Consider the following 72,089-nt stretch of genomic DNA (forward strand, 5'->3'; position numbering starts at 1 on the left):
ATATGACAGTAGTCTTTCATCAAGAGGATTCACTGTCCTAGTATTATTTAAATAGGCTTTTTATGTAATGTGACAGACTCAAAGGCCCAGTAGAGCTACTAAAACTGACTTCTCCTAATGAAAATGTATTAGTTTAAAGCAAGGTTGTTCAACCCCAGCACTACTGACATTTGGGACCAGAAGTTGTTTGTTGTGGGTTCTGTCCTGTGCATTATGGGATGTTTATCAGCATCCCTGGCCTCTACCCCACAGCTGCTGATGGCACACCATCAGTTACAACGACCAAAGAGATCTGCAGACACTGCAAACTGTCCCCTCTGGGGGAAAATGCTCCCAGTGGAGCATCACTACACTAGGAATTCAAATCTATACGCTGATACCATGTATTATAGCTACTTTGGGGAAGTGAATACTTAGTATAGTCCACATCCTTAAGAAGATCCTGACTCATTCATTAAAAAAAAAGAAATGTCTATGTATTTGGCTGTGCTGGGTTTTAGATGTGGCATGTGGGATCTTTAGCTACAGCATGTGAAGTCTTTGTGACAGCATGTGGGATCTAGTTCCCTGACCATGGATCGAACCCAGGCCCCCTGCACTGGGAGCATAGAGTCTTGGCTATTGGACCACCAGGGAAATCCTTGACTCATTCATTCACTCAGCAAATATTATACTGTTGATATGTCTCTTCTAGGGAGAGTGAATAGCATGTTCCGAGGCCCTGGGGAAGGACAAGGCCTGGGTATTAGAGGAAAGTTCAAGGTATCAGACCAGTTGGTATTAGACCAAATTCTTTCTTGAATTTATCCTTAAAAGACTAATTTTGCTCATATAGAGTTTATGTTTGGTTTCGTCAACACCTTAGGTCTGAAAGTTAAAACAATGGTTGTCATTTTTGATAATGGTATATATACATATACTTTCTGGGATCTTTTATTCTTAAATATCATGAGTAAAAATGGGTGTCATATTTAGTCACTAAAAAAAAAAACTGAATAAACTGTCAAGTTTTAGGTATGTGGGTATATCTATCAAGAAGTAAAATCTGACTCTTCTAGGCCAAAGAAGTTGAATTTGAAATATATAATTTGAAAGGCAACATGTAATGACTAGGCAATTCATTTTCTACTAAACATTGATATATATATATATATAATTTGAAATATATGTGTATATATAATTTGAAATATATGTGTGTATATATGTAAATATATATCTATATATCAGTGTTTGGTAGTTCATATTTATCAAAGCTTCTAGGCAATCTCTATTCAGTATCCAGTGTGATAATTTCTGAACAAAAACATTTGACTCTGCCCACTCCCCCATTAAAATGTGTTCATGGATCTGTACTGACAGTGGGATACAAACAGATCTAAGCATGATCCATGGATTTACCACCGTAGCTACATCCCAGACCACATGTGCTCTCCCTCCTCGCTCTAGCTGTCCAGACTCCGTTTGACCAAGACTTGCCCCGGGGTCTGCACACAATGTTTTATCTGTCTGGAAGATACTACTCTCCTGTTCTCACATACTTAGTTCCTGCTCATTCTTTAGCTCTCAGTTGAGCTCTCTTTGCCTCCAAGGTCTTTTCCCTGACCACTCTGGCTACATCAGTCTCACTGATACATACTCTTGAGTACCTTTATCTTTTTGTCATACCATTGTTCATATCTGGAGTTTTTCAGATCTACCATGTGATTAGCAATGTATCTTTCTTCCCCACCAGAGCACACACACACACAGTACTTTCTTGCATATAGAGCCCGTGTCCAATTGGTTCACCATTATACCCAGCATCCAGCGTGGCATACATAAGACCTTCATAAATCCCTGTTGAATGAATGAATGATAAACCCTCCCAGCTCCTTAAACACACTGTGCTACTATGTGCTCCACACTTACGCCCTGAGTGCGTGCCTTGCTTCCTTCTTTTAGGTCTGCAGCCATCTCCCCCAAGGAAGTTGTGGTGGTGGCGATGGTTCACAGATGCAGGGTTTGTGCTGGGTGGAAAGTTACGTCACGCAATTCCTATGGGCTAGGAAGGAGAGAAACCTCTGAGTCTCCTAAAACCTCATGTTGTTAGAAACAAATTTTTTTTCTGAGCCTGCTTCTTTTATGGTTTATTCCAATTTTGATACATTCAGATTCCCCTATATCTCATTCAGGGTAAATTTAAAATTCTGTATCTGACCCAGTCTACAACCTTGCTACAATGTACTGAATGTTTGTCTATCAGAAATGTACATGTTGAAATCCTAACCTCCCGACGTTAAGGTATTAGGAGGTGGGGGCATTGGGAGGTGGTGAGGTCATGAGGGTAGAGTCTCCATAAATGGGATTAGTGCCCTTATAAGAAAAACAAAAACGAGAGCTCCACCACCTTTCCACCATGGAAGGTTACAGCGTGAAGACGGCCATCCACAATCTGGGAAGGGTCCTCACTAGATACCAAATTCATCAGTGTTTTCATTGTGCACTTACCAGCTTACAGAACTGTGAGAAACTGTGTATGGCATTTTTGCCACAGCAATCCAAAATGAACCAAGAAACTTGTATGATATACATAATCTTTCATCCCTTCAAGTCATTAAAATTAAGCTCAGTGGCTTTGGGGTGGGTGGCTAAAAATCATCTAAAGATTAAAAAAAATTTTTTTTTCAGTTGGTTTTGTATTTTCGGTAATAAAGGTTTCTGAGAAGCTTTTCATTGCTAGTGAAAGTCTCTGAGTTGTGTCCGACTCTTTGTGACCCCATGAACTATATAGTCCATGGAATCCTCCAGGCTAGAATACTCGAGTGGGTAGCCTTTCCCTTTCTCCAGGGGATCTTCCCAACTCAGGGATCGAATCCAGGTCTCCTGCATTGTAGGCGGATTTTTTACCAGCTGAGCCACCAGGAAAGCCCAAGAATACTGGAGTGGGTAGCCTATCCCTGCTCTAGAAGATCTTCCCAGCCCAGGAATTGAACCAGGGTCTCCTGCATTGCAGGTGGATTCTTTACCAGCTGAGCTACCAGGGAAGCCCTTTTCATTGCTAAGCACAAATCAAAAATCTTTAATTCTTTTAGTGAAAAGACTGTTAAAAATCTTGATTGTACTAGAAGAGCCACTGCAGTGAAAAACGTTCTGAAATATACTTCGTTTTGATGTTACTTATTTTGATGCCTTTTTAATCTGTATATGCAATGTGTATCTCCCGGAATTTTTTATAAAAAATCTGACACTGACTAATCATATAGTTGCTAACTTTGTTCTAGATGCATCAATAATTATAAGTTAAAAAAAAACAGTTGAGTAATTGTGTAATACACATGAATCCATCATACCACTTGGAAAAACTGTCAATGGAAATTTCATTTGTAGGGGTTTGGGTGACTGCATAAAGTGTCTACTTTTTAAATAAATAGTACTGTTTTGGGAAGAGTTTTTCACACAGTGTCTAGAATGTCCCATAAGGAGGTAGAGAGATAGGAGTTGATATGAGCTCCTTTGAGATTCTGTCACTAGATGGAAGAGCTTGTACTGTCCGCATCATAATTCCTAAATCCCTCCCTGCGCCTTCTTCCCTTGAGTCTTAGAGTGGCTGTTCAGAGTCATTATGGATGAGTGAGGGTCACCTCCTGCTAAAATGCTGATTTAAGGCTCTGCTTCTGTTTCTGCTGCTGTTTAAAGGCTCCTTGCCCCCCTCCTTGCCTCCTTCCACTATGACAAAATGGGGACTTTTAGGTCTAGTCCAAGAGTATAAGTAACGATCAGGATAACTATTCTTCAGATTCAGAATTCCTAAAGTACCTAGTGAGAACTTCATGAGAAACAAAATTATTCTTGTTTATAAATACAATTAAAATCAATCTTATTGTGAGTATCTAACTGTGTACATCTATAAGAGGGTATTTAATAAGATACCCTCAAGATGATTTTAACTGTATCAAGAGAAGAGAAAGAAGGAAGAGGAGAGAGAGAAAAAGAGAGAGGGGTTACTTTTGATCTCTGATTATTATAGAACTAATGATAATATTAACATTTAATTTTAAAATCTACATGTGCTTTTTTTTAAGATGAAAGGAAAACTTCAGTGCCCATCAGGTAAGTTTCTCAAAGAAGAAGTCAATGAAGAGGTATAAGATGAATGCTCTGGACTAATTGGATAAAATAAAATATGTGCAACAGCATGCTTCTCCAGAGTCTTAAAAGGTATTCTGCACTTAAAAGCAAATATTCAGTGCTCTGCATGCATTTAAAATATGAATAATTACTATAGAAGAATGTTTGATTTGTATGTCATGAGATTTTGTAATATTTTATGCTTTAAAAATGTTTACAGGATTTAAAAAATAATTTTATTGTTTTAATCACTAAAAAATGAACTGAAACACAAAAATTGTATCTATGATTTATAAATAATAGTGGAAAATATTTTTTCCTAAATGTTGACATTTAACTATTTCATTCTTATAATTTGTGAATTTCCTTGTTTGTCCTCTAATTTGTCATTAAATATTGGAATTCCTCTTTAAGCTGTATAATTGTAAATAAGGGAATTCTCCCTAAAATCAAAAGGATGCCCTTGACTATTATTTTATTGCTGGTTCTGATACGTTCACAACTGTAGACTGTATCAGTTTAGTTCAGCTGCTCAGTCGTGTCCGACCCTTTGCAACGCCACAGACTGTAGCACGCCAGGCCTCCCTGTCCATCACCAATTCCTGGAGCTTGAGTAAACTCATGTCCATTGAGTTGGTGATGCCATCCAACCATCTCAGCCTCTGTCGTCCCCTTCTCCTCCCGCCTTCATCTTGCCCAGCATCATGGTAGACTATATAGCACAATCTTAACTTTGTAAAGCTTATTGACATATCAGCATTTTCATGTTAATTGATCTGGTAAGCTCTTTTGATACAACAGATTCTACTTATAAACTGATCAAAATATGTTTTAATAAAAGCCTTCTGGGGTTTCCCTGGTGGCCTGGCAGATAAGAATCCGCCTGCCAATGCAGGAGACATGGGTTCCATCCCTGATCCAGGAAGATCCCACATGCTGAGGAGCAGCTAAGCGTGTGTGCCCCACGACTACTGAGAAGCCACCTCAATGAGAAGGTCACACACTGCAACTAGAGTAGCCCCTGCTCGTCCCAACTAGGGAAAAGCCCAAGCAGTAACAAAGACACAGAACTGCCAATAAAAAATAAGTTAAAAGCAAAACCTTCTGGCATATTTTTTCCTTATTCATTTTCTTCTCATGATGATTGATAGATATCCTAAGAAGTAAAGAAGTACAGGTATTGCTTTACCATCTATATGCTATCACATTTTTTTTTAAAGGCACAGTCACTTAGTCGTGTCCAACTCTTTGCGACCCCATGGACTGTAGTCCGCCAGGCTCCTCTGCTCATGGGATTATCCAGGCAAGAATACTGGAGTGAGTTGCCAGTCCCTTCTCCAGGGGATCTTCCCAAGCCAGGGATCAAACCCGGGTCTCTCCCATTGCAGGCAGATTCCTTACCATCTGAGCCACAGGGAATACTTTTAAGTCATTCTTTATTGTCAGGTCCTTAATATATTAAGGGTACTACATAGAATATTCAATTAATTCCTACCAGAACCAAGTATGTTAGGCATTAACAGGCCCTTTGTGTAGAAACAGACACAGGCTCAGAAAGGCATTTTAATTGCCTGCATCTCAACAAAGCCAGGGGTGATGATAGAACCAGAATTTAAACCTCTGTTGGCCTGAGTTCAGAAAGTGTATTCCTTCAAATAAAGCAGTTAATAATAGAATGATACCCAAAACTGGCAAATATGAAAAGTACTTAAATATTCTTATCTATTTAAATAAGAAAATTTATATAACGTGCAGAGGATAGTACAGGCATACCTCAGAGATACTGTGGGTTAAGTTCCAGATCACCAAACTAACGTAAATATCAAAATAAAGTGAGTCACACACACGTTTTGGTTTCCCAGTGCATATAAAAGTTATGTTTATAGTATACTTTAGTCTATCAAGTATACAATAGCCTTAAGTCTTAAAAAGAACAACAAGCTTAATTTAAATATTTATTTATTTTATAAAATATTTTAAAATTTTTAAAATTTTATAAAAATTTAAATATTAAGCATTCCCTTTGCTTAAGTCAGAGGAGAAATATCCTATGACATCCCTTATATGCAGACTCTAAAAAGAAGAGATACAAATGAACTTGTTTGGAAAACAGAAATAGACCCACAGACTTAAGAGAATGAACATATGGTTGCCAGTAGGGGGAAAGATGAGGGGCAGGGATAGGGAGGGAGTTTGGGATGGAATTGTACACACTGCTACATTTAAAATGGGTAACTAACGGGGACCTACTGTATAGCACAGGGAACTCTATGTTATGTGCAGCCTGGATGGGCGGTGAGTTTGGGGGAGAATGGATACATGTATATGTATGGCTGAGTCCCTTTGCTGTTCACCTGAAACTGTCACAACATTGCTAATTGGCTACACTCCATATAAAATGGGGCTGGTGTTGGGATGACCCAGAGGGATGGCATGGGGAGGGAGGTAGGACAGGGGTTCAGGATGGGAACACGTATACACCCGTGGCGGATGCATGTTGATGTATGGCAAAACCAATACAATATTGTAAAGTAAAAAAAGTAATAATAATTAAAAAAAATACTTCATTGCTAAAAAATGCTACCATCATCTGAGCCTTCATCAAACTATAATCTTTTTGCCACAGTAACATCAAAGATCACCATTCACAGATCATACTAACAATGAAAATAAAAAAGTTTGAAGTATCTCAAGAATAGTCAAAATTTGACAAAGAGACAGACATGAAGTGAGCAAATGCTGCTGGAAAAATTGCACGATTAGACTGCTTGGTGCAAGGTTATAAATCTTCAATTTGTAAGGGGAACAAAAAGCATATTTTTGAAGCACTATAAAGCAAAGGACAATAAGGTATGCCTGTACCTAATATAATCATATAATTAAAACAACAGGTGGCCACAACTTTTAACCAATAGTTAGAAAATTGGGGGTTTACAGATGTGTTAGTTAGGAAAGGCTAACTTTTATAAAGACACTGAGTCAAAAATCTCAGTTATTTAACGAAATAAAGGTTTAATTCTTGCATCTGTCATAGTCCAATCAGCAGGGTCAAGATGAACTTTTGGAAATGAAATTGAAACCCCAGTGAAAAGGAATAGTCGGAGGTGAGAATAAAATTCCTCCCTTTAAGAAGAAACCTAGACTTGTCTCCAAAATGAGCTACCAAAGGTTATTCACTTTCAGTTCAGTTCAGTCGCTCAGTTGTGTCCAGCTCTTTGGGACCCTGTGAATCGCAGCACGCCAGGCCTCCCTGTCCATCACCAACTCCCAGAGTTTACCCAAACTAGTAAGATGTATTTTTAATATTAAATTATTCACTTATTTAACATTAAAAATACATCTTACTAGTTTGTCCTCTTTTACAATGCCAGGGTAAGCTAAGCCTGGGTGTTTTAATTATAATAGTGATTTTGTTGTAAATTTAAATATTAAAACTGGTGTGTTTAACAAACGTCCAAATTATGACATCATTTTAAGGGACTATTAATTCACACCTTATTAAACTGTGAAGATTATAAAATTAGAGCTTATTTTTAGAAATAAAAAGCAAGTTTTCTTGTAAATTGTGTCATTCTTGAAAGGAATAAAAAGACTAATGATACTATCTTGAGCCCAAATACAGTAGAAGCAGCATATGAAAAACTGTCTTCCTCCAATTCTGCCAATGTACACAATTTCTGAGATATATCACCACACCCTATTTACTATCCTTGGCTTGGCTTCAACTGGAGACTGCCAATTCCTTCTGAAACAGCCAGAAATTTGTGGCAACCTTGTTACACATGGTCTATTTTTTTTTCCCATGGAAATATTTTACTCCCTATATTTTTCCATACTTTGAGAAGATTGTGGCTGTTGAAAGTTCCACCATTACACTTAATGTACTAAGCACCGAGAAAATAATTTCTAAAAGGAAATTTGTGATTTTAGTACTGTTGATATTTTAGTTCAATTCCAAATTTCATTCTTCCATGCATTTATTGATTCACTCCAGAATATTTCTGGCTTATCATCTAGATGACAGGTAGTGTGTTTAGTATTAGGAATCCAATTTGAACAGGTCCTCACTCTTGATTCACATAATCATGGGGAAGACAAGCAAGTAATCACATAAGTAAAATAAAATCCAGACTGTGAAAAGCACTACAAAGAACAAAATGGTATTTCTGGGTCCTTATTTTATAATAATCATAGCTTTAAAAATACAGGGAAAAAAAAAAATTAAAGGAGTTACTTTAAGATGATTTGGATGGCTTCTGTGGTGGCTCAGTGGATAAGAATCTGCCTGCCAAGGCAGGAGACATGGGTTCGATCCCTGGTCTGGGAAGATCCCACATACTGAGGAGCAACTGAGCCCGTGCGGCACACTATTGAACCCACACTCTAGACCTGTAAGCCACAACTACTGAGCCCATCTGCTGCACTGCTGAAGCCCACGTGCCATAGAGCCTGTGCCCCACAGTAAGAGAAGCCACCGCAACGAGAAGCCCAAGCACCATGACTAGAGTAGCCCCACGTGCTGCAACTGCAGAAAAGCCCGTGCATAATAAAACCCCAGCACAGCCATAATGGTGGTGGTGGTGGTGAAGTCGCTAAGTCATGTCCGACTCTTGCGACCCCATGGACTGTAGCCCACCAGGGTCCTCTGTCCATGGGATTCTCCAGGCAAGAACACTGGAGTGGGTTGCCATAAATAAATAAATAAAATTATTTTTTTAAAAAAGATTACATTTCAGATGATGTGGAGAGCCCTGTATAGAGATTAGGGTTCAACTCAGACACTGGATGAGGAAGATCCAGTCATATGAAAAGACAATAGGAACTATGAAGGTCCTAAGATCGGCAGGTGTGGTGTATGGGTAGAACAGAGTTCAGTGGCTGGGGAAATGGGGTGGCCAGAAAGGAAAGCAGGGTCCAAGCCATGCAGGGCTCTCTCAGTCACTGAAAGCCACTGAAAGACTTTAGTGGGAAGTGTCTTGCTCCTAAGGTAGGATTTACATTAAAAAAATTATTTTTGTGCCTTCATGGTTGAGAAGGTTAAAAAGGGGAAAAGTGGACAACAGAAGAGAAGTGAATGAATAATCCAGGCAAAACATAACTGTGGTTTGGATCAGGGTGATGAGAGGAGAGGTGGAGGAATGGAGCTAGCTAGACCGAGAGAGCGTCATGCTGAGTGAAGGCAGTCAGACAGAGACAAACATCAGATGACATTGCTTATGGGCAGACTCTTAAAAAATGGTACAAATAAACTTATTTACAAAGCAACTGTTAATATGTACATGATATATTATTACGTGAAAAAACTGGTTACAAACATTATGCATAATCTGGTCAGTTTTCATTCCAATCCCAAAGAACAGTGCCAAAGAACGTTCAAACGACCGCATAATTGCACTCGTTTCACATGCTAGCAAGATAATGCTCAAAACCCTTGAAGCCAGGCTTCAGCAGTATGTGAACCGAAAACTTCCAGATGTACAAGCTGGGTTTAGAAAAGAGAAACCAGAGATCAAATCACCAGCATTCACTGGATCATAGAAAATCAAGGGAATTCCAGAAAAATATCTACTTCTGCTTCATGGACTATGTGAAAGTCTTTGACTGTGAGGATCACAAGAAAACTGTGGAAAATTCTTCAAGAGATGGGAATACCAGACCACCTTACCTGTCTCCTGAGAAACCGGTACGCAGGTCAAGAAGCAACAGTTAGAACCAGACATGGAACAATGGACTGGTTCCAAATTGGAAAAGCAGTACATCAAGGCTGTATTTTGTCCCCCTGTTTATTTAACTTATATGCAGTATATCATGTGAAATTCTAGGCTTGATAAAATCAAGGTGGAATCAAGATTGCTGGGAGAAATATCAACAACCTCAGATATGCAGATGATAAAACTCTAAAGGCAGAAAGCGAAGAGGAAATAAACAGCCTCTTAATGAGGGTGAAAGAGGAGAGTGAAAAAAGCCAGCTTAAAACTCAATATTAAAAAAACTAAGATCATGGCATCCAGACCCATCACTTCATGGCAAATAGAAGGGGAAAAAGTAGAGGCAGTGCCAGATTTCCTTTTCTTGGATTCTAAAATCACTGAAGATGGTGATGCTGCCATGAAATTAGATGACTGCTACTTGGCAGGAAGGCTATGACAAACCTAGACAGTGTATTGAAAAGCAAAGACATCACTTTGCCAACAAAAGTCTGTATAGTCAAGGCTATGGTCTTTCCAGTAGTCATGCACGGATGTGAAAGTTGGACCATAAAGAAGGCAGAGCACCGAAGAACGGATGCTTTTGAACTGTGGTGCTGGAGAAGACTCTTGAGAGTCCTTTGGACACTAAGGAGAGCAAACCAGTCCATCCTAAAGGGAATCAACCCTGAATATTCATTGAAAGGACTGATGCTGAAGCTGAAGCTCCAATACTTTGGCCACCTGATGTGAAGAGCCAATGCACTGGAAAAGACTCTAGTGATGGGGAAGATTGAGAGCAAGAGGAGAAGGGGACGACAGAAGATGAGATGGTTGGATAGCAGGACCGGCTCAACGGCCATGAGTTTGAGCAAACTCTGGGATACAGTGAAGGACAGGGAAGCCTGGCATGCTGTAGTCCATGGGATCGCAAAGAGTCAGACATGATTTAGCAACTGAGCAACAACAACAAAGCAGAAACAGAGTCACAGATGTTGAAGACAAACTTATAGTTAGTTACCAAGGGATAAGGATGCGGGAGGGACAAATTGGGAGACTGGGACTGACATATACTATTGTATATAAAATCCAAGCCGGGCTTCAGCAATACATGAACCGTGAACTTCCAGATGTTCAAGCTGGTTTTAGAAAAGGCAGAGGAACCAGAGATCAAATTTCCAACACCCACTGGATCATGGAAAAAGTAAGAGAGTTCCAGAAAAATATCTATTTCTGCTTTATTGACTATGCCAAAGCCTTTGACTGTGTGGATCACAATAAACTGTGGAAAATTCTGAAAGAGATGGGAATACCAGACCACCTGACCTACCTCTTGAGAAACCTATATGCAGGTCAGGAAGCAACAGTTAGAACTGGACATGGAACAACAGACTGGTTCCAAATAGGAAAAGGAGGACGTCAAGGCTGTATATTGTCACCCTGCTTATTTAACTTATATGCAGAGTACATCATGAGAAACGCTGGACTGGAGGAAGCACAAGCTGGAATCAAGATTGCCGGGAGAAATATCAATAACCTCAGATATGCAGATGACACCACCCTTATGGCAGAAAGTGAAGACGAATTAAAAAGCCTCTTGATGAAAGTCAAAGAGGACAGTGAAAAAGTTGGCTTAAAGCTCAACATTCAGAAAACTAAGATCATGGCATCTGGTCCCATCACTTCATGGGAAATAGGTGGGGAAACAGTGGAAACAGTGTCAGACTTTATTTTTTTGGGGCTCCAAAATCACTGCAGATGGTGATTGCAGCCATGAAATTAAAAGATGGTTACTCTTTGGAAGGAAAGTTACGACCAACCTAGATAGCATATTCAAAAGCAGGCATTACTTTGCCAACAAAGGTCCATCTAGTCAAGGCTATGGTTTTTCCTGTGGTCATGTATGGATGTGAGAGTTGGACTGTGAAGAAAGCTGAGTGCCGAAGAATTGATGCTTTTGAACTGTGGTGTTGGAGAAGACTCTTGCGAGTCCCTTGGACTGCAAGGAGATCCAACCAGTCCATTCTGAAGGAGATCATTCCTGGGTGTTCTTTGGAAGGAATGATACTAAAGCTGAAACTCCAGTACTTTGGCCACCTCATGCAAAGAGTTGACTCATTGGAAAAGACTCTGATGCTGGGAGGGATTGGGGGCAGGAGGAGAAGGGGACGACAGAGGATGAGATGGCTGGATGGCATCACCGACTTGATGGACATGAGTCTGAGTGAACTCCAGGAGTTGGTGATGGACAGGGAGGCCTGGCCTGCTGTGATTCATGGGGTTGCAAAGAGTCGGACACTACTGAGCGACTGAATTGAACTGAACTGAACTAAGAAGGACCCACTGTACATCACAGGGAACCCTACTCAATACCCTGTAATGGCCTATATGGAAAAAGACTCTAAAAATGGATAGATGTATATGTATAACTGATTCTCTTTGCTGTAGACCTGAAACTAACACAACACTGTAAACCAACTATACGCCAATAAAAAAAATTCTTTTGAAAGATCTATATGGAAAGAAGCAACAAGACAGGCTGATGAGTGGATGTGAAGGATGAGAGGAAGGAGGAGTCAAAGATGAATCTTAGGTTCTTGGCTTAAACTAAAGGAATGATGACACCATTCACTGAAATGTGGATGACCATGCTAGGAACATGTCTGGGAAGGCCAGACAACATATCTGGGGCAATCTAGCTAGCTGACATGCCCAAGAGGCATTTATTATAGATTTCAAATGGATATAAGCCTAGATATAGAGGGCATTTGAGGTTAAAGATATTAATATAATTTGTATTTCTCAGCTTATATTTAGTATTTACATTCATGGGGATGGTTGAGATTAACTGGGACAGACTGTATATGAGTAAGGAAAGAATGCTTAGCACCTAGCCGTGAGAAACATCAATATTTAAAAGCTAGGGAGAAGAAGACAATCATGCAGAGTCTATATCCAAATGGCAGTGATGGAAAGAAAATGGCATTAAAATAATCAAATATTCTCTTTACTAGGAACTGTCTAAACTGTAGATGCTTGAGAAAATAGAAGAGATGTGATCATGCATACCCAGATATTTGGGTCAGCTTCTTTATTGCAGAAGTCATATATAAGATGCTGTTTTAATGTTCATAACAGATTTCCTATCTAACATATTTTATAATGTTCATGTGTATAAAGATTTCAACAAAACCATTACCGTTTGTATTTATTTTGTCTAGATGTAAAGCAGGCAGTACGTCACATTACACATATTGTTAAAATCCCTGCAGCATAATGTATACAGATTTGTGAATTTTGAATGATTTGAAGTTCATGAATATCTCAAGGTTGGTTTGTTTTGTCTTGTTCAAACCCTGGATATCATATTTTTGCAGTTTAATATATTTCTTGACTGGAAAGAAATGTTTAGATTTCTAGCTAGATGTAAGATTGTCAGAATAGAAGTTAAACATATAGAGAAACAAAGGTAACACATTTTGTAAAATATTAGGAAAACTTTCAAATAGTCTAGACAAATGCACTCAAAGTGTTAGAGAAAAAAAGGTTAGCTTTGGGGAAAATTAATGTATTTTGTGGGGTGAGACATAAAACGATGGCTCAGTACTCTATTTTTTAGAAAACACATAATGAAATTTTTTGAACAGTAATACAATAGAAATATAATACAGGGATGAAATGTATACAGGTGTTTAAATTTGATAATTTTTATCTCATATGCCATTTTCATAAAAACTGATTTTCCATAGCTGTCAAGCTGACAGGCGAGAAAGTCAACTTGCCCTTGAATGCCAAAGACTATTTTCAGATCCTTGAGCTGTCCCATTAATCCAATCTGTTTTGCATGCTTCTTACATGCCTTTTAGAAGGCCAATTGGCTTATATTCCTTCCTTAAAGCCTATTTACTAGCTCAGGATTCAAGGCCATCTACAATCTTGCTATATCTCACTTTAGATCTATTTTGCTTACTACCCACGATTCCCAAAGGAATCTCTATATTATTGGGTTGGCCAAAAAGTTTTTCTGGCTTTTTTGTAACACAGAAACTCCAAACTAATTTTTGGCCAACCCAATATAATATTCATTCATAGTTTTTCATTTCACGTAATTCCTACTTCAAATATTTTCCATGCATCTCTACCTCTGTTGCAATCACTGTGCCCTTGAATCAGTGGCATGTGCTTCCTTCTTTTACATAAGAAAAGGGTAAGTTGGGTTTTACAATTCTTTGTCTTCTTCACATTGCCTGAACTGGTGCCATATTGTAGACAGTAGGTTATCTGTAAATGTTTCTTGGTTAATTAGATAATTTATATACAGAATCCCCCCTTCATGGATCACTGCCTTGTTTTGGCGAAGGGGCTTGCATAACTCAATGAAGCTATGAGTCATGCCTTGTAGGCCCATGCAAGATGGATGGGTCATGGTGGAGAGTTCTCACAAAATATGATCCACTGGAGGAGGGAATGGCAAACCATTCCAGTATTCTGGCCACAAGAACCCCATGAACTGTATAAAAAAGGCAAAAAGATATAACACCGAAAGTTGAGCCCCCCAGGTTAGAAGGTGTCAATATTTTACTGGGTAAGAGTGGAGGACAATTACTAATACCTCCAGAAAGAATGAAGCAGCTGGGCCAAAGTGGAAATGATGCTCAATTGTGGATGTGTCTGGTGATGAAAGTAAAATCCGATGCTGTAAAGAATAGTATTGCATAGGAATCTAGGTCCGTTCCTATGTTAGGTCCATGAATCAAGGTAAATCGGCTGTGGTCAAGCAGGAGATGGCAAGAATAAACATTGACATCTTAGGAATCAGTGAACTAAAATGGACGGGAATGGGTGGGTTTAATTCAGATGACCATTATATCTACTACTGTAAGTAGTAGCAGATATGGGAAAGAATCCCATAGAAGAAATGGAGTAGCCCTTGTAATCAACAAAAGAGTGTGAAATGCAGTACTCAGGTGCAACCTCAAAAATGACAGAATGATCTCAGTTCATTTCCAAGGGAAACCATTCAACATCACAGTAACCCAAGTCTATGCCCCTACCACTGATGCCAAAGAAGCTTAAGTTGATCACTTCTATGAAGACCTACAAGACCTCCTAGAACTAACATAAAAAAATTATGTCATATTCATTATACGAGATTGGAATGCAAAAGTAGGAACTCAAGAGATACCTGGAGTAACAGGAAGTTTGGCCTTGGAATACAAAACGAAGCAGGGTGAAGGCTAACAAAATTCTGCCAAGAGAACACACTGGTCATAGCAAACACCCTTGTTAAACAACACAAGAGACCACTTTATACATGGACATCACCAAATGACCAATATTGAAATCAAACTGATTACATCTTTGTACCCGAGAATGGATAAACTATATACAATCAGCAAAAGCAAGACCTGCAGCTGACTGTGGCTCAGATCATCAGCTCCTTACAGCAAAATTCAGGCTTAAAACTAAAGGAAGTAGTAAAACCACTAGGGCAGTTAGATACTAGCTCCATCAAATCCCCTATGATTATACAGTGGCTGCTGCTGCTAAGTCACTTCAGTCGTGTCTGACTCTGTGAGACCCGATAGACGGCAGCCCACCAGCCTCCCCTGGGATTCTCCAGGCAAGAACACTGGAGTGGGTTGCCATTTCTTTCTCCAATGCATGAAAGTGAAAAGTGAAAGCGAAGTCGCTCAGTTGTGTCTGACTCTTAGCAACCCCATGGACTGTAGCCTACCAGGCTCCTCCGCCCATGGGATTTTCCAGGCAAGAGTACTGGAGTGGGTTGCCATTGCCTTCTCCTTATACAGTGGAGGTTACAAATAGACTCAAGGGATTAGATCTAGTAAATAGAATGCCTGAAGAACTATGGACAGAGGTTTATAACACACTCCTGTACACAGGAGGCAGTGAACAAAACCATCCCAAAGAAAAAGAAATCCAAGGAGGCAAAGTGATTATCTGAGGAGGCTTTACAAATAGCTGAGGAAAGAAGAGAAGTGAAAAGCAAGGGAGAAAGGGAAAGATATATCCAACTGAATGTAGAGTTCCAGATAATAGCAAGGAGAGAAAAGATGGCGTTCTTCAATGAACAATGCAAAGAAATAGAGGAAAACAACAGATAGGGAAAGACTAGAGATCTCTTCAAGAAAAGTGGAGATATCAAAGGAACATTTCATGCAAAGATGGGCACAATAAAGGGCAGAAATGGTAAAGACCTGATAGAAGCAGAAGAGATCAAGAAGAGATGGTAAGAATACACAGAAGAACTATACAGAAAAGATCTTAATGACCTAGATGACCGTGATGGTATGTCACCCAGAGCCAGACATTGTGGAGTGTGAAGTCAAGTGGGTCTTAGGAAGCACTGCTGCCAATAAAGCTAGTGGAGGTGATGGAATTCCAGCAGAGCTACAGGATGATGCTACTGAAGTGCTGCACTCATTATGTCACAAATCTGGAAAACCCCAGCAGTGGCCACAGGACTGGAAAAGGTCAATATTCATCCCAATTCCCAAGAAGGGCAGTGCTAAAGAATGTTCAAACTACCGCACAATTGCACTCATCTCACACGCTAGTAAAGTAATGCTTAAAATTCTCCAAGCCAGGCTTCAGCAATATGTGAACCGTGAACTTCCTGATGTTCAAGCTGGTTTTAGAAAAGGCACAGGAACCAGAGATCAAATTGCCAACATCTGCTGGATCATGGAAAAAGCAAGAGAGTTCCAGAAAAACATCTATTTCTGCTTTATTGACTATGCCAAAGCCTTTGACTGTGTGGATCACAATAAACTGTGGAAAATTCTGAAAGAGATGGGAATACCAGACCACCTGATCTGCCTCTTGAGAAATCTGTATGCAGGTCAGGAAGCAACAGTTAGAACTGGACATGGAACAACAGACTGGTTCCAAATAGGAAAAGGAGTTCGTCAAGGCTGTATATTGTTACCCTGTTTATTTAACTTATATGCAGAGTACATCATGAGAAACGCTGGACTGGAAGAAACACAAGCTGGAATCAAGATTGCCGGGAGAAATATCAATAACCTCAGATATGCAGATGACACCACCCTTATGGCAGAAAGTGAAGAGGAACTAAAAAGCCTCTTGATGAAGGTGAAAGTGGAGAGTGAAAAAGTTGGCTTAAAGCTCAACATTCAGAAAACGAAGATCATGGCATCCAGTCCCATCACTTCATGGAAAATAGATGGGGAAACAGTGTCAGACTTTATTTTTCTGGGCTCCAAAATCACTGCAGATGGTGACTGCAGCCATGAAATTAAAAGATGCTTACTCCTTGGAAGGAAAGTTATGACCAACCTAGATAGCATATTCAAAAGCACAGACATTACTTTGCCAACAAAGGTTCGTCTAGTCAAGGCTATGGTTTTTCCTGTGGTCATGTATGGATGTGAGAGTTGGACTGTGAAGAAGGCTGAGTGCCGAAGAATTGATGCTTTTCAACTGTGGTGTTGGAGAAGACTCTTGAGAGTCCCTTGGACTGCAAGGAGATCCAACCAGTCCATTCTGAAGGAGATCAGCCCTGGGATTTCTTTGGAAGGAATGATGCTGAAGCTGAAACTCCAGTACTTTGGCCACCTCATGCAAAGAGTTGACTCATTGGAAAAGACTCTGATGCTGGGAGGGATTGGGGGCAGGAGGAGAAGGGGACGACAGAGGATGAGATGGCTGGATGGCATCACTGACTCGATGTACATGAGTCTTCGTGAACTCCGGGAGTTGGTGATGGACAGGGAGGCCTGGCGAGCTGCGATTCATGGGGTCGCAAAGAGTCGGACATGACTCAGCGACTGATCTGATCTGATCTGATCTGATCCTCCCTTCAGGATGGAGAGAACTGAATACCTTTGCTGCTCGGACTACTGGGTACTGACATTTCATAGCTGAGTCCTTATGTGAAAACCACCCTTGGCCGAAGGGAATCACTTGGTTCAATGTTATGTCTCCACCTCAAGGGAAGTCCAGTGCTGATCAAAGAGGGAATATACAGGACTGTTCCCCTTGCCTCAGTAAGGGACAGCTCTGTAGGAATCTCCTTTCAAGAACTCCCAGAGGATCAACTTGAGGTCCGTGCTGCAACCGCATCATGGTTCAGCCTTGCCCTGTGCTCAATCCTGCTCTTTTACTCCCCTCATGTGTAATTCCCAGGACCAATCCCCAATAAATCTCAAGCACACAAATCTCCAATTTAGAGTCTGTTTCCAGGGAACCAAGCTAAGACAGCACACATTCATAACCGACACGAATACCAGTCGGCTCTCACTCTCGCCTCTGCGTGCTGGAGAGATTCGTATGCGTGAGACTGTGAGCCTCTCGGAGCTCAGTTTCTTTTCTGTTTTCTGCTATCTGCCTCGAATTTATGGAAATTAATCTCAGTATTTTAGGGATGTATTCAATAGTTCTCTAAAAAGTTATTTATGCCTTTTGTACTTCTGGAGCAGTAGCTTGGCTTAAAAGAATAAGCAAGGACTCAGAAAACTCAGGATTATATTTTATACATTATACTTTTTACTCTTAACTTTTCCATGTCTCAGTGTTTACACTTACAAGTCAGCTTAGTGCTATCTACCCTGTGGATTTCTGATGATATTCCAAATGAGATTAGATATAAAAATAAACCAATAAATTAGAAATAGGTTATCACTTATAAACATGATAATATTTTTAAAAGAAAATGCCAATTATTAAAATTAATAGGTGAATTTTTCACAATCATGCATTTTTAAATGAACCTTTTCTGATTTTTCTCAATCCGAATTTGTATATGAGTTAAAAGTATAAAAATCGAGTGTTAGAAGACTTTCAATACAGTTCAGTTGCTCAGTCATGTCCGACTCTTTGCAACCCCATGGACTGCAGCACGCCAGGCCTCCCTGTCCATCACCAGCTCCTGAAGCTTGCTCAAACTCATGTCCATCGAGTCAGTGATGCCATCCAGCCATCTCATCCTCTGCTGTCCCCTTCTCCTTCTGCCTTCAATCTTTCCCAGCATCAGGGGCTTTTCCGATGAAAGACTTTAGAGATCGTCCATTCAAATTCTCTTTCTCACAGATGAAATGGAGGTAACACAAAGGCCTATTGTTATATGATTAGTTAGAAAAAGGTTCACAACTAGACATGGGGGGGGGTGTCCCCATTTCCCTACTTCTTTGTAGCTACTTTTTTAACTTACAATGATCACAGAAATTTGGCAATTATGTTTGACTTGTCATCCTTACCTACCAGTATTTACTGCTTTGTAAAAATTATTCCATTCTTTCCATTTTGAATAATTTTCAGTTTTGTTTTCTTTTCCATTTCCATCTTTCCCTTCTTATTGAAATACAGCCTATCAAAATGAGCTTACCTAGGACTGTACTGAATATTGTCTCCAAAAAGAGCATGCAAGCCCTTTAATATAAAATTGACACAGTACTAAACATAGACTTAATTCAGTAAACTGACATCTTGGCAAACTCTCTTTTTACCTCTGTGGACGTTTTGGTGCACATGTGTGAGTGCATATCTTTGCATTTTAACGAATGGAAGGTTTACTTTGCCACAAAAGCACTCTGAATAAGAAAATAAGTCACACTTGCCGTGTAGAAGCAGGAGCGATGGGACTGGTTATAGCTGACTTCTGTCTCTGATTTCTCCATTCCCATTATTCTGTTTGACATTTCTGAAGCCAGTTTTAACATTTTAGTAGAGTCATAAATAATGGCAATAACCCGGAAAGGTTGGAATATACAAGACTGGAGAAGAGAGATAAATAACATATGTTTGTTCTTATATTCAAAGGGCAAGGGGGCATTAAACATTGGGCGAACCCAATTCCAAGCAGAACACACTTGAGAGACTGGGAAAAAAATACATGGACAGTCTCTAGCCCTCAATTCAATAGGAGGGTGGGTCCTTCCTAGTCTTGAGGGTGTTCTCCCAGACTTTTGCATTAAATGACAATGAATGCCATCCAGGCAAGCTTACGGTGATGAGGGGCCTGTCCCTGGCCTGCCTACTATCCTAAAGCTGGGGCCACAGCATGGAACAACTGCAGGAACAGCTTGCACAACGAACAACCCTCACCTCTGCCTTTGCTCTATGACCCACTCTGTCCCCCTCCAGCCCACACAGCCCACTGCAGTCCCGCATTAAACCTGGTAAAAAGAAAAAGGAAAAAAGATTTCCACTTGTTCTCATTTTATTTTCTCTTGATTATCCTTTCTAGTGTTTATTTTTGAGGAGCAGACATTTAAAATTTAGATTTTCCTCTTTCACGACAATGCAAAACATTCGCAACTCATTCACAATTTATAAACTCAGCAAATGTAGGCACTTCTGGGCATTGCCTGCTTGTTTGTTTTCAAATCTGGTTAAGAAAATGGCTCTGGATGGTTTCTGTCGGAGCTTGAAGGGCAGCGGAGTCTTGTCTCTGGTTCCCAGACAGTGTAACTAAAGATTCTGAGACGATTCACTACTCTTATTCCATGAAGTGAGTGATTTCTGGGCAAGTTACTGTTTCCCTGTGAGAAATAATAGCCAGCATCTTAGATAAAGCTAAAGTAAGGCAGCAATGGAGCCTCTGATTTCCTTGGAATCTAAAATCTTACCTGAAGGTTGTTTACCAAAGGGCTGGAACCCAGATGAGGATTGATTTAAGAAACAAGACTGCCGAAGTGACAACACACAGTTGGGAAGCCTAAGACAAGCCCTGTCTGATAAGGATGATGATCTGATTGGTAAATCTGAAGGTGGAACTGTCAGGATTGAGAGGCGATTAGAAGTAAATGATGATAAAGATCACAGAGAACAAAACACTGCTTTCTTGTCTGAGTAATGACAAGAATACGAAACCAGGAGCTTCAGTTGACATTCTCGTCCTGGTGCAGAGAAGAGGACGGGGACTCAGGTACATACTAAGCTATCCAGCACATCTCCATGCCACTGGATCATTACATTCCTTCTTTTCTTTCCAATTCATCTTTCATCAAAAAGCTGTGTGACCAACAAAGATGGGAAGTAAGTCTCCAGACATCCCAAGCCTTCTCAAACCAAGGAAATAATACATTTCAACCACTCATACTGATTTTTTTTTTTTTTTTTGAATGCCAAGCTTTGCAGCTCAGCTGTCAGAGCAGTGAAGTGAAAAATAAAATTAGGGGCCAAATGCCTAAACCCTCAAGAAATGCCATGGAGAAGAAGCAAAACAAGTAAAAAGGTTTTCCTTATTATTATTTTCTTAATGTTTAAATATATGGATTTTGTTATCAGTACTCTGAAAATGAAATCAGTGACCCATTGGACTAAATGCTTATGTTTAAGAAATGCCTTGAACTTTAAATAAACACCATTTTCTTTTCTCTTGGATTAATTTACTTGCAGATGTGTGACTCCGTTCAGGAATATATACCCAGCTGAGAAATACAGACAAGGGCAGGGCAGAACCTAATTTTCTTACTATTCAGACTTTATTGAACAGACAACATAGCTTTCAAAAGAAACATGAACTTCTCTTTCTTATTCACTTCAGGGACAGAGGGATGGAATTGAAGGCAGAATTCAGTTTCCTCCAGTGACCACAAAATAGCATTTAAAAATCTTGTAGTGTTTTGAATTTGCTCGTTTTGATTTTTTTTCTTCTTTAGCTTGGTAGTCGTGTGCATTTCTAAGCAGCCCAGGCTTGCAGCCTCCTTGGTCCTGCACTTAGTAGCAGTCAGAATGCATTAACTGGATTGTGCAACTACAGGGAATTCACAACACCTCTCTGGGCCTTACATTTTTTCTTTAAACTCAGTGAGTTTCACTAAATCATGTCCTGTTCCAGTGTCTGGTCTATTTTCTAGATCTTTGTAGGTTTGCATGTCTCCGTGTGGGAAGATGGAATCTCTTACTACGGCCCCAAATACTAGAGGATCAGCTAATTAATGGGCCATAGCTGAAGAGAACAGTCCTGTCGATTTGTGAAAGAGGCTGAGGGTGGTGAATCTGGTCTAGAGTCCTTGGAATCTAATGGCTCTTTTTCCCCTTTTCCCATTAGATGGTTTTTTGCTGTTTGCAGTTTAGTGCTCTGCAGATCTGTACTTCACTGTGACCAGTAACTAATGAAAAAGGCATTATCATTTCCATGAATAATTAGAAAACAAACTGAAAAATTAAATGCATGCCTGGATCGTCCCATCTTAGAACAGCAGGGAAAATATTTACATTGGATGTTGAGCCCATGTCAAATGAACAAACAGCGACCAAACAGCGACTACAGGGTAGTCATTGTCCTCGCTATACACTATCTCCTTGTTTTGATTCAATAGTTTGTTAGACTGTTGATGTTCAGTCATTAAGTTGTGTCTGACTCTTTGAGACCTCCATGGACTACAGCTGTTTTTATACTCTCTTCAATGTGACTGAGAAACCACTCAAGTTTTTAAAACTATTCCTGAAATAACTCAAAGCCATCTAAAATGGTTTCTAGATTTAGACTTCCCAGACACATAAAACCTACATCATAATCTAACATAATCTAACAAGTAAAGAATCCATCTGCAATGCAGGAGACCCTGGTTCAATTCCTGGGTTGGAAAGATCCCCTGGAGAAGGGATAAGCTACCCACTCCCATATTCTTGGGCTTCCCTGGTGGCTCAGATGGTGAAGAATCTGCCTGCTCTGTGGGAGACCTGGGTTCGATCGCTGGGTTGGGAAGATTCCCTGGAGAAAGGCATGGCAGCCCACTCCAGTATTCTTGTCCGGAGAATCCCCATGGACAGAAGAACCTTGGGGAACAGTCCATGGGGTCACAAAGAGCTGGACATGACTGAGCGACTAAGTACAGCACAGACTGCAGGGCAGTTTGTTAAATATGTTAACATTATTTAAAATAATATTTTGCTGTTGTACAATAAGTATAATTTTAAATTGTGTTTGTCAAGGAATTGTTATTTATAAATAAACCTCTGTCTTAGTGAAATAACTTTTGTTTATTACTAAAGCTAAACATTGTCCCTGTTAGTTTAAATAGAACAAAGTAAAAGATTTAAGAGGTGTGTCCGTTTCCTAAGGCTGCTGCAACAAATTGCCACAAACCAGTGGACCTAAAACAATAGAAATTTATTCTCTCATGGTTCTGGAGTCTGGAAGTCCAGGATGAGGCAGGGGCAGGACCACTGGCCCTGAAGACTCTCGGGGAGAATCCTCACCCGGCTCTCATGTAGCCTCCCGGGGCTGCCCAGCCGTCCTGCCCATTCCTTGGCTTGCCTAAGCATCATTCCAAGCTGTGTCTCCATCCTTCATCGCTGCTTTTACATCATCATCTCCTCTATGTCCCTGTCTTCTCCTTTTCAGTCTCTTAGAAGGACATCCCTCACTGAATTTAAGCCCCACCCTAGTCTAGAAATGATTTCGTCTCAAGATCTTGACTTATATCTACATAGACCCTTATTACACACAGGTTCAATTCTGAGGTTTTAGGTTGACATGTCTCTTGGGAGGTTACCATATACTTTGGTTTGGGCTGATATAACAAATTCCAATAGACTGGGTGGCTTAAACAACGCACATTTCTCTCTCACAGTTCTAGAGGCTGGGAAGCCCAAAGTCAAGGTGTCAGCAGATCCAGGACTGCTTCCTGGTTTGCTGACAGCCTCTTCCTGCCGTGTCCACACATGGTGAGGAGCCAAGACAGGAGGCAAGCGCTGTAATGTCCCTGCTTATAAGGGCACCAATCCCATTCATGAGGCTCCAGCCTCATGACTTAATTATCCCCCCACCCTCCCCCAAATACGATCACATTGGAGATTAAGCTTTTAACACATAAGTTTAGGGGGGGCAGACATGAACATTCAGACCATAACACCATTCAACTCACTATATAAGGGAAGGTCATGGAACTCAGATGAAGAACTAGCAGCTGGGCCTCAGAAACCACGGGAAAGAGCAGCTGGCAATTCCCTTGGAAACCAAGTTCAGCTCTCAGTCATCCTCCGTCTCCCTCTGGGGCTGCCTGGGTCCTTCCTCTGTTTCTCTCTGCCCATCAGCTTCCATCATTTTTCTCTTCATGGCAGAAGCTGCTAAGTTGCTTCAGTCGTGTCCGACTCTGTGCAACCCCATAGACGGCAGCCCACCAGGCTCTGCTGTCCCTGGGATTCTCCAGGCAAGAACACTGGAGTGGGTTGCCATTTCCTTCTCCAATGCATGAAAGTGAAAAGTGAAAGTGAAGTCGCTCAGTTGTGTCCGACTCTTAGCGACCCAATGGACTGCAGCCTACCAGGCTCCTCAGTCCATGGGATTTGCCAGGCAAAAGTACTGGAGTGGGGTGCCACTGCCTTCTCTGCATGGCAGAAGAGGACCCTGCAGATCTTAGTTTTACATGCCTTGAGCTCAAGAGGCCTGTAGAGTGACTGGCCTGTCTCAATCCTACTTTTCTAAAACAAAATGGTGTCACAGGCCAGTGTAGATCAAGCACCTCTCATGGGTCCCTTCAGCTATAGCTAGGGGCGTGGTCAGGTGAGCAAAGTTCGGGAAGGGAAAGGCATTAAATCAAGTCACAATGGCCTGGAGATTAATAATAAATAAGAAGTTTTTATACTCTCTTCGATGTGACTGAGAAACCATTTAAGTTTTTAAAACTATTCCCCAAATAATTCAAAGCCATCTAAAATGGTTTCTAGATTTAGACTTCCAAGACACATAAAACCTACATCATAATCTAACTATAGACTTGAATGTTCTATTATCAGTTTGGGCCTGCAAGGACTGTCAAGGTAGTTGCAGTGACTTTTCATAAAAATCTTTAAGAAAACCCCAGGCTGGGAGTTAGATACAAACTATTACATTTAGAATGGATAAACAGCTAGTCCTACTGTATAGAACAGGTAACTATATACAATCTCCTGGAATAAACCATAATGAAAAAGAATATAAAAAAGAATGTACATATGTGTATAACTGAGTCACTTTGCTTTATAGCAGAAATTAACACAATACTACAAATCAGATATACTTCAATAAAAAATTAAATAAAAAAAAGAAAATCCCAAGCTGTATTGCCGGCCAACTAGGAAACACATTAAACTTTGATCCAAAGGCTTTTTTGAGTTCCATGAAAATTCCTGGGTATATATTTGAGTAGGAGGCTAAGGGGCCAATGAGAGGCAAGCTCTTTCTTTTGAAAAGAGGTTTCTACTTGGCAGTAATGGGAGAACATACCCTGAGAAAGAAGGTGTACATGTGCCTGGAGGTGTGGTGGCCAGGGGTGCATGTGCTAATTGCCGTGGCAGGACAGGGGTTACTCAGAAAACTGGTGAGAGAGGAAAACTGGAAGTGATAAACTGGTTGGAAACTGAAAAATCTCATGGAGACAGAGTTAAATATGATGATCACAAGTGAGTAAGTTCTCCTTTCCTTTGACAAATCAGTGAGCCTTCAGAGCAGTGTGAAACTTGAGTTTCAGACATGAAATGCAAACACTTACGAGCGTGAGGGGCTGGCACTTGGGTACAGCTTCCAGATCTCAGAAGGCTGGGAGGATAAACAACTTTAGGAATCTTAGCATGAAATTTAGGTACTGGAGAAATCTGAAGAATAAAAGCACTACAAGTTCAGATCTCATAAACTAGAACTGGCATGTATGAGGTAGGAAACCGGCTGGCATGGGAAAAGAGGGCTTGTTGATTTCATGTACCAAGTACTGGAATAATGCTGTGTGTGTTGACTGAACTTACCAGGAGAAAACGTGATGAGAAAAGCTATCCTGTTACTGAGATAGGCCCAGAAAGGAAAATGGCGTTTGGTAAGGTCTACAGAGTAGACCTTTGATGTTAGATGACCTGACAATTAATTATAAAAGATTATGTTACTTTTCTGAATAAATCTGTATAACAGTGGTTTACTATAGTGGTTACATAGTATGGACTGAACTGTTCACCACCACCCTCCCCCAATTTCTATAATTAAGCCCAGCCTTAACCTCTGATGTGACTGTATTTGGAGACTGAGTTTCAGGGGGTTATTAGGGGCTTCTCAGTGGTGAAGAATCCACCTGCCAATGCAGGAGCCTCAGGAGACATGGGTTCGATCCTTCGAGTTGGGAGGATCTCTTGGAGGAGGAAATGGCAACCCACTCCAGTATTCTCGCCTGGACAATCCCGTAAACAAAGGAGTCTGGTGGGCTATAGGCGATGGGGTTGCAAAGAGTCGGACACAACTGAGCAACTGAGCATGTACGCACACACAGGTTAAATGAGACCATGAATGTGTGGCCCTAATCTGATAGGATTGGTGGCTTTATAAGAAGAGTCTCTCTCACTCTTTCTCTCTCTCCATTCACCAAGGACAGGTCATGTTAGGCCACAGTTGTACAGGCCAGCAAGATGGCTCTTCTGACCCTGTGGGACTTTGATCAGGAACTTATAGCCTCTAGAAGTATGAGAAGATAAATTTCTGTTGTTTAGCCCACCCAGTCCATGGAATTTTATTGCAGCAGCTAATAAAGACCAATGCATACAGCCATAAACATCATATTTGTATACATATATATGTTTACATATTTTTTTATGTTATCAAGTTACTCTCATATAAGGCTCATATTTGGAGTAAAAAGATCACCTACTGTTATTTTCTTTTTGGATGAATGTAGCATTTTGTGGGTAACTGGATTTCGGTCGACAAAATTCAGAATCAAATTGCCAGCACGATAGCAGGGTAAGTCACAAAGGCTGGGGGGTGGAGACGGAGCTGCTCTGTGGTTAGAGATACAGATGAGCAGTGACACGCTAGCAGCTCTTGGCTCTTCTCCTAACTGAATGTGTAGCCTTGTTGATTGTTGGTTTCCATTAAGAATCCAGAGGGGCACTGACATCTGCCCATGTCTGTGTAAATTTTTGGCATGTCTCTCCTGAATGGATATTAAAAAAGCTGTGAAACACCAGGAAACTGAGATACTCTGTCCAAGCAAGACCCCACCTGGTGAGAACCACGCCTACATCTGTAGCTAAATATCAGGGACTTCATCTCATTTTGCAGCGGTTGCTTACGTGTGGTTTCTTACAGATGAACTCTGGCCCACCTTAAATACACTTTCCAATTCCTTTGTCCATGATGGGTTCTGCACTGGGGCCAAGTGAGTGCTGTTTCAATACAGATCATACGGGGATTTTTCTGAGGATTCTGAAATATTTGAAGTTTTGGGAGATATTCGTTCCCAAACCCTTCTCTTAGCAAAGATGTAAAAAGAAAGCGGGGACAGCAATTACAGATCAAAAAAGGGTGGCAGGTACTATAGACTTGGTATGTATGGGAAGTTTGAGGATAAGAGACCAAAAACCAATTTTGCAAAAGCAGCTTCAGGGGCTTCCCTGGTGGCTCAGAGGTAAAGAATCCACTTGCCAACGTAGGAGACACGGGTTCGATCCCTGATCTGGGCAGATCCCACATGCCATGGACAACTAAGCCTGTTTGCAACTACTGAGCCTGTGCTCTAGAGCCCGGGAGCTGCAAAACTGAAGCCAACCATCTGAGAGCCCATGCGCCGCATCAAGAGAAGCCACTGCAGTGAGCAGCTCGCACACTGCAACTACAGAGTAGCCCCACTTGCCACAACCAGAGAAAAGACCGCACAGCAATGAAGACCCAGCACAGCCAAAAGTAACATAGGTAAGTAAATAAATAAAATTATATTTTTAAAAAACCCTTCAGTGGTTAAACATTTAGAAGATGTTTAACAAGGAAGCCAACTTAGAAGGGACTGTTTAAATCGCTCAGATACTAGAAAGCTGGGTAGAACACAATTGTGTTGAATTTGCATTTTCAATCTGTACATTAGCCATATTTGCCAGCTCCTTATCTGTTATGAAGGCGGAGTGGATGTGCTTTTCTTTGAGCATGTGTTTCACTTGCCTTTTATTGAATCAAAGTTCTCTGGCAAACAGGGATCCATTCAAATGTTACTGCCTGATCCAATAACTAACAGTAACAGTAACTCAAAAGTAACAAGTTGAGTCTTGTCTAATCACATAATAATTCACCAAATCCTCACAACAATCACAGGAGACAGTCAACAGTAGCATTTCGCATCTGGGGACACTGAGGCTTGGAGAAGCTCAGGAACTTGTCCAAACTGCACACACGTCGTAAAAGTAACAGAGCAAGGATGTGAATCTGATTAGCTCCACATGCCTCTACCATTAGCTCCTGGTGCCACTTTAGCAAACCAACTAGTATAGTACAATGTTCTACTGAAAGTACACGTGATAGTCTAACGTTTGCAACTTAAATCCAAAATAACACTTTTCTCCCCTTATATTCTGAGGCTGTAGTCATCTAATTCATTTCTACAGATCAGTATATTTCTATCATAAATATACTGATGCCAATGTAGCATCTAGGCATGAAAATGGAATATATTGATATTACCTCGAACCACCCAAATTGGGCCAGTGGATTAAAGAGTACTATGGCTACTTCCTGTCCTCCTGACCCTATATAAAGTATAAGAAAATATCCATGATGACATATATCCAACTCATAGATGTCTTACCTTTCCTTGAAAGCTCTCCGGCGCCTCAAGCTTAAACACATAGAAGCCACATGATGCTGAAGACAAATCATAAGAAGACGGCTGGAGTGTGAGAGGGCTATGTGTACGGGAGCTGGGCACCGGGAACAAGGAGGCTGGGCCACAGTGGGCGTCTGGGATGGGAGCTCATCACAGCACCTAGAGACAAGCAGATGGCAACTGTGTGTCAGAACTGAAGTCTGCCGAGCCTGTTAGAGGAACTGCAGCCTGTTACATGAGCCTGTTACTCCAAACATACTTTGGAGTCAGAAGGTGGGCTGTGTGGGCCAGCCATGGGGCACTCTTGCGAGAGGGCAGTCTTCTTAGTTAATCCAAATCTCATCTCCAGCTATGCTCCAGAGAGCCTGTGTGCTACCCTGAGTTAGAATCCCAAGTTCCCAGTAATGAAAACAGGATGAAACGATTGACGGACTTGGCTTTTCAGAAGCATGCAGACTTCCCTGTATCTGCCTGCTCGCTGCTCTCCTCCAGCGAGTCAGGAAAGCCAGAGGATCAGTGTTCAAAGCAATGTCTCCTGTGCCCGCCCTTTGGAGGACACACCACAGCTTCCTTTGGAAGCATCTATGCCATCTGACATCCAAAGTTTAATGTGGACAGAATATGTAAAGATGTAAACAGTGGAAGTTTTTATCTGAAGCCTGGGAATGGGGCTTCACAGCTTTGTCTCCTAGTTAGGAGTATTTTCAAGGTTGCCACCTGAACGCCTATGCAGGGAAGAGAAAAAAAGGAGGGTGTGGGGGAAGAAATGACAGGGGCAAATCTCGATAAAAGCGTGATTCACTCACAATCAATAGGAGAAAAGACATTACCAGCTGCATATATTAGCACGTTATTAACACACCCACTCAGGTTTTGAAATATCCATTTAAAATAACTTAATTAAAACCCAGTTATAGAAACTTTCCACCCTAACAATGAAACATCTATTTTATGATCATTCTGCATGTCAGTGGACTTTAATTTTTAAAGGTGAACTGCAACTTTTAAAAGGAGCACTAAAAGGGAAAACTCAAAAAAAAATAAAAATAAAAAAATAAAAGGGAAAACTCACATAATAATCATACTGTCTCAAAGATATTTTTGCCTTGATTTGAGAACACAAATTCTGGTTGTCCTCTCTAATACAGGGAAAACAGAAAGCATTCTAAGCATTTTAATCTCAGGCGTATTAAGCAAGTAAGCTACAAAATTTTGTGTTTTAACAACTGTATAAGAAATTAATTTAAAAACATATACATAGTATGCATGATGTTTTTATAAGATGCCATCCAATTGTAACTTTTAAAATGTATTTGTACATAAAAAATTTACTGAGCACTTTAGAAACCCTGAGAGATGCAGTAATATGAATATAAAGCAAGATTCTAGAAAATCACTTCCATTTTTGTATTTTGGGCCAGAGTCCTCGTTCATCGACATAATGGTGAGCCAGACCTCACGATGTGATAATGGTGCCTTTTGTTGCTGGCCTGCACATAACTTGGTGCCTCATAATCCTCTGCTTGGCATAGTCCTGAATCCGGTTCAGCATCCATGAATGTGCTATCCAGCCTCCCCTCTGGGAAGCCAGCATCTGCCACAGCTTCCGTGGATAGGAAGTTATCCTACACTGCCTAGTGAATCCCACTAGATGGTAGGCTCCTTTCTATTTCTTTAGACTGTGCATTTTAGGACTTCAGAATTAAGAACAGAATTCTAAACCAAAAGCCAAGTCGTGCCAGCGTCTATGTTACCTGTATTCTCGGTTACAGCAGCTCCTGGGCTGTTTACCTTCGTTGTTTTCATGCTGTAGATGGAGCTGTCATTGCTGCTGCCAGGACTAACGCGCAGATGGAAGGATTATAAGCAAACTCTGAAAAGAAGGATTTATGCTTTTAATGTTAATGCCGATTGAGATTCTCACTTAAGAATGTCAATAACACATTTGTTTATTTCCTCCCTCAAACACATTTTTCCTTGCATGATATATTTGTAATATATGAGTGCACAAACACATCAATGTTTACATATTGGAAAACTGAGATTCTGAGAGTTAACACTGCCATTCGGCTCTTTGTCAGGCTCTTCCCACTCAAAAACATCTGAGTTTTTCATATTTTCTGCATTATCAAACCCAAATGCCTCTGTCTGGTTGTCGATCCATACTTTCTCCAATCTGGCTCCTCCTCCCCATCAAACTGCACAGTCTTTGAGTTCTCAGTGTACACGCTCCTCTTCACCTGTGTTCACCTTCACCAATCTCCAGGCAACTCTCTCAAATCAAAGATCAAGCATTCTCTCAAACACATTGTTCCTTACACACTCAACTGTCTAATTCAGCGCTTATTCTGGTATTTAGCGATACACTGCATCAATGTGTAATGCGATGCTGTCTTTTAATTATTTTCGATGTGTCAGTTTATTTCCCTCAACTCTTTTGGAAGCATAAACAATTAAATCATGAAGAGTAAGTGTGAAGTTCAAAAACAAAGTGTTTGCGGTGCCATTTCCTGGCTTGGATACCGAATGGGTTAGGATGCTTGAAGGTAGAAGGCGACTCCAGAGCGTGCTGGTTTCTGGCAAGGAAATCGATAGTAACTTCCTCTCTTAGCGGCGGTCCCATCCTACACATATGTAGACCCTCACCCTACCAAGGGGTTTCCCTGGTGGCTCAGCAGTAAAGAATCCATCTGCAGTGCAGGAGACATAAGAGAGGTGAGTTCAATCCCTGGGTCAGGAAGATCCCCTGGAGGAGGGCATGCAACCCACTCCAGTATTCTTCCCTGGAGAATCCTACAGACAGAGGAGCCTAGTGGGGTACAGTCCATGGGGTCGCAAAGAGTTGATCATGACTAAGCAACTAACACTTTCACAAGATTGAAAATAAAAACAAGAAAAGCTTTAGATTTTTTAAAACTTAGGACTGACGGGTTGCAAAGAGTTGGACACAGACAACTGAAGCGACTTAGCAAGCAGGCAGCTATCCTACCAAGGAAGTAGCTTTCTGCTCTGGCTGGGTCCTGAGAAATCCAGGCTGAGGAAGCAGAGAGAGGAACAGGAGTCTCTGATCAATGGAGGATTTTCCATTGTTATAATCTCATTGCTCCAGGAGTTGTTTCAAAGATACAGCCAGAAGAATTTAAGTCTGCCCTTACTTTTCAATCCAGATGGGAAGAAAAAAAAAAGGGAAGCATTCACGAAATACCAATCTAAGATGACTTTTTTACAATTGTATTTGCTTCCTGGAAATGGGATAGCAAAGGCTACAATACAATGTTTATAGAATTTTAATTTATTAAGTTGTAAATAAAATGCCTGCCTTTGAAATGCATTTATCATCATTTTATAAAGTTTCATAGAGTTCACCTCTATATTTACTCAGATTTTTTTGCCTAGATCTATCCAGACACCTTTAAACTTTCATATATTTTAATCTTCAGTGAGAAATACCGAAGTGAAATAGGTCATTTCTTTCCATGGTGGAGCTGATGGCTGACTCCAAGCTGTGACCAAATGATCGCCCTTTGAGGCCAGATGAGAAATATGTACATGGACTTATTTTTCCTTATGTGTATCCTCAAGAGTCCATTAATAATTCTACTTTCATAAGGATGAGAGTTAACTTTAGAACCATTTTAGTAAAAAAAAAATACACAAAAGACTAAGAGAGAGGTCTTTATCTCTTCAAGCTGACAACTTGGGCTGTGGAATTTTTTAAAATATTAGAGGACAATAATGTGTGTTTGGGAGGAAAAATGTGGGCTGACTCAGAATCCTGTAGCTAAAACATCTCCATTTGTCTTTATAAAGTCTATATTCTGAAATATATTCCAACTGTTGGAAACTTTTAGTTCAAATCAATTTGAGTTTTTCTGTTCAAAGTCATTAATTCAGTTTGTCAGACTCAGATCGTCTCTTTCTTAACAAAGTGGAACATAAAGAACTCAGATTTTCCAAAGAAAATTAAAGAGTGGTAGATAAGGTCCTTATACATAATTTCTAATATATATTTATGCTCACTCTACAGCCTGCACTGTGCCAAATTCTTTGCCTACATCATCTCATTTTATCTTCAGAGCCATCCCATGAGGTAAAGACAATTAGCATGACCATTTTCTGAGGAGAGGACTAAAGTTTGGAGGGTTTTAGTTCCTTAATGTCATAGAATTTTGTCAGGTCCAAAATTCATACCTGGACATTTTGACTCTGAAGCTAAAGCCTTTAATTACTATTCTATATTGCCTCCCAGACAAAAATCAGCCTTAACTTTCAGCTTATTTTCAGCGGAAGATGAGAATCTTCTTGAGAACACAGTTTGATAATGAGAGCCCAGAAAGAAGCCTAAGACTTCACACCCAATTCCGACGTGTGGGTCTTTGCCGCACACCTAGCAGTTCCTTGACACCAACCGGGTGTCCTACAAATTCAACTCAATTGTGACACCATCTGTACCAGCCAATGGTGTTGAAGCTCCAGGTCGAGGGCTCAGTCCTACAAGGCTGCCCTTCACTCCAGATGTCCATGGCAAATCCAAGTCGTCACCTGCACTTCTGATCGATGGGCTACAGATGGGAAGTTCCAACAACCTCCTCACTGGCTTCAATTAATTTGTTAGAGGAGCTCATGGAACCCAGAGAATCATCTTACCTACCAGATGACAGATAATAAATAACTCAGGAACAGCCAAACTAAAGACATACATAGAGCAAGTGTGGAAAAAGGCACGGAGCTCCTGTCCTCTCTGCAACAGCATCACTGCCCCCAAACCTCCATGCCTTCCCCGACCCAAGAGTCCACCAAACTCCAACTATCTTTTTAAGGAGGCTTCATTTTTGCAGACAGGATTGATTAAATTATTGGCCATTGCTGATCAGCTCAACCTCCAGCCCCTCTCCTCTCTCTGGGAATTCAGGGGATGAGACTGAAAGTTCCAACCTTCCAGTCACAAGACTGGTCTCTTGGAAACCAGCTCCCATCCTTAGAGTATCCAGTCACCTCACGTCCATAACAAAGGTTATCTTTACTGCTGTTGACACTGGAATTTTCAAAGGTTTTAAGAGCTCTGTGCCAGAAACTAAGACTAAATATGCATTTTTTTTTTTTTTACTATAAATCACAATATCACAAAGCCCTGTGAACAAAGGAAAGAACTTTTCCTCTTAAAGATGAGGGGCAGCTGTAGACACTTGGCATCCCCCCTTTCCCCAGCACATAGTCCTAAATGTCTGCTCACTCGGGGAGTAGACTCTCCTGGGGAAAGGAGACACCCCTCACTGAGCTAGATGATCTCCTGGTATAGATGTATGCTCTAGCTTGTTCATTTCTTTTCATCTTTAACTCTATGGGGACAACTTAGACTGTTTTATAAACTTCCCAGATCTTTGGCATTCTCAAGCAATCTCTGTGTGCTTCCCAGAGTTGATGTGGTATGTTTTTGGGGATCTTTTGAAACAAAGAACCTGGCAAAAGCAAATGCTATTCAAGCATTAGCTTTTATATTCTATCAAATATGGGGTCTAAGTCTCAGAAGGTCTGCACTAGATTTTCAAATATGGCCTATGAGAAGTATTTCTTAAAATGAGATTTCACAGATACATGCTTTACTATTTGAATGGCTTAAATATGGATCATGATAACATCCCAGTGTGATCACGTGCTTTGTGTAACAGCTCCTGGGATGACCTAAGTGGAAATATTTTATGTAAGAATTACCAATCTCCCTTGATTTCTGAGGGGTTACATCTCAGAAATCCATCATAAATTGAAAATAATCCTTCAATTGAAAATGCATTTAATACACTTAACCCACTGAAAGTGGGAAGATTGCCTTAGAAGGAAATGGCAACCCACTTCAGTATTCTTGCCTGGGAAATCCCATGGACAGAGGAGCCCAGTGGGCTACAGTCCACAGGATCACAAAAGAGTCAGACACAACTTAGTGACTAACCAACAACAAACCTACTGAACATCATGGCTTAGCTTCGCCTACTTCAAACGTACTCAGAACACTTGCATTAGCCTACAGTTGGGCATAATTACCTAACACAAAGCCTATTTTGCAGTAAAATATTGAATGTCTCCTGTAATGTACATTTGGAGTGAACGTGGAAAACAATGGTTTTAAGGGTACTGGTTGTTCACCCTCGTGATGGTGGGTCCCTGGGAGCTGCAGCTGCCGCTGCCCAGGATCACAAGAGAGGATTGCACCCGGTATCACTCGCTGGCCTGAGAAAAGATCAAAATTCAGAATTCAAGGTATTGCTTTCACAATGTCGTAAAGTGGAAAAATCATAAATCAAACCAATGTAAGTTGGATCCCATCACACTCTTGTTCTGCCAAATGAAGTAACAGGAACTTTATCCACTCTACTAGGACATAAATTAACTCTAAAAAAGTAACAGGAATTTTGCAGTGTGCCAGTGCTGCCTGGAGGTGCACATGTAGGAAGGAGAACTTTGGAATGGGAGACCAGGGAAAGGAAGAGGGATTCCTCCGTAAGATGGCAGGCTTCCTGGACCCCTGGAGGGGCATGGGCAATGAAAGTTCCTTTAGCAGAGAAAGGTGGCTACATCTCTAGGAAAAGTAACCTGCTATTTTTTCTAAATATTCTCCATAAAACACATGCAGAAACACACTTGCTTTGCGTTGCTGGAACTTTGGGGAATTCAGACAGGAGGCAGGACTCCTTGCGTGCAGGCTGTGATCCACAGCACAGTGAGTAGACCACCAGGGCTGAGTGGGGCAATAGTCACGGCCCAGGAGAGGGTGGAAAGGAAGGTCTCAGGCAGGTGAGTGAAAGCAATCCTATTTTCAAGTCCTAGAGGAAGACAATCCACCAAGGAGTGAGAGAAAGACTGTGCCTGTGGAGGGTGGAATTTTGAGTTACTTCACTTGGGTATTAAAAGGAAGCCCTCTCTGATCCACACAGATGACCTCACTCAATCATGTCTCTGTTGCTTCCTAGTAACCGCTGCTAATCCATCCTATAAACAGCCCTTTTCCATTGTTCACTGGCAAACATAGACCACAACCGCTGGTTACCCTGGAGGTGATGTCTTTCCCTGTCTTACCTGGGAAGAGTCTGCTGCACTTAGGTCTCTGCTCAGAGCATCTTCACTCTTCAGTGTCACCAGCAGTGATTTTATAGATAGCCTTAGCTGTTTGGGGTAGAAAGATGCGGCCTTCAGGCTGTGGATAACCAGAAAGGTTTTTATCTCTGTTGCTTGCTGTGGCACACTGACAAACTCCCCCACCTTCATCTTTACTTAGAGACCAATGACTTATTCCTCTTGTTTGCCACTATATCCCCCTTCAGCAGTGCTTGGGCATATGGTAAATGCTCAGTCAATACTTAGAAGTTCATGAATGAGTAAACACTCCATGGCATCAATTTCCTCATTTTCCGGCTTGTGATTGCATTCCTAAAATATTCTCATTTGAGAACGTGCTCAAATTGAGCCTCTGTTGTTTAGTCACTAAGTGGTGTCCAATTCTTTGTGACGCCATAGACTGCAGCAGGCTAGGCTCCTCTGTTCTCTCTCAGAGTTTGCTTAAATTCATGTTCATTGAGTCAGTGATGCTATCTAACCATCCATCCTCTGTCATCCCCTTTTCCTTTTGCCTTCCGTTTTCCCAGCATCAGGGTCTCTTCTAGTGAGTCAGCTCTTCACATCAGGTGGCCAAAGTATTGGGGCTTCAGCTTCAGCATCAGTCCTTCTAATGAATATTCAGGGTTGATTTCCTTTAGGATTGACTAGTTTGATCTCCTTGCAGTCCAAGGGACTCTCAAGAGTCTTCTCCAACACCATAATTCAAAAGCATCAATTTTTCAGTGCTCAGCCTTCTTTATGGTCCAACTCTCACATCCATATATGACTACTGGAAAAACCATAGCTTTTACTATATGGGCCTTTGTTGGCAAAATGAGACAAATTGTTAAAAATAAATATTATTCACAAAAGAATAAAATTCAAAAAACTGAGCAAGATGATCATGCAGTGGATAGATGAAGGTTTTGAAAACATATATCACATATAGTTCTGTTTTCTCTTTCTTGAAGAAAAGTTTGTTAACCAAAAACAAAAACTTACTCCTAGAGTAGATAAAGCTGGACTAGGAAATACATTTTTCACAAGCTTATGGTGTGGTTTTATGATGAGTATGGTCAATAATTAATCAAAGACCTGACATTATTTAGTAGTAGACAGAGAGTGGTTTCTGTCTCTTCCTGGTCCAGAAAGTTCTTCCACATGTTTCCCTTCTATTTTTTAAGAACTTGTTTTGACTCCCAGTGATCAATAAAAATTCAACTTGAATATACACAGTAACAATGATGTCACTGTGTTTCTTCCTTTCTATTTTGGCCTTGCTTTTGACCAAATAATTTGGCCTTGCTTTGGACCACGTTACTCAGTAAGTTAAATGATGACAACCCAAAAACAATTTGTTTAAACGGCTCCTGAATCATAACAAGCACAAACAAAAACAGGGAAATAAATTTGGAAAGCTTGAGGAGTTTTCTCTCAGATTCAGTGCATCAGTTTGCCTTTCTATTTGGAGACGCTGTGCTGTGCTTAGTCGCTCAGTCGTGTCCGACTCTTTGTGACCCCATGGACTGTAGCCCGCCAGGGGCCTCTGTCTATGTGGGTCCTCCAGGCAAGAATACTGGAGTGGGCTGCCATGCTCTCATCCAGGGGATCTTCCCAACCCTGGGATCAAACCCAGGTCTCCCACATTGCAGGCAGATTCTTTACCATCTGAGCCACCAGGGAGACACTGGTTTATGTGAAAACTCAATTATCACAATTATTAGGAATTGACGTTTCATAGCTGAATGGATGGCTCATTCCATAATAATGAATGTATAAGCAGAGAGAATAAAAATTGAGCAGACTTCTCACTTTAAGATATAATCTTGTCAGCTGAGGGTTTCAGGGAAGCATTCCTCTTCACTCCTTATTATATAGTGACTATGCTATTTACATAACAACTCTCTTCCCTGGTTCCTTAAACTTCAGGCACTGCTTACAGTTGTCAGGATCTTGAAACTAAGTCAACAATATCAATGCTTAAGAGTATTTAACTCACTAAATGACTTTACTAAAATTAATTAATTTGTAAAAAGGCGATGCTTTGTATTTAGAAAAAGGTAGTTTTCTAATTAAATATGAAACAATTTGAAGCCCATATATGGACAATAAAAGATTTGTGAAGTCTTTTTGTAAAAGACACATTGAGATTTCTTTGTATGATATTAAGTTTTTCCTGAATAAACAAAAAACCTTTCTTGATATGTAAGTCAAACGAAATACCTTAATACATTTTTTAACTTCAAGGCCGGACATACATGTTAACTACATTTTTTAATGCTTGAAGTGATAAGCAAGCAAAAGTAAATGAGTGATCTTAGAATATATTTTATTCCATTAAAATAGTAGAATATGAGATTTTTTATAAATCACAATAATGTACAAACTTTTATTTATTTGAGCTAAAAGGCAATACTTTGAGTAAGAGGAAAAAAGTAAATTTCCCTGCATTATAAGGGTGTTTGGAGCCCTTTTAACTAATTTTGTGAGTTAACGGACCATAGTATTTTTTTTGAGGCATCAAGTGAATTTAGGTGATGAATTACTTTCAAGCAGTACAAAAAGTTCTAATACCTAAGTGACTTTTTGAATGATTCTAATACAGCAGAAATAAAATTGATACTCTGTGAGAAACGTCTAGTCCTTGCTTTGTATACATTTCTTATAATTTCTTTTTACTGATTGTTACAATCCCAACTAAAATCCGGTGGCTTCCAGTTGGGGCTTCCCAGGTGGGGCTACAGGTAAAAAACCCGCCTGCCAATGCAGGAGATGTAAGAGATGCAGGTTTGATCCCTAGGTGGGGAAGATCCCTTGGAGAAGGGAATGACAACCCACTCTAGTATACTTGCCTAGAGAATCCCATGGACAGAGGAGCCTGACAGGCTACAGTCCATAGGGTCACAAAGAGCTGAACATGGCTGAAGTGACTTAGAATAGCTTCCAGTTGGTTTAGGGTTAGGATGAGCAACTGTCATGGTTTTAGCACTAAATATCCTATGTCCAAGGACGTTTTCAGTGCCAAATAAATGCACATGGTTGGAAATAGGGTTTTTATTGGACATCTTATGCTGGCCTCAGAGGCATTCAACTTTATGCCTCTTGAGCTATGGGCTTGGCATGGTCAACTTACTGACACCTTTTCTTCCTGCATACCATCGTTTCCCTTACACAAACCATCTCTCATATGCTTTGGAATTCTTTGTGTAACCCAAATTCCTCAGTGTGGTACCCTACTCAGGAAGCAATCTGTGTCTAGTAAAAGCCCTATTTCCAACAGTCACATCAAAACCTACTCTTTGTTGTAGGAACTCAGTCTCTGTGACACTGAGTTGACAAACGGACAAATAAAACTGTGCTAGCTAAAGATACTATTCTGTTAATACTGTTCACAGGGTTCTTGTGGCAAGGATGCCATTCCCTCCTCCAGTGGACCATGTGTGGAAAAGGCAAAAAGATATGACACCAGAAGATGAGCACCACCACCCCTCCCAAGTTGGAAGGTGTCCAATATGCTACTGGATAAGAGCCGAGGGCAATTATTAATAGCTCCAGAAAGAATGAAGAGGCTGGGTCAAAGTGGAAATGATGCTCAGTTGTAGATGTGTCTGATGATGAAAGTAAAGTCTGATGCTGTAAAGAACAATACTGCATAGGAACCTGGAGTGTTAGGTCCATGAATCAAGATAATTTGGACGTGGTCAAGTAGAAGATGGCAAGAGTGAACACCAACATCTTAGCAATCAGTGAACTAAAATAGACGGGAATGGGCAAATTTAATTCAGATGACCATTGTATCTCCTACTGTGGGCAAGAATCCCTTAGAAGAAATGAATTAGCCCTCATAGTCAACAAAAGAGTCTGAAATGCAGTACTTGGGTGCAATCTTAAAAAAGAAAGAATGATCTCAGTTCGTATCCAAGGCAAACCATTCAACATCACAGCAATCCACTCCTGTGCCCCAACCACTGATGTCAAATAAGCTGAAGTTGAATGATTTTATGAGGACCTGCAAGACCTTCTAGAACTCACACCAAAAAAAGATGTCCTTTTTGTCACAGGGTATTGGAATGCAAAAGTAGGAAGTCAAGAGATACATGGAGTAACAGACGAGTTTGGACTTGGAGTAGAAAATGAAGCAGGACAAAGGCTAACCCAGAGAACGCACTGGTCATAGCAAACACTCTCTTCCAACAACACAAGAGACAACTCTACACTTGGACATCACCAAATGGTCAATACCAAAATTAGATTGATTATATTCTTCTTTGCAGTCATAGATGGAAAAGCTCTATACAGTCAGCAGAACTAGACCGAGACCCATCAGCTTCTTATTGCAAAATTCAGGCTTAATGTGGAAGAAAGTGGGAAAACCACTAGGGTATTCAGGTATGATCTAAATCAAGTCCACTGATTATCAGTGGAGGTGATGAATAGATTCCAGGGATTAGATCTAGTAGATAGACTGTCTGAAGAACTATGGACAGAGATTTGTAACGCTGTACAGGAGGCAGTGAACACAACCATCCCACAGAGAAGGAAATGCGAGAAGGGAAAGTGGTTGTCTGAGGAGGCTTTACAAATAGCTGAGGAAAGAAGAGAAGTGGAAAGCATGGGAGAAAGTGAAAGGTATACCCAACTGAATGCAGAGTTACAGAGAATAGCAAGGAGAGGTCAGAAGGCCTTCTTCAGGGAATGATGCAAAGAAGTAGAGGAAAACAACAGAATGGGAAAGACTAGAGATCTCTTCAAGAAAAGTCATCAAAGGAACATTTCATGGAAGGATGGACATGATAAATGATACACATGGTAAGGACCTAACAGAGCAGGAAGAGATTAAGAAGAGGTGGCAAGAATAAACAGAAGAACTATACAAAAGAAGTCTTAATGACCAGGATAACCATGATGGTATGGTCACTCCCCCAGAGCCAGACACCCTGGACTGTGAAGTCAATGGACCTTAGGAAGCATTACTATGAACAAAACTAGTGGAGGTGACAACATTCCAGCTGAGCTATTTAAAATCCTCCAAGATGATGCTGTTAAAGTGCTGTTCTCAATATGTCAGCAAATCTGGAAAACTCAGCAGTGGCCACAGGACTGGAAAAGGTCAGTTTTTAATTCCGATCCCAAAGAAGGGCAGTGCCAAAGAATTTTCAAACTACTGGACAATTGTGCTCATTTCACATGCTAGTAAGGTTATGCTCAAAATCCTTCAAGCTAGGCTTCAGCAGTATGTGCACCAAGAACTTCTAGATGTACAAGCTAGATTTAGAAAAGGGAGAGAAACTAGGTTGTCATGGGGGAGCTGACCTTCAAAGTCAGTCCCTTTGCTGGATCTTTGCGGGTTGCAAAGTCTGTTGTAGGTCCTGAACTCTCACAGCAGTGTGAGAACGTCTTTGGTGTAATTGTTCTCCAGTTTGTGTGTCGCCTGCCCAGTGGCTCTACAGTGGGGCTAATGGACAGTAAAAAAGGCTGAGTGCCAAAGAAGTGATCCCAAAAACTGTGGTTTGGACTAGACTCTTGAGAGTCCCCTAGACAGCAAGGAGATCAAACCAGTCCATCCTAAAGGAAATCAACCCTGAATATTCATTGGAAGGACTGATGTTGAAGCTGATGCTCCAATACTTTGACCACCTGATGCGAAGAGCTGACACTGGAAAAGACCCTGATGTTGGGAAAGACTGAAGGCAGGAGAAGAAGGGGACAACAGAGGATGAGATGGTTGGATGGCATCACTGACTCAATGGACATGAGTTTGAGCCAGCTCTGGGAGATGGTGAAGGACAGGGAAGCCTGGCGTGCTGCAGTTCATGGGATCGCAAAGAGACACAACTGAGTGACTAAACAACAAGAACAACAAAGAGAAACTAGAGACTGAATTGTCAACATTCATTGGATCATTGGGAAAGCAAGGCAATTCCAGAAAAATGTCTAACTCTGCTTCATTGACTAGGCGAAAGCCTTTGACTGTGTGGATCACAAGGAATTGTGGAAAATTCTTAAAGAGATGGGAATACCAGATCATCTTACCCGTCTCCTGAGAAATCTGTATGCAGGTCAAAAAGCAACAGAATCTTACATGGAACAACTGACTGGTTCAAAACTGGGAAAGGAGTACGATAAGGTTGTTTATTGTCACCCTGTTTATTTAACTTATACGCAGAGTACACAACGCAAAATGCCGGGCTGGATCAATCACTAGCTGGAATCAAGACTGCCAGGAGAAATAACAAAGTTTAGTATGCAGATGATACCATTCTAACGGCAGAAAGTGAAGAGGAACTAAAGAGGCTTTAGATGAAGGTACAAGAAGAGAGTGAAAAGGCTGGCTTAAAACTTTTATATATATCAAAGATCATGGCATTCAGTGCCATCACTTCATAGAAAATAGATGAGGAACAAGTGAAAAGAGTCGCAATTTTATTTTCTTGGGTTCCAAAATCATGGAAGATGGTGACTGCGACTGTAAAATTAAAAGACGTCTGCTCCTTGGAAGAAAGGCTGTGACAAACCTGGTGGTGGTTTAGCCGCTCAGTCACAGTCAACTCTTGTGACCCCGTGGACTGTAGCCCACCAGGTTCCTCTATTCATGGGATTTTCCAGGCAAAAATACTGGAGTGGGTTGCCATTTCCTTCTCCAGGGGATCTTCCTGACCCAGGAATCGAACCCAGGTCTCCTGCATTGCAGGCAGATTCTTTACCGACTGAGCTATGAGGGAATCCCATGACAAACGTAGACAGCATATTAAAAAGCAAAGCCATCATTTTGCCAACAAAGGTCTATATAGTCAAATCTATGGTTTTTCCAGTAGTTATGTACGGATGTGAGAGCTGGACCATAAAGAAGGCTGAGTGTCAAAGAACTGATGCTTCCAAACTGCAGTGCTGGAGAAGACTCTTTAGAGTCCCTTGGACAACAGGGAGATCAAACCAGTCAATCCTAAAGGAAATTAATCCTGAATACTCAATGGAAGGGCTGGTGCTAAAAATAAAGCTCCAATACTTTGGCCACCTGATGCAAAGAGCCGACTCAATGGAATAGACCCTGATGCTGGGAAAGATCGAAGGCAAAAAGAGAAGAGGGCGGCAGAGGATGAGATGGTTAGATAGCATCACTGACTAAATGGACATGAATTTGAGCAAATTCTAGGAGACAGTGAAGGACAAGAAGTCTGGCCTGCTATAGTCCATGGAGTTACAGAGTTAGACATGACTTAGTGACTGAACAACAATACTTTTGACTGGATGTAGAGAAATAATGGATTGTTTTGGATTGTGGTTATTAATTCTCTTAATCACCTGGACTTTGCATATCGTGTTAAGGTTGCTATGTGACCCTAGAGCAGAATACATTGTCTCCCTAGTCAAACTACATTAATGTAGACATATTTCCCTTTTTCATCATCATATATTAGAAAAAATACATTTAAAATAGGTAACAGGGGAGAGTATTTCAAGTTTTGAGCCTGAGCTCAGTTCCCCCCAAAATTCAGATGTGTTTGGTCATGGACAGGAAGCAGAAAAAAAACCCCACAGTAGCAGGAGAGTTTCTAAGTGCACAAGTCAGGTCCTAAGTCAGTGAGTCAAGGTGAGAGATCTCACTTCGGTGGTTTCCTTGCTCCACTTTTTCCCTGCCCTACCTACATCACAGACTTGTGTTTAGCCCTTAAGAGGTGAGGTAGCCACAGAATGTATGAAAAAGCAAGTTCACTACAGCTCTGTGCACCCTTCCAAGTTCAGGGCACCCATCCAGGGAGAGCAACACCATGCTGCACAACCAGATGTGGTCCAGGGCTTGCATCAGGTAAAACTGTAGCTTGTGGTCAAGGAAACCACGAGGCCAATGCCTGGAAAAGACGGGACTCCTGAGTGGTGAGGGACATCAGCCATACCCTACACAAGTGAGGACAAGCCATTCTGTTTGCCATTCACACAATCCCTGAAGGAGACACACTTGGCTACTTTGGCTTCTTTCTGAGTTTTGTTACAGACTCGAGATATAAGCATCATTGAGGAATGATTTTGTAACTATTTAACTATTACAATTGTTTATGGGGATATTTTTACTCTCATTAGTTGTGTGACCTGTGAAAACACAGGTGATAATTATATAATACAGTGTATATGTCATATATATGTGTGTATTCAATTTACCCAGTCTTCTGATTACATATGTGACTATATACATTTATATCTCTATATCTCTATCTCTACTTATCTGTATTTATTCTACCTGGTCTTCTGACTGCTACTGCTAAGTAGCTTCAGTCGTGTCCGACTCTGTGCGACCCCATAGACGGCAGCCCACCAGGCTCCCCCATCCCTGGGATCCTCCAGGCAAGAACACTGGAGTGGGTTGCCATTTCCTTCTCCAATGCATGAAAGTGAAAAGTGAAAGTGAAGTCGCTCAGTCGTGCCCGACTCTTAGCGACCCCATGGACTGCAGCCCACCAGGCTCCTCCATCCATGGGATTTTCCAGGCAAGAGTACTGGAGTGGGGTGCCATTACCTTCTCCAATGCATGACAGTGAAAAGTGAAAATGACATCGCTCAGTCATGTCCGACCTTCAGTGACCCCATGGACTGCAGCCTTCAAGGCTCCTCCATCCATGGGATTTTCCAGGCAAGAGTACTGGAGTGGGGTGCCATTGCCTTCTCTGGTCTTCTGACTAGGGGAGCTTAATCCATAGAAACTATTGTTGGCATTACAGTGCTGTTCAGAAGGGGACTGTAAAGTTGAAAAGTAACTCTGTATTTATAATACAGAGAAATGCTTCATGTGTTAAGAAAGAAGCAAACAAAAGTCATCAAACATCAAAAACCTCCAAAATATTATCCTCCACACACTGTTAATTTCTGTTACATTATACTTTCATTGTTCAATTTAATTGGGTATTTAATCACTCTTAAATTCTAAAATTAGTTATATATTAAACTCCTTTGGGGGGAAATTTGAAGGACTAGCAGAAAATTAAAATAAAATCTTCAAAGGAATCAGCCCTCTAATCCATTTTAGATTTTAGTGAACTTGGAGAAGACACTCTTTTTCATGCCAACTGGAACTGAGGAACTCAGATGATCTACATTCACACAAAAATGAATATTCACTTTTTACTTCTGATGGTCTTCAGAAACAGACCCGCAACTATGTAGATATATGAGAGTTACTTGGGGATAATAACATGCTAATGCTATCAAATATAAAGTCTTTACCACATTCAAAATCCCAGTCAACTTTCTTTTATGTGTTCCTCTGAGCAAGGATTTCATTGAAATAGGACGAGACAAGATTATAGCTGCCTTTTAACAGCCGACTCTGCTCCACCTTCATCAAGCGTTCTGCTTATTCCTGATAACTCGTTCTCTTTGATATGGTTCGCACATTGATTTTGTGTGACATTCCCCCCGCCCCTCCTTGCGACCCCCTCAGGAATTTTCTCAGGTAGAGATGGAAATTTGGTGCCTTCCCTGGTGACTCAGATAGTAAAGAATCTGCCTGCAGCGCAGGAGCCCTGAGTTCGATCCCTGGGTTGGGAAGATCCCCTGGAGGAGGGCATGGGAACCCACTCCAGTATGCTTGCCTGGAGGGCATGAACAGAGGACTCTGGCGGGCTACAGTCCATGGGGTTGAAAAGAGTTGGACACGACCGAGCAACAAAGCACAGCATAGACACGGAAACAAGGGAAAGAGTGACAGGCTTTCTTTTCTTGGGCTCCAAAAGCACTGCAGATGGTGACTGCAGCCGTGAAATTAAAAGACGCTCGCTCCCTGGAAGAAAAGCTATGACAAACATGGACAGCGTATTAAAAAGCAGAGACATTACTTTGCCAACAAAGGTCCATCTAGTCAAACATTACTTTGCTGACAAAGGTCCGTATAGTCAAAGCTGTGGTTTTGCCAGTAGTCATGTACGAATGTGAGAGTTGGACTATAAAAAAAGCTGAGTGCTGAAGAACTGATGCTTTTCAACTGCGATGTTGGAGAAGACACTTGAGAGTTCTTTGGACTGTAAGGAGATCAAAGTAGTCACTCCTAAAAGAAATCAGTCCTGAATATTCACTGGAAGTGAGAATACTCATTGGAGCTGAAGCTCCAATGATTTGGCCACCTGATGTGAAGAACTGACTCACTGGAAAAGACCTTGATGCTGGGAAAGATTGAAGGCAGGAGGAGAAGGGGACGATAGAGGATGAGATGGTTGGATAGAATCACTGACTTGATGGACATGAATTTGAGCAAGCTCCAGGAATTGATGATGGACAGGGAGGCCTGACGTGCTGCAGTCCCTGGGGTTGCAGAGTCAGACATGGCTGAACAACTGAACTGACTGAAGAGATGCTGTTTATGTTATCATAAATGTCAAGGGTCATTCCCTGAGGCTATCTACCAATAAGCACATATTACAGAAGGCGGGAGCCATTGTTTCACCACAATGACCTTATTGTGAGTCCCAATGACTTCAAAGTAGTTGCCTTGAGCTTCGCCTTACTGCCCTGCTGTGTTGCCAGTCCTCACCTAGAGAGCCCTGTTCCCTCACCCAGGACTACCTCTTCTTGTGGCGCAGTGGTCAACAGAGGGGGGACGACAGGCAGAGGATGGAGCCATGTGTGAAGACAGCAAATTCATGGTGGGGTCTGGAGAAGACTTAGCCCAGGGTCAGATTATTTGAGTTCCTTGACCTATCACCCTCCTGTAGACACCATGGTGGAACCAAAAATCATACTATTTTAGTGCATTTCTGGCAAATGACCCAGTCATTCAGTTGCTACTGATTTAGAATACTCCTCCCTGTAAATGCTTTCCATCACCATGAGCAGATTGAGTGAGAGAACAGAAAATTGGGGGAATAATTTCTCATCACACGTATCAATCTGTGAATTTTCTTCCAGGCAGTGTTGCTTAGGGTTCTATAAAATTTGTCTGTAATTATAAACGTAGTAAGAGTATCTCTCTGTACATCTTTGAAGGGAATTATGCAAGAGAGGTCATCTCATTAAAGCTGATCTTGCCAGAGGGTGTCTCAGCTTAGAAAGGGTAGAAATGATTTTTGCAAATCAGAAAAAGAGTGATGATGTATGGCTCACAGATGCTTCATTATTTGAAAAACAAACACGACAAAAGAGGTCATGTGTTAACTGCTGAGTTTATATATAGAATCTCTACATCACATGTTATGTGTGAATAGTAAAAAAACAAGCCAGAACTCTTAAGCTGAGAAAAACACTGTGAGAAAAGCCTGCGATTACTGTTGCATTTCATCACAACCATTCACCTGATTCTAATTTAAGTATTATATTCAGAAATGTATTGAACACATGAGTTAAGTCAGTTCTTCAGTGGACGAATATAAGACATCAGAAGATGTCCTTTTCCTCTTTAAGAGTTTGGAGGGTCACTGCAAACAAGGGATCCTATATTCTCCTTAGAAACGTGGCACATGTCCTTTCCTGTCCCAAATACTTTTTTCTAAAACCATGAATACTGTCTATTTTCTAAGAGTTTTTCCTAGGCCATTGGGTATTGTGGTTAGGGTGGAGGAAGGAGAGAAGAGGTTATCTATTTGGCCTTAAATCTTGTGTTAATTCATGTCTATTGATTTCATCAAGCCTGAAAAATTCATCATTTCATGGCTCTAGATGAATTTTTTAAAATGCCATATTATTTCCAAAATTATGGCTGCATTGCTTGAATATTAAGTAGGTTTCAGAATATAATTTACAAAATGGAATAGATCAATATTTTGGAATATATGTACACGTCTTCCGTGGACAGTCACGACTGGGTACTGATGGCCTGTGGGGGGAACAGGTCTGTGGGAGGCTGAGCAGTGATCAGGGACTGACAGGAAGGGACTTCTCTCCTTCCGGTTTCAACCTCTGCTCGCACACACCATTGTTTTCCACCCCCTCTTGCATCCCTGGGATCACACTCCCTAATAAAAGAGTAGCATTTGCCAGCACTTGTTGTTCAGTTATGTCCTGTTTTTTTTTTTTTTTTTCAGTCATGTCCAACCCCATGGACTACAGCACGCCAGGCTTCCCTGTCCTTCACCATCTCCTGGAATTTGCTCAAATTCATGTCCATTGAGTCAGTGATGTTATCTTAACTGTCTCATCCTCTGCTGCCCTATTCTCCTCTGCCTTCAATCTTTCCCAGCATCAGGGTCTTTTCCAATGAGTCAGCTCTTTGCATCAGGTGGCCAAAGTATTGGAACTTCAGTTTCAGCATCAGTCCTTCCAATGAGTATTCACTGCTGATTTCCTTTAGGATTGACTGATTTGATCTTCTTGCTCTCCAAGGGACTCTCAAGAGCATTCTCCAGTACCATTGGAGAAAGCATCAATTCTTCAGTGCTCAGCCTTCTGTATGGTCCAACTCTCACATGTGTACATGACTACTGGAAAAAACCATAGCTTTGACTATATGGACCTCTGTCAGCAACGTGATGTCTCTGCTTTTTAATACCCTGTCTAGGTTTTTGTTTTGTTTTGTTTTGCTATGTATGGACCCAAGTCCAAACAATGATAGCAAATTTATTTTGTACTTTGCACTTTGGTCCATAGCCAAAGTGACTTAAAATAAGCAACCATTTTTTGTAGAGTATGCTTGGTGCGAGGAGTCAACTCTTCTCTTTCATATTCAAAAGCTTCTGATCTGGTTCGTGTAAAAAGTGAATCTATCTTCCCACATAGATGAGGACATTTATAACCTTTGTCTGGCAGCCCTCCCACCCTTGGCGGCAGCAAAGAATAAAAGTACTGAGGGAGTCATAGAAGATGACAGGAAATTTGGAAAGAAAAGGGGTTGATTGAGAAGTAATATTCTCATCAAAACTCAGTCTCATCAAAAAGATCAACAAATGTAAGAACGCCTTTACAAATATAAACTTGTTTCTACAGACTCAGAGCAGATAGCTTGAAGGTAGTTTAGGATAGAGGTGGGGATAACGTGCAGAAGAGTAACCCTTAGTGGTGTTGCCCTGCCTTGGGGACTTTGAGGAAAGCTGCAGGCACATCCGGGTATGTCTCAGAAGCATGTGAAAGGGCAAAACTTTCACTTCCTCAGTTGAGAGCCTCTGTTAAAGAGAAGAGGGGGCAGCAAGGCGAGGAAGAGCTTGGTAAGACCTGGAGTGTTTCAGCCAGGCACCCCAGCGTCACGTACGTCGGTAACAAGAGACACCACCGCATCCACCATGCATTTCTCAGTCAACGACGCCTGGAGTATGAAGATCCTAACAATGTCTTTAGACAGAAAAATAGACACACAGGTGTTCTTTGCAGGCAGGGCAAGTAGAAATTTGTCCTGTACTCCTGGTAGCTTTAAAGCACCTGATTGGGGTTAGAGGATCCTTGGACAAACTGCTTTGAAAACAATTCCCTGTGAGGCTGTGCTCCCAGCAGAGCTAAGTGCTCAGAGGAGGCTGAGTTATTACAGTGATGCTCTGCATCACCCAAAGAAAACTGTTTGAGGGCTCCAACTTCTGGACAGTTTCATGAAAATTTCCTCGTAGCTTCGTTATCCATCACATGGTCAGCAGAGGTCCATGAAGTGGCGTTTCCTCAGGCAAGTAAAAGGGAGGAGAAGCCATGTGGTAGGATAATAAGACACATAAGACCCACTCAGAGCAAGGCCAAGGCCATCTTGGGCTGGATGCAGTGATTTAGCAGTTTTGTTATATGCAGGAATAGATGTCAGAAAATTTAAATGATGATTTTTTTTTATCTCCCTTCATATTTTTTAAAAGAGTAGGCAGTTTTTTGTTCCATGACAAATAGATAAGGATGAATATTTGAGACAAGAAAAATATGGTTCAATATCATGGGACAGGGCCAGTAGGGAATACTAAGATACTGAACAGAAGTTTAGGCCTTATTCCAAACTGTCTAAGCCATTTTAGATTTTCTTATCAGTATTACAAAGATAAATGACTATTTTCACATCTTCCAAAGTCAGAACAATATTGTATCAAGAATTTATTTGGTGATGCTTAGCTGCCCTCCTAGGGTTATTGAAAAGAATAACTAAAATGATGGTTGTGAACTAGTTTTATAAAAATATATGTAGTAAGGCCATGATGGTTATTGCTATTGCTGTTACGGTAATAGCTGGATTTCATCCCAATCTTAAAGGGAAACCCTTAGAATATGAATTGCCTTTATTTGTAGAAGCCTAATGACAACTTGTATGTTAGAAGAAGCCCTTTTCAATCTCATTCTATTCAGTCTTACTATTAAATACTTGGTAAATTGAGTTAAAAGTGTGCTAATTGGATTTGTGGACAATCCAAAGCCAAGGATAAATGCTTTAAGAGAAGATTAGAGTATAATAGGATTCTGATAAACTTTCAGAAATAGGCCACTGTCCACCAAATGAGATTTCCTAAACGTGTCCACAGAGGCCCAAAGTATATAATAAAACAAAATGCCTATAGTAACAAGATACATTCATCTCTGAGCAACATTACCTTTATATACACTTACTGAATTTTTATTTTTCTAGTTTTTGTTTCTAAATTCAGGTTTTCTGCTCTTCCACTTCTCCTGTCTGCTTCCTCCATGAGTGTTTTTCCTATACTGAGTTTTCCCTGTTCTTCCCTGCCGTGTTGAGTTAAAAGGTGAATCTATGCAGATGGTATTAGTTACAGGGAAGGATTGCACTGATCATTTCCAGGACAGTTGTCAAGTGGTTCTGAAATTGGGGATGCAAAAGCAACTCATGGAAATTTCATGAAGCCTTTCCGTGCACTACCCTGTGGTCAGGAAGGGCTTCCCAGGCGGCTCAGTGGTAAAGAATCCACTTGCAATGCAGGAGACACAGGAGACGTGGGTTTGCTCTCTGAGTCAGGAAGATCCCCTGGAGGAGGGCATGGCAACCCACTCCAGTGTTCTTGCCTGGAGAGGCGCCTGGCAGGCTATAGTCCAGGGGGTCACCAAGAGCATGCACGGTCAGGAGAGAATGATAGGCTAAGTCTCTCGGCACAGAGAGAGGGGGAAGCCAGTAGCTGTTTTCTTCACAGGTCTTTACCACCAGACGCTGGCCATCATTATAGTTTCACCACTGGAGTCATCTCACACTTTTCCACCACACAACATCATCATGTTTTCTTTAAGCTGCTTGTGATAGTTTGGTCACAATCCTTGCTTTTCAACGCTTAGAACACTAAATTGCTTTAGCTTTCTTTTCTGTATTTGTTTCTGTGTGATTATACTGTCCACCTATAATATAACCACTTTTTGTGTTGCTTTTAATGGCCATCTTTAGGGGAATTTTGATAATGACATCAAACAAGATCTTGTGTAAGTAAGACCACTGGCTCCAAAATCATCACTGAGTCTCTGTTCAGTCTCTAGCTCCTTTTCACTGTCTGACAGGCGCCTCCTATAATCTACAAGTAGTATTGATTGTGGTTGCTTCAGGCTCGTGTGTTTCTCCCAAAGAGAACTTTGTTGTTAAAAGAAATGATGGAGTATAACCCTGTGTACGAGACAGCAAAAGAGACACTGATGTATAGATGAGTCTTATGGACTCTGTGGGAGAGGGAGAGGGTGGGGAGATTTGGGAGAATGGCATTGAAACATGTATAATATCATGTATGTAACGAGTCGCCAGTCCAGGTTCGATGCACGATACTGGATGCTTGGGGCTGGTGCACTGGGAAGACCCAGAGGGAGGGTATGCGGAGGGAGGAGGGAGGAGGGTTCAGGATGGGGAACACAGGTATACCTGTGGCGGATTCATTTTGATATTTGGCAAAACCAATACAATATTGTAAAGTTTAAAAATAAAATAAAATTAAAAAAAAAAAAGAAATGATGGAGAGAGGCTAGAATGGGTACGGCAATTTACCTTCAAGGAACGCGCTGATACCCCCTTGGCTGGGATGCTGACATCAAAGGGTCTTCAGCTCTTTTCCATCTTCAGGGACAGGTACAGTTTCCTGTGTCTAATTTCTGGATCTGAGTCAGTTTTCAGGCTTCATATCACATGATTGAAAGGGAACTGGAATTCCACGGGTCAGGCCCCTGTGACAAGGCAGCGACTATTTACAGCGATGATTTCCCAGTCTTTCCCTAGTAGGACTGATGGCCATTTATTCAGGCCACATCACACTAGAGAAGAGTGCACTGAACCCGAAGAGGAACAAGCCTGAGCTGCTGTTGACGAGAGCACTGATGTGTTATTCCAATTCCTCTATGAGGGCAGGGTGATAGGGGGTCAGGTAACACACAACGTCCTCTCTGAGATGAGGCTCATAGTGGGTCTGTACAGTCTGCTAAGCCCTCACAGGTCATTTTCCTGGCCCTCACATGTAGAAATCAGGATAGATTTGCTTGGTATTTGGGTCAGTGCACACTGAGTCCTTTGTCTAGAGAATAAGAGGTCTGATAGTGGGAAGGCCAGATGAAAGCCCTTAAAAGTCATCCCTGACACTGCCAACATAGTGAACAAAAGTAGTACTACACCCCAGGGGGTGGGGGAAATGGCCGAAATCAGTGCCTCCCTTAAGATCTAAAGGATCATTCTCCATTTAATATGCTCGTCCAGAGGATGACCAGAGACCACAGGGAGCAGCCCCAGCTGTAGGATCATGCCTGGTGTTGGATCTCTACTTAACATGGCCTGGAGGTACATGACAAGTGTTGTTTGATCTGGCAAGAGAGTTTTTCCCTCTCCTTATCGGAAAAGAAAATCAGAAGCAATTTGCATTCACTTATAATATATAAGAGTATAAATTTACTGCTCTGCCCTGGGGCTTTGTGAACTCTCTTTCCTTCTGCCATTATATAATCTGCCATGTTCAGGACTGTCTGGAAAGCTTGCAGACTATCACATTGAGTCACTGTATTACGCTAATAATAAAGTCGGATATGCAAGAAGGAGCTAGCATGTTGGAAGCTCTGTTTAGATATATGGGCTCCATGAGATGGGATATAAACCTCATGAATGGTCAGAATACTTCCTCATCAATTAAAATCATCAGCAGCCAGAGATCATGGTCAACGTGCCAAGACACACCAGCCAAAGTATTAATGAAAGATAAATTACTGCATCACACCTCCCACCCTGAATAACACATTAAATGAAACAATAAAACAATAAAACCCATGAATAATACCTCCCACCATTAGATAACACAATGCCTAGTTAGCCTCTTTGGGTTTTGGAGTTCGTGTATTCCACACCTGGAAATAGTAATCTAGACCATGTACTTAATAACAGAAAGAACTGCCAGCTTAGAGTGGTCATAGTGGAATAGACATGTACTGGCTTCTATACTTACCAAAGCTGATTAGCTGTTTCTGCCATCCGATGATCAACTTGCCAGTAACAGAGGCCAACACTGGCACCATCTCTCAAGACAATGAACTGGCCACTTGGTGGCAAGTTGAATACACTGGACCCTTCCACCACAGAAAATCGAAAAATCACAGAACTAGACATATACTCCAGACTTAGGTTTGCCTTTCCTGCTCCAAGAGTTTACAAAGTATTTGATCTGCTGGCATGGGATTCGGCATAAACTGGGCTCACTCTACAGCAAAGGAGATTTGAAGTAGGATATCATGGGGCCTACTAGTCATTACAGAATGCTGCAGGTAGGATGGAGCATTAGAATGGCCCGCTGAAGTGATAGCTAGCTCAGTGGTGCTACTTTCTGAGGATGGGTCACATCCCTTTAGAATGCAATATCCACCTTGAATCAAAGACCTTAAATAAGAAAGTGAAGTCGCTCAGTCATGTCCGACTCTTTGCGACCCCATGGACTGTAGCCTACCAGGCTCCTCTCTCCAAGGGATTTTCCAGGCAAGAGTACTGGAATGGATTGCCATTTCCTTCTCCAGGGGATCTTTCCGACCCAGGGATCGAACCTGGATCTTCTGTATTGGAGGCAGATGCTTCAACTGTCTGAACCACCAGGGAAGAGAGGGGAAAAAAATAAAAAAATAAACACTCATAGGACCTTAAGGCTTGCTTTCTAAGAAGTGACCTGTATCATTTCTACTCATTTTCCATTGGTCAAACTAAGCCACAGGGCCAAGCCTAATTCTAATCCTTACCTAGGGAGAGGCAGCAAATATTTTAAAACAAGAATAACTTTAATGACAATAATTTATATTATATGTAATTATGAAATTACCAGGACAGAAAAGCAGTGAAGGAAACTAATAGATTATCCCTGCTATTATGCTATATAAATTATTAAAACTATTTGGAGACGTGAAAAGTCAAGGCATTCAATGTAATCACATCTTTTAAAATGTTTATTGTTCCTATCATAAAATGGTAGCATAATTAATGCTGAAAAGACATGATCTAGGTTCTGGAACTGCTTTCATTTTCATAATCATAAATAAATCTTGATTTATATATTTTAAGTCTGGACTGGACTTAAAATTGGAAAATAAATAACTGGGTTGTGGGGAAGGATGGGAGGAAAAGCCAAGGGGGGTGGTGATCAGGGGCGCTATGGCTGAGAATCCAAATTTACTTAAAAAAACTAGTAAACACTGAGCTGTAATAAATGTCTGGTCCTGTGCAAATGGTGCTTTAGCTACATTTTTTGTTTTTACTTTTTTTTAATTTTTTTTTTACATTTTTATTATTAACTTTTCCTTAAAAATTCTTTTTCTTTTTTTTGCCAATGAGAAACTATACTGAATTCATCAGCTTTTATGTAGCAGAACTAAGGTTTAAAATCAGAATATTTGACTCCAAGTTCACTGCTTTTTTCCTATTAATATCAGTCTACACGTTTAAGGATCTAAAGGGCTGCACATGAAATTTATAGAGGAGCACCTAGTTTGGGGATCAAACACAGAGAAATCCTCTAACATCTGGGCCGCGGTGTGCAGGAGAGAGATGCCGGCAGCACATGATCTGGAAGCTGCCAAAGCACTGCCATCTTCAGCTCAAATAACTCACGGCTCCTCACTCAGTGCCACCTGGCCGTCTAGCCTGGGAGATTTCATGCTCTTCTACATTAGATAAACTTCTCCCGTTACCCCTAAACTTCAAAGAAGGGCTCCCAGTTTGGTTGAAATAAGGAGCTCAGACAGGGTTTCAAATCCACACACAGAAAAACAGGCTCAGAGTTCTGGAATTTCTCCATATTGCAGCCATTCTTCGATGTTAGGGAGAAGCCTGGTCTAAGGTATATTAGAGTAATAATCAGTGGTTGATTAACTAGCCTTATTATTCACAGGGCATGTTACCTGGGAGTTTTGTGATACTGTTTTGTTTTCAGGTTCAACGATGATGGGCATTTTCCTTCCTATCTAGTCCCACTTATGACCATCAGACTCATTTATAAGATGACTGCTCTGCTCTGCTAAGTCACTTCAGTCGTGTCCGACTCTGTGCAACCCCATAGACGGCAGCCCACCAGGCTCCCCCGTCCCTGGGATTCTCCAGGCAAGAACACTGGAGTGGGTTGCCATTTCCTTCTCCAATGCATGAAAGTGGAAAGTGAAAGTGAAGTCGCTCAGTCGTGTCCGACTCTTCGCAACCCCATGGACTGCAGCCTATCAGGCTCCTCCGTCCATGGGATTTTCCAGGCAAGAGTACTGGAGTGGGATGCCTTCTCCGTATAAGATGACTAGTTGGAGGCAATTACTGCCACTGGACAGAGCAGAGCACACGGGTAAGATTAGCCTGTAAAGTGATTTCACTAAGTGAGCTAAGTACACATATTTATACATTCCACAAGCATCATTCCTTAGATTACCAATAGTGATACTTAGTTTTCACATTTTCTTTAGAAGAAAACGAAGTGTGTTAGTTATTCAGTCGTGTCTGACTCTTTGCGACCCCATGGACTATAGCCCACCAGACTCCTCTGTCCATGGGATTCTCCAGACAAGAATACTGGAGTGGGTTGCCATTTCCTCCTCCAGGGGATCTTCCTGACCCAGGGATAGAACCTGAGTCTCCTGCAGATTCTTTATCATCTGAGCCACCAGGGAAGCCCCTCTCCAGCTGATGCCTTTCCCTCTCCCTTGCCAGTGATTGGCTCAAGCCAATTTGGACCAACATGATGTATTTATTCTTTATTCATACAACAAATATCTATTCAGCTTCTATTCCTGAAGCTCATGCTGTGCTCAGTTGCCCAGTCGTGTTGACTCTTTGCGACCCCATGGACTTTCAGCCCGCCAGGCCCCTCTGTCCATGGGATTCTCCAGGCAAGAATACAGGTTGCCATTTCCTTCTCCAGGGAATCTTCCCCAATCAGGGATCAAACCTGCATCTCGTTTGTCTCCTGCATTGCAGGCAGATTTTTTAACCATTAGCACCACCTGGAAAGCCCAAGAAAATAAAAAGAGGTCCCTTTAGGAGGGGCCTCACTAGGTCTCCTGTGCTCTAAGTTCCACGTTGCAGGTTAGATTTCCTGGGAAACAGACGTTACACAGAATTTAGGATGCAGGGTGTTTTTGTCTTTGGCATCAACAGCAGCGGGAAGGAAGTAGGCTGGGGCCAGTGGGAGAGAAAATGGCCTCTCAGAACCCTCCTGTTGTTGGGGCAAGATGACCAGACATTTGTATTATCATCATTAGTCATAAGACGTGGGTCACTCTGGGAGGGGCTCTATGCAGATGAAGCAAAGCCTGAGAGAGGTCACAAATACAGACTGGAAGGACTCATAGCATCTAGGGCAACAAGGGGTATCTAGGCAGTGGTTCTCCTTTTCCATTACAGTTAATCCGCTCACTTCAGTCATGTCCGACTCTTTTGCAACCCTGTAGACTGTAGCCTGCCAGGCTCCCCTATCCTCGGGGCTCTCCAGGCAAGAAGACCGGAGTGGGTTGCTATGTTCTCCTCCAGGGGAGCTTCCCAACCCAGGGATGGAAACTGCTTAAGTCTCCTGCCCTGGCAGTCTGGTTCTTTATCACTAGCGCCACCTGGGAAGCCCTAGTCGACCCCTGATGCCACCCAAGCCCTTTCTTTGGATACATCCAAGGGGCAAGGCTGCTAGCAGACTCCGTGCCTAAAGGCAATGCAGCACAGGAAGGCTAGGGCCCTGCGTCCACACCGGCTCCCCATCAACTCCTCCTCCGCCGCACGTTCTCCATTCCCCATGTCCCCAGGCACCTCTGCTTGCCATCGTGGCTTACGCAGGAGGATAATATACTGTCAGCCCCGAGGGACAGAGAGAGACCTGAGTGAGCTGTTCCCCGCTGCTCCCTTCCACTGTGACCACAGTCCTGCTCCCACTCAGTGGTCCAGTCAGTCACCTGGACAGGCTGGTTTCCCCTCTTCTTAACTTCAGGTCTCTGAACACAAGGAACTCAAAGCAATCAGGCACGAGGCACAGTTTACAGCTGAAGAGGACTCTCATTATGTCCGCTGATTAAAGGTTTTTTTTTTTTTCATTTTCCTGCGAATATACTAACATATTTCAAACAAAAGTGATATTCTATAATAAATATAGTTCTGATGTCCCCTTTATTTATCTGTACAGCTTGTTAATGAAGACATTCATCAAGCACCCATGTTTGCTAGTCAGGGAGCTAGAATTTTTTAAAAGTAAGCAAACAGAAACTGGTTAATTTACAGAGAAAAGGAAAATACTGGAAGGATACTGGGTAGTGCATAGAATGAGTCAAATTTGGAAACTGGCGGTCTAGGCAGGGACCAAAGAAGAGGAGGAGGAGGTGAGAGCTGGCCTTAGGAATCGCACCTCCTCCACACACACTGGCACTGAACGTACTGACCTTGGACCCCAGCAACTCTGTCAGGACCCTTGATGGCACCTGGCAACATGAATCTAATGAGTGGATATGTAGTGTGCACTGTATCCTCTCACGTAGTAAGGGGGATTAAGTCTTCGATGTTAGAGGTGAATTATCTTGTCAGCAGTCTCTCGGGACATGTTAAGGCCCCTGGGCCTTGACTGCTTCTCCATCTGCGACAGTTTTGGGAGCAGTCTGACTGTCTTGCAAAATGCATGGTGACCCTTCGGGAGCCACTGTTGGTTCTGGAGGTTCTGAAGTGAAGTGGGCCGTGTAACCTGTGTTCTACTCTTGGTCCTTCCTGAGTCTGACCTTGGGGAAGTTCAAGCGAAGTGAGAGTGGCTCTTGACCTGAGGATGTTTCATGTCGATGAGCTCGGGGAGATGCTACTCAGCAATTCAGAAGAAAGCGCTTCTTTCTGAGAGTGAGAGATTTTTCTCTCAGGACCAATTTGATCCCATGCTGTAAAATCCTTTATTCATTATCAAGTAGCACTGATTAAATGTGCAAATGTGCAGAGTGCTGTCCTAGGAACTGTAGGACCTTAAAATCAAAAACAGGAATTTATTACCTAAGAGGTGTCATTTAGCACCCTGGATCTGATGGGACATCAGCTGTCCAGTCACTCCAGAATGCTTTAGGCTCCTGAGCACACTGTTTTTGTTCTGGAAAGCTTTTGGAGTTTGCTGCTCTGTGCCGTTGAAACTCCAGTCCGAGGATAATATTGAGTGTACAGAGAAAATGTAAATTAAATGTACACTATGATTTTGCTTATTTTATTTCCATGAACTCTACATAATGCAAAGAATGTTTACTCCATCAGTTTTTGAACCACTACTTTTTTTGGAGCAATTCACACTAGGTATTTCCATGGAGCCTCAGTAAGTATAAAACAATCTCTGTAGGCTCTGTCCAGTGTTGCTCTTTGTAAGCTGCAGGTATTGTAAACCCCATAGCAATTCTGACCTAAGTGGTTGCACTATGTACTATATCCACAGCAACAATATGCTCTAAATATTCTGGTGTGATGCTGGCTTTTCTGAACCATTTTCTTATATTATTGGTCCCATAAACCTTAATGTTGAAATTATCCTGGAAATTCCAACTTTTTTGACACTCAAGTTTTATCTGCAACACTTATTTTCATCCTTAGAAATGGCATAAAAATTCTTCATGAAATGATCTGTGCTGACTTTGGTTTAGTAACACGCACAAACTGTGTCTTTCTATTACTAGTATTTCATCAATTACTTCCCTCTATCCCCACCACCAGTATAATAAAGGCTCAAGCTTCAGAAAAAATCAGTACCACCAAAGGAAGCAGAGAAGAACAGAGTTGACAGGTTTCCAGATGAGTTGGGTAAAATAACATTATAAGATCTCAATAATTTTATGCAAATGAAATGTTTTGCTGTGTGCTGTCCCTCACAGGGAGATACATGACTTTATTTTTGTCCTTGTGAAAACTCTCTTTGTTATTCCTGTGCCTAGAGCGTCTGTGTGTCTGTTCAGTTCTGTAGAAGCAGTGACAAACAGCCTGAAGGCCGAGATGAAGGGCACTAAGAACCACACTTGGCTCTTCCAGCTCCCTGGGAAAGGTGCCCCTGTCTTGTATCCTGTCAGAGAGGGATGCTGTGAGGATGCCTGTGAGTCAGGCCAATCAGAGCTGAGCAGTGGACCAGCGATACGTTAGCACAACCACAGAGCAGAAACCATCTGGCAGTCGGTGGGGCAATGACTGCCTGGGATTTGCGAAGTCTGGCGGTAACTTAGCTTTCTGCGAGGACTTCTATTTTATTCCTGGGTGCAACTGGAAACTAAGATTTCTAACCCTTAAAATAAGGACTCTGACTCATCATTCCACTAGCTCTAATATCTGCTATCAGGGATCTGACACTGCCCTCCAAAGAGCCCAGTACTTTATGAATGGAATGAAGATCTTCATATTTCGAGGTCTGGAGAGATTACCACTCCCTAATCTGTCCTACAGAACAATGGTAAAATTACTCAAAGCCTTTAAGGGTATGATAAACGTTTTCAATCCATCCTTAGGTTAAACAGGGATGGAGCAGAAGGACTTGAGAATTTCTGTGAACAAAGATGACATAAATTACAGACAGAAAAAATTTATAGACAGAAAACTGAAAGAGTTTATAAATAAGACATAAACAAATTTAGTAATCTGTAATAAGTCGGGAAGATTCCCTGGAGAAGGAAATGGCACCCTGCTCCAGTACTCTTGCCTAGAAAATCCCATGGACGGAGGAGCCGGCTGCAGGCTACTTGCCCATGAGGTCGCAAAGAGTCGGACATGACTGAGCGACTTCACGTTCACGTAATAAGTAAATTCAAGAGAAAATAAAAGGAAAACATCCACTGGAGAATATGATGTACATTTTTATTAACATTATCCATTCTATTTTACTTCATTTTTGTTTCTGAAAATGTGATTTTCTTATATGTTATCATAAATACTAAAGAGATTAACCCGCTCTTTCACTTTTCATTAAAGTCCTCTTTAATCCTTGGACAGAATTTTATTTTATTTACTTAATTATTTTTTATTAAAAATTTTTTTTTTTTATTTGGGCAGAATTTAAAAAGTATCTAGACTGTCAGTAATTCCCCCATGCTCTGAGATCTTTATAACCTGGCTATTTACCGCTAGATTACTATTCTATTAAAATTCACTTCAGGTGTAAAATTATTTATAATGTTGGCCTACTTTCAGTCATAGAACTATTTCAAACAATTTCCTTAGCCTAAAACTCAAAATGCATAACACAGACATTACCTCTAATTCTCAAGAAGTATTTAAGGAGGCTGACAATATATAACAATCTATATGAAATTACCTAACAAGTCATATACTCAGCAATTGATTCATCAGTTTTGAGTGCCTAATATGTATCATGTATTCAGCTAAAAACTAAGCATAAAAATTCAACTAATGGATAGAATAGATATTATCAGATTGACCTCACATATCTTGTGTACTCCTATATAAATAAAAATAAAAACAAAATAAAAATAATTTGCAGGAAGTAGAATAAATGTCTAGATTTCTACCTCTGATTTAAAACAGTAAGGCTGACTAACAAAATTATCATCTATTTAGCATATATCCGTCTCTATCACAAGCTTCCCTTGTGGCTCAGCTGGTAAAGAATCCACCTGCAATGTGGGAGACCTGGGCTTGATCCCTGGATTTGGAAGATCCCCTGAGGAAGGGAAAGGCTATTCTTTTCCTTCCCCAGAATACCGTTTCCCCAGTATTTTGGCCTAGAGAATTCCATGGACTATATAGTCCATGGGGTCACAAACGGTCAGACATGACTGAACGACTTTCACCTCACATCTCTATCATCATTTTTTTGCAAACAAATACAGCAGTATTAGTTTGTATATAGGCATACCTATTTAGGTAGTGAAATAAATTGTTGCTTAGGTATTTGTAAAACTTCTGTAAGAAAATTTTTGCTTAATTAGACTACATTTAAAATTCTCATCTTTATATATTTTTTAATTTTATGATCTGTCTGGGATAGAGGTAGGTATTTGATCTTGTGTTCAATTTAATTGCGCCACACTCCAGTACCCTTGCCTGGAAAATCCCATGGGCGGAAGAGCCTGGTAGGCTGCAGTCCATGGGGTTGCTAAGAGTCGGACACAACTGAGGGACTTCACTTTCACTTTTCACTTTCATGCATTGGAGAAGGAAATGGCAACCCACTCCAGCGTTCTTGCCTGGAGAATCCCAGGGATGGGGGAGCCTGGTGGGCTGCTGTCTATGGGGTCGCACAGAGTCGGACACGACTGAAGTGACTTAGCTGTAGCCGTATCATCTTTATTAAAATGTAAATTGCATGATGTTATAATGCATGTAAATATCTGGAAATTAAATATTCATTAGCATTTGAAAATCTGTATAAACATTTATCTGAATATTTGAAACTTGAAAATATGCTGCAAAGTAATACCAAATATTGGAATACATCTAATACAATAAGGAAAAATTAGAAGATAAATATAATTAAAAATATATATCATATTTATATCATTGGGTATTAAAAACATTTTGTTATGAACATTTTGAGTCAAGTTTTAAAATGTTCATTATCACTAAATGTGTTGATTGCAGAATTAAACTACATAATTAATAAGGGATGATAATTTAACAAAATTATATAAAATATCCTAGTCTTTTTAAGAATTTAAGATGTTAATAGCTCAATGTATCTTATAAAATTTTGTTTTACTTAACTAATGAATTAAATAATTTTTAAAATATGATTTTATTTTCCATTTTCTTCTATAACTTTTACATTTTTATTTAGCTGTCTCCAAGGTACAGAAATAATTCACAATCTATTAAAATAAATGCAAGATTTTCATTGTATCCACCTCCTGGCTACTTAATTCCTTTCTTCATTATATCACAAAAATCTCACAAGAGCAACTGAAGAAGTATATCAATTCAGAGTCTCCTCAAGCCTGTTTCTCAAAATTGTACAATACACAGGTGCTTTCTTACAGGTTTGGACTTGTAATAAAGGCATGCTGCTGCTGCTGCTGCTAAGTCGCTTCAGTCACGTCTGACTCTGTGCGACCCCATAGACGGCAGCCCACCAGGCTCCCCCGTCCCTGGGATTCTCCAGGCAAGAACTTGTGCCTAATTTATCTTTCTGAGGCATTTTACATCCTGGACCATTTTTACCTAGTACAAAAATATTTTCAGTGGTCAATAAACATTTGAGTAGTTGGAAGAAGATTCTGAAATTGTCTCTGTATTGAAAGAAGAAAAACTTTATTTTCCTAGATCATTTATTTTTAGTTTTAAATAACTTAATAAGGTAATAAGAAGATATATGTTTTTACCATAAGTGATACTATAGAAATATTTATTAAATATAATTATACAAGGTACAAACTGAAAGACATTTTGAAAAACTATGAATCCTGTAAGGGAGCTGAGGTTTTTTAATTTTGGATGACTTTTTTTTTAAATCTAGTTCAATTCGATACATATTTACTGACAAATTATTTGTTCTTAGCATTATGTTACATGCTGAATTAAGATGATATGGTCTCTGCCCTTAACAAGAACTTAAAGATATTTTTCTTTGTCTAACAAGTTTACCTGTTGAATTATGAAATTAATTCCACTGAGATCATAGTTACAAGACACGGGACTCTGAATGCTTGGAGCTGGTTATCCACTGGCATAAACCATGCTATCGCTTGATGGAAATCTGTATTCTTTGGCCATAAATTTAAAATTTAAACTGTGAGGAATATTTAATATAAATTGTAAGAAACATCTTGACCTTAATCAAGGGTAAATTGTGGGGGGGGGGGGGCGAATTTCACCCAAAATAAGATATGTGAAAAACACACTCAGGTAAGAGTTTTCAATGATCAGATAAATTTAGCTGAAATGGATTTCCAAAATTTCTTCTATTAGAGATGACAGAAATGAGACAGTCGGTAGAAAGGAATTATCAAGTGTGACAATTTATATATTAAGAACTATTTTTCAAATCTTCACTATCAATGGTAAAGTAGTTTGATAAAATTGTTTATTAATGATCTCCCTCTACATTTCAAAACAATAAAAATATGAAATTAGAAAAAAGAAAACAATATAAAAACTAATCTTGCTACGTTACAGTGGGACATTCAAAGTTACTTAAAAATAACAAAGATTACCCTGTTGGCTCAGATGGTGAGGAGTCTGCCTGCAATGCAGGAGAACTGGGTTTGATCCCTGGGTTGGGAAGATCCCCTGGAGAAGGAAATGGCCACCTACTTCAGTATTCTTGCCTGGAAAATCCCATGGATGGAGGAGCCTGGCAGGCTACAGTCCATGGAGTTGCAAAGAACTGGACATGATTGATTAGCTTCACTTTCACAAAATTAATAAAACTAATGATTAAAGAACACAATGTATGAAGAACAAAAAATAAACACACACAAAAATCTGGTAGATTCCAAATTTATTCACCGGAATATGAGCTGTGGGTTGGTGTGTGTAACTTGCTTGTCGTGATAATTCCTCTGTGGGCACTCAGCTATTGACTGGATTGCTACTTAGATCCCATAAATTTAAAATGCTTCTTCTTTGAAAAGTTGTACTTTTCTAAGAATTTGTCCATTTCTTCCAAGTTGTCCATTTTATTGGCATATAATTGCTGATAGTAGTCTCTTGTGATCCTTTGTATTTCTGTGTTGTCTGTTGTGATCTCTCCATTTTCATTTCTAATTTTATTGATTTGATTTTTCTCCCTTTGTTTCTTGATGAGTCTGGCTAATGGTTTGTCAATTTTATTTATCCTTTCAAAGAACCAGCTTTTGGCTATGTTGATTTTTGCTATGGTCTCTTTTGTTTCTTTTGCATTTATTTCTGTCCTAATTTTTAAGATTTCTTTCCTTCTACTAACCCTGGGGTTCTTCATTTCTTCCTTTTCTAGTTGCTTTAGGTGTAGAGTTAGGTTATTTATTTGACTTTTTTCTTGTTTCTTGAGGTATGCCTGTATTGCTATGAATTTTCCCCTTAGCTCTGCTTTTACAGTGTCCCACGGGTTTTGGGTTATTGTGTTTTCATTTTCATTCATTTTTATGCACATTTTGATTTCTTTTTTTATTTCTTCTGTGATTTGTTGGTTATTCAGCAGTGTGTTGTTCAGCCTCCACATGTTGAAATTTTTAATAGTTTTTCTCCTGTAATTGAGATCTAATCTTACTGCATTGTGGTCAGAAAAGATGCTTGGAATGATTTCAATTTTTTTGAATTTATCAAGGCTAGATTTATGGCCCAGGATGTGATCTATCCTGGAGAAGGTTCCATGTATGCTTGAGAAAAAGGTGAAATTCATTGTTTTGGGGTGAAATGTCCTATAGATATCAATTAGGTCTAACTGGTCTATTGTATCATTTAAAGTTTGTGTTTCCTTGTTAATTTTCTGTTTAGTTGATCTATCCATAGGTGTGAGTGGGGTATTGTCTCCCACTATTATTGTGTTACTGTTAATTTCCCCTTTCATACTTTGTTAGCATTTGTCTTACACACTGTGGTGCTCCTATGTTGGGTGCATATATATTTATAATTGTTATCTCTTCTTCTTGGATTGATCCTTTGGTCATTATGTAGTGTCCTTCTTTGTCTCTTTCCACAGCCTTAGTTTTAAAGTCTATTTTATCTGATATGAGTATTGACCCAATCAAAAAATGGGCCAAAGAACTAGACATTTCTCCAAAGAAGACCTACAGATGGGTAACAAACACATGAAAAGATGCTCAACATCACTCATTATCAGAGAAATGCAAACCAAAACCACAATGAGGTACCATTTCACGCCAATCAGAATGGCTGCGATCCAAAAGTCTACAAGCAATAAATGCTGGAGAGGGTGTGGAGAAAAGGGAACTCTCTTACACTGTTGGTGGGAATGCAAACTAGTACAGCCACTATGGAGAACATCGTGGAGATTCCTTAAAAAACTGGAAATAGAACTGCCTTATGACCCAGCAATCCCACTGCTGGGCATACACACCGAGGAAACCAGAACTGAAAGAGACATGTGTACCCCAGTGTTCATTGCAGCACTGTTTATAATAGCCAGGACATGGAAGCAAGATGAATGGATAAGAAAGCTATGGTACATATACACAATGGAGTATTACTCAGCCATTAAAAAGAATACATTTGAATCAGTTCTAATGAGGTGGATGAAACTGAAACAGATTATACAGAGTGAAGTAAGCCAGAAAGAAAAACACCAATACAGTATACTAATGCATATATATGGAATTTAGAAAGATGGTAACGATAACCCTGCATGAGAGACAGCAAAAGAGACCCAGATGTATGGAACAGTCTTTTGGACTCTGTGGGAGAGGGAGAGCAGGGGATGATTTGGGAGAATGGCATTGAAACAGGTATAATATCATATAAGAAACAAATCACCAGTCCAGGTTCGATGCAGGATACAGGATGCTTGGGGCTGATGCACTGGGATGACCCAGAGGGATGGTATGGGGAGGGAAGTGGGAGAGGGGTTCAGGATTGGGAACATGTGTACACCCATGGCGGATTCATGTTGATGTATGGCAAAACCAATACAATATTGTAAAGTAATTAGCCTCCAATTAAAATAAATAAATTTAAATTAAAAAAATAAATAAAATGTTTCTTTTACTCTTTAGTCTTTGATAATTTCTGAATAGCATTCTTAGCTTCCATATAGGCAAAACACACCCACACAAACAAAGTTTATATACTATTAAATATGCTGATTTAAAAGACAATGACATGAAATGGCAACCCGCTCTAGTATTCTTGCCTGGAAAATCCCATGGACAGAGGAGCGTGGTAGGCTACAGTCCACGGGGTGACAAAGAGTTGGACACAACTGAGCGACTTCACTTTATGCCCTTAGCAAGGTGTATAAAGACAAACAAAGAAAATCAACTTCTCTTGACACTGCTTCCTCATCTGTAAAGTAAGTGTACTGGACAAAGTAATCTAAAATATTGTCTTAAACCTCCTGGTTCCCATATGGCTCTGTGGGTTTCATCACTTATGCAGTGACAGCCGCTGTTTTATATAGCTCCTCTAGTGATACTTACGCATAAACTGACAACCAGTGATGTAAATTACATATGACTTTTGAAATGAATAAAAATCTAAACACAAATACATGTGAAAACTTTTTGGTTAACTGTGTACATAAATAATTTTTTCCACTATACTATAAGTAGCTTCAGTTATTTATAAGATTATAGTTACTCTCTCTCTCTCTATATATATATGTTTACTCTAAAAATTATATAAATAATAAGTAGCTAATATATTGATAATAAACATAAATATGGTTGTATATAGTATAGCTACTATACATAAATATCTCTACAGTTAATAAAAATTAAGCACATCACAAAATAGTCAACATATAACATCCCTAAAAATCAACATCTTGGGGGAAAAAGCAATTGTTTTTCAGATTTTTTTTTTGGAAAATTTTTTCTTTTGCTTTTAACTAGCTTAATTTTTTTTGTTTCTGAACAAAATTTTACCATATGGGCACTGCCAGTTTCCAGCAGTGATTCTATATGAGTGGATAAAAATAACCAACCCTTCAGATACAGAAATATACTCCATGTTTTTTCATGTGGAAATTTGCTTAATAAGAATTTAATGAGGATCAACCACATGCCAGATTCTGCATGATGTATAATTACACAAAGATTAATAAGCCAACATTCCTGTATTTGAGCCACCCTACCTGTACCTACAGATCATGCTGTCTTAGAATAAACCTCTAATTATTTAAAAAATTGAAATCTGTACTTGTTTCTTATAATTTGATTGTAATTCAAACTGTGATCATGTATTAAATTCCATCGTTGTTTGTGTAATTATCTCTATTTACTTATGCCCAAATAATTTTTAGCTAATTGAAATCACATTAATAATTTGAGCAATTCTACTGACTATGTAGCAACTCTGTTAGAAGTATCCTTATGCATAGTGTTTGGCAATTTGGGGGTGTAAATTCTCCTACCATGATTGATTTTAAGTTACCCACAATTTAACAGCCATCTTGCAAAATTCCTGAATGTCTAATGATCATCTCTAACAAGCTGGTACTAGACAGCCAATTACCAGATAAAACTTAAGTTATAGTCTTCTCACCTTAGTAAGGAGAAACAGGAAAGCATCTTTTGGGATCATTGCTTTGGTGAAAGTTCTCTGGAGGAACCCAACAGGAAGTAATGAGTGGCTAGGCGAACCTACTCCAGTGTTCTTGCTTGGAGAATCCCAGGGACGGGGCAGTCTGGTGGGCTGCCGTCTCTGGGGTCGCACAGAGTCAGACATGACTGAAGCAACTTAGCAGCAGCAGGGAAGGCTTTTGGCTTCCCACATGGTGCTAGTGGTAAAGAACCCACCTGCCAATGCAGGAGACATGGGTTTGATCCCTGAGTAGGGAAGATTTCCTGGAGAAGGAAATGGCAACCCACTCCAGTATTCTTGTCTGCAGAGTCCCATGGACACAGGAGCCTGGCAGGCTACTTCCACAGGGTTGCAACAAGCCAGACGTGACTGAAGTGACTTAGCGCAATAGGACAGGCTTTAGAAAGGAGGTGATAACTGAACTGCATCTTGAAGGATGAGTAGGTATTCCCTGGTTCCCCAGGTTGAGGTAAAGTGGCAAATCAGGAGATAGAATATCTTGAAAAAAAAAAAAAAAGGCAGGGCATGTTAAAGAAAAGAAAGTAAATAAAGTATGACATGGTATTTGGAATAATATAATCCAAACAGAGAGGGAGAGGGGCCATGAGACAAAGGGGAACATACAGTAGGAATTAGGAGGCTGTGAGGTTTCTGATTATCAAGACACTTATGCCATGTTAAGGATCAAGTTGGATTCAGCATCTGCCTCCATTTGAACAGTGGAGTGACATGCCTGGCTTTCTGTTTTAGGAAGAACACTCTAGAAGCAACATAGAGGAGAGAACAGTGGTGGTAAGCCTACTTAGAAGGTTACTGTGGTATTCCATGACAAAAATAATGAAAGCTTGATTGGAAATGTTAAGTTTGAGATGCTTGTGAAAATTGTTTGGCTTTTTGTTTATTGAGATGCAATTGACATAAAACATTGTAAGTTTAAGGTATACATGTGAAGATCTGATACAGCTATATATTGTGAAACGTTTACCACAAGAAGTTAGTTAACCTTGCACACGCGTGCTCAGTCGCTCAGTCATGTCCGAATCTTTGTGACCCCATGGATTGTAGCCCACCAGGCTCCTCCATCTTTGCCTCACATAATTACTACTCTGTCATTGTTGTTATTATAGTGAGAACATTAAAACTCTACTCCCAGGGCAACTTTTTAGTGTAAAATACAGTATTGTTAACTACAGTCAGCATGCCGTACTTTAGATCCTTGGAAGTTATCCATGATAAAACTGGAAATTTAACCTATATCTATTTTCCTTACCACTCAGCCCCCTGGCAACTACCATTCTACTCTGTTTCCATTCTGATGTCTTTAGATTCTACGTGTAAGTGATATCATATAGTATTTGTATGATATTTCTTTCTCTAATTTATTTCACTTAGCATAATTCCCTCACGGTCACCCATGTTGTCACAAACGACAAGATTTCCTTCTTTTCTGTGGCTGAATAACATTCTGTTGTATCCATACGTATATACTTCATTTTTTTAATCCATTCATCCATCGATGGACTCTGAAGTTCTTTCCGTGTCTTGATTATTGTGAATAATGCTGTAGTGAGCATGGAGGTAGTGCGGATATCTCTTTGAAACAGTGACTTCATTTCCTTTGGATATATACCCAGAGTGGAACTGCTGGATCATGAGGTAGTTCTGTTTTTAATTTCTTGAGGACTCTGTACTTTTTCCATAGTGGCTGCACCAATTTACATTCCTACCATCAGTGCATCAGGGCTCTCTTTTGTCTATCTTTGCGAACACTTCTTGTCTTTGGTCTTTTTGATAATAGCCATTCTGACAGGTGTGAAGTGGTATCTCGTGGTTTCGACTTGTAGTTCTCTGGTAATTAGTGATGTTTAGTACCTTTTTTATGTACTTGCTGGCTACTACTGTGTCTTCTTTGGACAAATGCCTATTCACGTCCTCTTTGATCTTTTTTCATTCATATTGTCTTTTTTGCTATTGAGCTGTAAGAGTTCCTTATATATGTTTGGATATTAAATTCTAGTAAGATCCTTTACTTTTTTTTTAAATACCTCCCCCAAAAGCCAAAGACAAAATGTTGTTTTGTGATCATAATAATGAAGAATATAGCATAGTTTCCTCAGTATGCTTTCCCTTATCACTCTGAGACTACTGTTGACAGAGAAATCTTATTGTCTTCTCTTTTGTGTAATTAAAAAAGTAAATTGTGTGGAATGCTCCTTTCTTGTCTCATTTCCATATAACCTTGCTCCAGTCAACCAAATTATACTCAATTCTAGACCTAGGAACAAATCAAATGTGGGGAGAGAAGATGAACAAAAGAGCACATCTGATTCTAGGGAACATTTCTGTCTAGTCCAGTGTTCACCAAATTAGATATTTTACGAAAATTCAACAATCTCGCCAAATGCGAAAATAAAGTCTTAATCTTCCTGTAAGAGGCATGTTTTACGAAAGAGCTGCTCTTCCAAACCAGATTCAGTGTGCAAAGAATCTATGTGATTTTCTTATCACACATTCGCTTTCTCATCCTTATCTATTGCCCTCCTGCCTTTGAACTCACACTTGGGTGTTTCTAACGCAGTGGTAGTTCTTTATTCTCTACTTGAGAGCCACAGAGCATCCCAGGGCAATGGTAATGTCAGCACACATATAAAGTTTCCAACACAGGCATCTGGCAGCGTCTATCAAGCCTTATAGTTCCACGTGGTGGTTATAGTGGAAATGCCGTGTGGAAATTTTAAACTCCAGGCATTTGGAGTTTAAACTCCAGGCAGTTGTATTTATTTGTGGCATCCTGCCAAACTCAAACACAGCCACTGTTTATGACATATTAGCAAGGATATTAGTGGGGAAAATAATCCAAAAACCACGGGTATATTTGCTTATTTGCAAAGCTACTTTTCTGCTAAGCATAAAAGCATTTACTTTTCATTATAGAGAAGAGATAAGCTCAGACTTCTATTAGGAAAAAGAAAAAAGTTTAAATCCAAGTGAAAGCTGCTTCAAGAATATGTCTCTGAGCATGTACATTAAGGAAATAGCATGCCCGGATGCAGTCACAAACCGGTGACCTCCAGGGCTAGTCCACTCTTTTCTGTCTTTTGGGGAGGCATACTTAATGTCTGAAAATAAATTCTGTTGTACTCTATTATATAGGTAAAATACTGTCAAGCTCTACTCTCCTAATCTGAGGATTCTGAACTACCCCTCACAGGTCTTGAGTCTAGTAGACCTTTGAGTTAACCACCTTGGGAGGATATGCAGAGACCTAGGAATTAGACACCGGTTGAACATCCACTGGATCATGGGAAAAGGAAGAGAGTTCCAGAAAAACTCTCTATTTCTGCTTTATTGACTATGCCAAAGCCTTTGACTGTGTGGATCACAATAAACTGTGGAAAATTCTGAAAGAGATGGGAATACCAGACCACCTGATCTGCCTCTTGAAAAACCTATATGCAGTCAGGAAGCAACAGTTAGAACTGGACATGGAACAACAGACTGGTTCCAAAAAGAAAAGGAGTACATCAAGATTGTATATTGTCACCCTGCTTATTTAACTTCTATGCAGAGTACATCATGAGAAACGCTGGGCTGGAGGAAGTACAAGTTGGAATCAAGATTGCTGGGAGAAATATCAATAACCTCAGATATGCAGATGACACCACCCTTATGGCAGAAAGTGAAGAGGAACTCAAAAGCCTCTTGATGAAAGTGAAAGAGGAGAGTGAAAAAGTTGGCTTAAAGCTCAACATTCAGAAAACTAAGATCATGGCATCCTGTCCCATCGGTTCATGGGAAATAGATGGGGAAACAGTGGAAACAGGGTCAGACTTTATTTTTTGGGCTCCAAAATCACTGCAGATGGTGACTGCAGCCATGAAATTAAAAGACGCTTACTCCTTGGAAGGAAAGTTATGACCAACCTAGATAGCATATTCAAAAGCAGAGACATTACCTTGCCAACAAAGGTCCATCTAGTCAAGGCTATGGTTTTTCCAGTGGTCATGTATGGATGTGAGAGTTGGACTGTGAAGAAAGCTGAGGGCCGAAGAATTGATGCTTTTGAACTGTGATGCTGGAGAAGACTTTTAAGAGTCCCTTGGACTGCAAGGAGATTCAACCAGTCCATTCTAAAGGAGATCAGTCCTGGGTGTTCACTGGAAGGACTGATGCTAAAGCTGAAACTCCAATGCTTGGCCACCTCATTCAAAGAGTTGACTCATTGGAAAAGACTATGATGCTGGGAGGGATTGGAGGCAGGAGGAGAAGGGGACGACAGAGGATGAGATGGCTGGGTGGCATCACCAACTCGATGGACATGAGTTTGGGTGAACTCCAGGAGTTGGTGACAGACAGGCAGGCCTGGCGTGCTGCAATTCATGGGGTCGCAAAGAGTTGGACACGACTGAGCGACTGAACTGACTGACTGACTATTTTAATTACTAAGTTCAACTGCCATATGAGAATATTGTTCAACTTATGTAGATTTTGAGAAAATTTAATAAAATCACCAATCAGTGAAAAATGTTTGCACTTAGTGGGATCTCAAAATGGTCCTTAATTAGCAACTATAATTAATAATACATTCTATATCAAATCAAAAGAATTTAGTTATAATCCCTTGATTTCTTCAAATAGTTCACTTCTTATTTTAATTCTCCATCACAAATTTTCTGCCTTTCTCTTATTTTAATTGTATTCCTTACTTTATACTTTTAGGAATTTAGGAGTTGTTTTAGGGCTTCCCTGATGGCTCAGACAGTAAAGAAACTGCCTGCAATGCAGGAGACCTGGGTTCGATCCCTGGGTCAGGAAGATCCCCTGGAGGAGGAAATGGCAACCCACTCCAGTATTCTTGCCTGGAGAATTCTATGAATAGAAGGGCCTGGCAGGCTACAGTCCACAGGGTCGCAATGAGTTGGACACAACTGAGCAACTAATACACACACACACACACACACACACACACACACACACACGAGTTGTTTGAAAGAGTGGAAAGTCATCCTGGAGGTGAATCACCTGTTGTGAGTTCTCCTATGCTAAGGTCTGCGTGTTTCTGTCCCTACCCCCAAATCCCTATGTTGAAAACCTAGTGCCCAAGGTTGACGGCATTAGGAGGTGGGATATTTGGGAGGTGATTGGAGCCCTTATTAAAGAGACCTGACACACGAGCTCTTCCCTCTATCACAT

At 40.6% G+C, this 72,089-nt stretch overlaps 1 long non-coding RNA gene across 1 annotated transcript; it reads right to left on the reverse strand.

The window, feature by feature from the left end:
• Window positions 1-6,127: 6,127 nt before the first annotated feature.
• LOC133240130 (uncharacterized) lies at window positions 6,128-30,674 on the reverse strand. The gene is made up of 3 exons (XR_009734122.1): window positions 30,094-30,674; window positions 28,322-28,498; window positions 6,128-6,180 (listed from the first exon to the last, which is right to left on the reverse strand). It is a non-coding gene; the product is annotated as an uncharacterized LOC133240130 (long non-coding RNA).
• Between the last annotated feature and the right edge of the window lie 41,415 nt (window positions 30,675-72,089).

This window comes from Bos javanicus, chromosome 27 (assembly GCF_032452875.1).
Source record: "Bos javanicus breed banteng chromosome 27, ARS-OSU_banteng_1.0, whole genome shotgun sequence".
Lineage (NCBI taxonomy): Eukaryota > Metazoa > Chordata > Mammalia > Artiodactyla > Bovidae > Bos > Bos javanicus.